This window comes from Salvia splendens, chromosome 2 (genome assembly GCF_004379255.2).
Source record: "Salvia splendens isolate huo1 chromosome 2, SspV2, whole genome shotgun sequence".
Taxonomy (NCBI): domain Eukaryota; kingdom Viridiplantae; phylum Streptophyta; class Magnoliopsida; order Lamiales; family Lamiaceae; genus Salvia; species Salvia splendens.
In genome coordinates, this window is record NC_056033.1 from 37,565,514 (window position 1) to 37,637,602 (window position 72,089).

General features: G+C 37.5%; 4 protein-coding genes and 3 pseudogenes across 4 annotated transcripts; 4 read left to right on the plus strand and 3 right to left on the minus strand.

The window, feature by feature from the left end:
- LOC121792596 overlaps window positions 1-2,473 on the plus strand; it is a 3,270-nt pseudogene extending 797 nt beyond the window's left edge.
- Window positions 2,474-10,540: 8,067 nt separating this feature from the next.
- On the minus strand, window positions 10,541-11,566 carry LOC121779492 (phospholipase A(1) DAD1, chloroplastic-like). The gene has a single exon (XM_042176821.1). The coding sequence runs from the start codon at window positions 11,546-11,548 to the stop codon at window positions 10,541-10,543; it is 1,008 nt and encodes a 335-aa protein (XP_042032755.1). The 5' UTR covers window positions 11,549-11,566.
- A 15,516-nt stretch (window positions 11,567-27,082) lies between these two features.
- LOC121792597 (DNA-directed RNA polymerase II subunit RPB1) lies at window positions 27,083-36,760 on the plus strand. The gene is made up of 15 exons (XM_042190605.1): window positions 27,083-27,393; window positions 27,493-27,756; window positions 28,324-28,623; window positions 28,742-28,900; window positions 29,098-29,259; window positions 29,353-29,573; window positions 29,660-29,801; window positions 29,884-30,219; window positions 30,300-30,586; window positions 31,473-31,731; window positions 31,799-34,839; window positions 35,273-35,323; window positions 36,032-36,085; window positions 36,182-36,308; window positions 36,560-36,760. Exons 1-14 carry the CDS (start codon window positions 27,310-27,312, stop codon window positions 36,300-36,302), a joined length of 5,481 nt encoding a protein of 1,826 aa, XP_042046539.1. The 5' UTR covers window positions 27,083-27,309; the 3' UTR covers window positions 36,303-36,308; window positions 36,560-36,760.
- Window positions 36,761-39,971: 3,211 nt separating this feature from the next.
- Window positions 39,972-43,477, plus strand: LOC121792599 (annotated as a pseudogene).
- Window positions 43,424-44,894, minus strand: LOC121792598 (nucleoside diphosphate kinase 1-like). Its single transcript, XM_042190607.1, has 3 exons — window positions 44,742-44,894; window positions 44,378-44,426; window positions 43,424-43,919 (listed from the first exon to the last, which is right to left on the minus strand). Exons 1-3 carry the CDS (start codon window positions 44,790-44,792, stop codon window positions 43,573-43,575), a joined length of 447 nt encoding a protein of 148 aa, XP_042046541.1. The 5' UTR covers window positions 44,793-44,894; the 3' UTR covers window positions 43,424-43,572.
- Window positions 44,895-46,469: 1,575 nt separating this feature from the next.
- Window positions 46,470-47,814, minus strand: LOC121780495 (probable carboxylesterase 9). Its single transcript, XM_042178111.1, has 2 exons — window positions 47,369-47,814; window positions 46,470-47,021 (listed from the first exon to the last, which is right to left on the minus strand). The coding sequence occupies exons 1-2, from the start codon at window positions 47,812-47,814 to the stop codon at window positions 46,541-46,543; spliced, it is 927 nt and encodes a 308-aa protein (XP_042034045.1). The 3' UTR covers window positions 46,470-46,540.
- Window positions 47,815-48,565: 751 nt separating this feature from the next.
- On the plus strand, window positions 48,566-55,171 carry LOC121779499 (annotated as a pseudogene).
- Window positions 55,172-72,089: the final 16,918 nt, after the last annotated feature.

Genomic DNA, 72,089 nt, shown 5'->3' on the forward strand with positions numbered 1-72,089 from the left:
TCAATCAATCGAGGAAGTTCACAAAGAGGAGCGGCGAGGAGACGGAGAGAGAGGAGGTCGAGTGCAGTGAGTGGGGCGATCATGATCACGATGACTACACCAGCTCGAGCGATGACGGTGAAGAGGCGGATTTGAAGTCGAGATCCGATTTTGGAGCGAGATATGAGGAGGCTGCTGATTCAGGGAGTGAGAGAGTGAAGGCGAAGAGCTCCAAGTATTGGAGTAAATTGGATAAGATTTCATCGGAGGACGATGGGAAGGAAGGCGCGAATTCGGAGACTAGGATTGTGGTGAGGCACAGAGATTTGGGGGAGATCGTCGCATCTCTCATGGAGTATTTCGACAAGGCTGCTTCCGCCGGCGATCAGGTAACCGTGATGCTGGAGGCCGGCCGGGATCAGCTGGATCGAAGCTTCAAGCAGTTGAGAAGTGAGTATGGCTGATTGCTCTGTTTCTCATGCTTTTGAGTTTGAGTTGTGTTTCTTTAACATATGGCTGTGAATTTGATTTGGTGTTGTAGAGAGAGTGTATCACTCTAGTGGAATGTTGAGCAACTTGAGCTCAAGCTGGACTTCAAAGCCTCCGTTGACAGTTAAATACCGGTTCGAGCCCAGCTCAGTCGATCTCTCCAGTGGCAATAAGAGCTTGTGTTCCACTCTGGAACGCCTCTTGGCTTGGGAGAAGAAACTCTACCAGGAAGTGAAGGTATAATAAGCTTGTAAATCATGTCTACTTATTTCAGAATTTCATATCTTATGTGTGTGATCACGATTGCAGGCTCGTGAAGCAGCGAAAATTGAGCATGAGAAGAAGCTATCTGCACTTCAGGGGCAGGAGTACCGCGGTGAAGAGGAGTCAAAATTGGACAAAACAAAGGCCTCAATAAAGAGGCTGCAATCTCTAATCGCGGTGACATCTCAGGCTGTTCAAGCCACCTCTTTTGCCATTGTTGGACTACGGGACTCTGATCTGATCCCGCAGCTTGTTGAGCTTTGTCATGGGTGAACACTGTCCCACATCTATAATAGTATCAATCTTATGCACAACTTAGCATAGGTTAGCAGTTAGCAAACTCAATGAAGCATTTTCTTGTTAACTCACCCTCTTCTCAACTTGAACTACATGACAATGGTTGTTGTGTTGGTTGTCTCTCGTTTATATGTTCTTTGAAGCATGCTAGAATTGGACCTTGCTAGTACATGGAGTCTTTTTGCATTGATACAGTCTGTTTTCGAGCCTTTTGTGATACAGTACCATTAACATATTTGTTAGCATATCATATCAGTTAGGATGAGAAATCATAGAATCATAGTAGCAGTACTATTTGAAAGAAGGTGTCAGTGTTGCACCACATTGATTCAAGAATCTTTTTTTTATCTTCAATTGCATTGCTTCAAATAAGGTTAAAGCTATTCATTTTGTTTGTATGAAACAAGGCTGTGAATCCTAAAACCAATTTTCATACCTACAGATTCATGTACACGTGGAGATCAATGAATCGGTTCCATGCCCTCCAGAACGACGTGGTGCAGCAAGTTCAGGGCCTCATCAACCGCGCAGGCAAAGTCGAGCCGACTTCTAACCTGCACCGGCAGGCCACACGCGACCTCAAGTTGGCTGTATCAGCGTGGCACTCCAGCTTCTGCCGCCTGATAAAGTTCCAACGCCATTTTGTCCGTGCCCTCCATGGCTGGTTCAAACTGACCCTGCTCCCCGTCCATGGCGAGCCGGCTAATGCCCTCTCCGAGGTTCTTGGTTTCTTTGACGAATGGAAGCTTGCACTTGAACGCGTCCCCGACACAGTTGCCTCCGAGGCCATCATAAGCTTCAACAACGTGGTGCATTCGATACAGTTGAAGCAAACAGAGGAGGCGAAGATCAAGAAGCAAGCTGATACCGCATCAAAGGAGCTCGAGAGAAAGGCCTCCACCATCAGAAACCTTGAGAAGAAGTACTATCACTCCTACTCCATGGTTGGCATTGGACCTCCCGACACTAGGCCAGATAACGGGGAGATGCTAGACGCGAGAGACCCGCTGGCAGAGAAGAAAGCAGAGCTCGCTACATATCAGAGGCGAGTGGAAGATGAGATGAGCAAACACTCCAAGGCAGTGGAGCTGACCAGAGCAATGACATTGAATAATATCCAAACCGGGCTGCCCGGAGTCTTTCAAGCTATGACGAGCTTTTCTGCTCTGATGTCCGAAGCTCTCGACTCTGTGTGCACCCGCTCTTATGCCATTTAGTAGGGGAAGCAGTCTAAATGGAAGTTGTGAGGTTGTTCATTCTTCTCCCTTTTGATTTTTGAGGCAAGTTGGAGAGCTTTTTTTGGTGGTGGCTTAGATTTTTTGATAGTTTTTGTCAGCTTTGTTCTTTGGTTACCAAATGTTGGTATAAGAATATCTCTGTACCGAAAACTGCTTGTTGTATTCACTTTTTTTTTAGGTGATAAATAAAGTGATCACCTACAATATGTGTTACTATTAGCATATGTTTCCGTATCGTATTTTCCCAATCAAACGATGGTGTTTTCAGTTATTCCGGATTAGATTGATCCAAAACTAGTTTTGTCATAGGGCGTCTCGTTGGTGGCTTGAACTCTTCTCGCCGAGACGAGCCAGCATCGAGACACCGTTGCCATCGTCTTGAACAACCGTGGTGGTGTAACGCGTATTTCTTCAGGAGTCTTTCCGGTTATCATATCAGCTACTGCTTGACACGTCAGATCGATCCAGAAGCTCTTTAATTATTCAAGTAATTTACCGCCAAAAAATCAAATCAATTCAATAAATTAAACAAATCTAATCGATGAACTACGAAGAATGAACTAAATTAGATAGACAAATTCGATCAATACGTTTTGATGATTGCAAATTTGCAATAACAATAATCATAGAGCAGAAAAGTTTCAAAGCACTTAATACTCTAAATCATAATATTGTAGAGAGAAAATAACGAGAATCACATCAAACAACAAGCTTTTTATCATCCTTCTCAGATCCCTCACGTAGTTGGAACTGAACTTACTCAAATCCTCAACGGCGCAATAGAAGAATTTTTCTCAGTTGAAGATGAAGAATCTTTCTTAGTTGAAGACGACGGTGAATCTTTCTTCGACGGTGCCATTGAAAAATTTAAAAATGTAATGCAGAAACCTAGAGAAAAGAAGAGGAGCGGAGAAAGCAGAAGATAGAGATGTACCTAAAAATTTGCACTGGATTATTACCTTATTAAATTGTGAGCTAATAAAAATAAAACATTTTTTTTAGATTGTTTAAGTAAAATGAATATTTCTTTTACTTTCTCTTTTTATTAATTTATAAAACTATATTACATAAAATTATATGTCAGATTCTCAAAGATTTCATATTTAATGGACGGAGGGAGTATTAATTTTAGAATTTGTGCTTATGATTGTTAATTTAATGGTGTAGATTTTAAAATTATCTTCCATTAATTCTGTGTACCGAATAATTTTTAAATTATCTTCCATTAATAAAGTAGGATGTCATTCCCTTTCAAAATCATAGAAATGGATAAATAGAAAGGCCCAACATAGAAAAACATCTACTACTATGTATTACTCCTAATTTATTATGAAATGATTAGCTATGCTATATATTCTCATGGAGTATTAATCAAATGAAATAGGTCTATATATTAAGTAAATAAGATTGAGCCCACAACATTCTGCACCAAAATGTGAAATTTCCTTCTTAATGCGTGTAGCTTCAGCCCAATCAATTTTCGAAACTGCATAAAATTCGTCCCGCTTACTTCTCATCTTCCGTCAAAGAGATAATAAATTAATACTAGTATTTTGGAAAAAGACCATTGAGAATGTACACATCAATTTTAATATGATACTCATAAGGGAATATTTGTGACAAGAGATGAATCCTAGTTTTAGAATAACCGAGCCCTTTAATCTTGGTTCATGAACAGGCTTATCAAATTTATTCATGTATAGGGTTATCAAATTTTCATTGCCATATGACAACTGAAGTCACTGAACATAATAATTATTTTCATATCAGTCTTTGGGTGCGTTCGGCACCACGGAATTCAGGGCTTGGAATTGGAATTGGAGCTTTCAATTCCAATTCTGTTGTTAAGCAATATAAAAATGCGCAGAATTGGAATTGGAATTGGAATTGGAATTGGAATTGAATTCCACACTTTTCAATTCCCCAGGATTCAATTCCATATCTCAACAAAAGAATTCTAATTCAATTCCACGTTAAGCGGGTCAAATTTTATAAAAAAACGCGGATCTTTTTCCGGGTTAAAATTCAAAACGAATCATATAAAAAAGGAGAAAATTAGATCATTTCTCCCATTTCTCCCTCTCTCTTCGAGTGCCCTAGCCCCTCTCCTCTCTCTCGATCTCTCTCAAACCGCGATGCGCCCCCGCTTCATCTCTAATGATCGATTGATTATAATCAGGTAATGATCCTGTTACGTGGTAACTCAACTCACACACTCCGATCACGTAACTCACACAATGTTTGGGTTTTAAGCACCGGATCTTATTGATAAACGCAGCAACGGAATTACAATGCAAAAGGGAAGGAATGTTAACGAAAAGACTCTGCACCGCAGTGACAGAAATCCTAACCAACCAAGCACAAACAATAATAATGAACAATCAGCTACGATCTAGTATTTATACTCTGTTAGCTCCTTCTCTCTCTCCTAGTCATCGTGCCAATTCCTCCTTCTTAGAGTGGTCCACATGGCATTTATTCTTGTTACTTAACTACTTGATCCTACGCGCTCCCGATGCATGAGTCGCGCTACATGTTGCATGCGACTTAGCTCATTGTGCATGCAACAGATCCAAATTTCTCCCCATCTTTCTGTTTAAATTTCATCTTTCTCTTCATATATCAATGTTGGTTCTTTCTTTTTTTCCTCAATACCACTATATATATAGATATGCTGAATAGTTATTTTTCAATGCCAGATTGATGTAATTATTGATTGTGTGGTAGTATGGTGGTGGTTAGCTATTGCAGTATTGACGTATAAGTTGTTCCATTTTTTTGCTGATAAAAAATTGATGGATTTGTGGTAAACACATTCGATGTGTTTCAAAAATTTCCCCTTATTTGTGTACAAAACACAATTATAAGCTATAATTGAGCATAAAGTTTCATGCTTTGAGAACTACTATTTCTTAAACTGCATCAAATGATTGGAATTCAGTCACATAAGGCAGCCCCTTCATGGAACACAATATCAAAGTTTGAAAAGAAACAACCAAAGGCTTAAATAGTTTTTTGGTCTTATACTGCATATATTATAGTTATTATCTTGTATCCATTTCCAGCTTGTTAGCTTCTTTTATGAATTCATTTGCAGTTATTTATATGTAAGCAATCAGTTGTTGATCATGGTTTTGTGAAGATGTTTGACAAATTTATTGTCTATCTAATCATTGTTATGAAATCATACTGTAGAGCTGCTATATAGTAAGCTATGCAGAGATCACATTGGGCATAAAGAAGTGGCATAATTGGTCCATCGCTTTGCTTATGCACAACTATATTCAAATTTGACATCTCTATGTTCTGGTAATTAGTCACTTATTTGGACCAGTTGATTTGATACACCATAATATTGTGTGTTAATCTGAAAGTGCATGTCTAATAGTAGTACTCTTTTCTAGTGGTTATCGTTGGAAAATTTTCAGGACTCAATTGCTGATTTTGGTTTGGTTTTGCAATTGTATAGGGTTTTAATCTATGCAAAACTAGATTTAAATAAAGAAACGCAGAACAATATCATGTGTAGGGCATATTTAGGTCATTGTTAGTTTATGCTTAGGACTATACTCATGTGTAGGGCATGTTTAGGTCATTGGAGATATATCGAAGATCCTCGAATTCAGAGTTCTCATATGATAATTATTAAAAATTTAAGTGTTAAATCACGAATAAAATAATTTTGTATCGAATAATTTGTCTAATGAAACTGTAATATCACTTTGGTGCAACTCGATCCAGTTCTAGATTGAACTTCCAATGTACAGAATTAAGGACAAAACAATTCAAATTAGCGAGATTCACTCAATATATCAGTTTTTTTGTTTATTACTATATGTTTCATAAAACCAAATACAGTACACGAAAAAAACATGAATTTGAAGTTAGAAATTAATAAAATAAGAAAAAAAATAATTAAAATAGTAATAGTGAATAACGAAATCATATCATATAATTATTAGTAATGTATTGTTTGATGAAAAGATTCCAAAAATAAAATGAACACGAATTAAAGGTGCAAAATGAACTACTCCAAGTGGATCGATGAAATGGAGTATAAAACAAGAGTCCACGTGGGTCATAGTTATTAGTTAAGCGGCGTGAATCCAAGGGGAAACTGAACGTACATGTGTATATACAAAGCTGGTTCAATGTGATATAAACGAGTAATGTGTTTTTTATATGATGAAAATAAATTCACCGTCCTTGTTAATTCCTACATGCATTTTAATTTTTAAACAAACCCTCATACTATTAATCTGCAAACTATATATAAAACGTAGATAAATCGACCAGACATGACACTTTAGCTAATACTTTTCGTCCCACAATAAGAGTACTATTTAATCATTTTTGTTCGTCCCATAATAAGAGTATCATTCATTTTTACTATAAATGGTAAATATACCACATATTCCATCAACTTATTCTGCTCACATTTTATTATAAAACTAATATATATAAGTAGAACGCACGTTCCACTAACTTATTCAACATATTTTTTTTTACATTTTTTAAAACTTGTGTCTAAAAATAAGACTTCTTGTGAAACAAAGAGAGTAAATAAGAGAAATATTGCTAATGTTATATTCTGACAAATCTAGATTACAAAATTAGTAGGGACAGAATTTTGCTCTCATTACATACAACCTGTAATACCACCTCTCTCAACACACAAATTCATCTGCCAACGGCCTATAGAGCCTGAAATCCATTTCATTAAAACACTAAGGGCATCCGCAACGCGTGCCTTCACGGTGCCGCGTTCCGTGTCTGCGAAACGAAACCGCGGAGACACGCGTTGCAGCCGCTCGAGTCGTCCCCATGTCGTGCCCATGCCGTGCCGTGAGTCGTAGCCGTGAGACGCGGCACGACACGTCTCGCCACGTGCCGAGGTGACGTGGCGAGCTCCCAGCGCATGCGTGACGCCCTCTCGCCGGCCCGCGAGTGGGCGTCGCCACGTACTGACGCAATAATTCATTTTTTTAAAAAAAATGAATTTTTAAAAAAATATTTTTATTTATCAAAATTGATTTTTATATTTAAAAATAATTTTTACAAATAAATAAATACAAGAAATTCGTAATAGTCCATATATATTTGATGGGCTTGCGAATTTATGAAACTTATTCTTGGTTGTTTCTCTTTTATAGAGACATCCTTGAATATTTTATGTTCCACTTTCGATGTGGGACAAACTCATTCTTGGTTGTTTCTTTTTTATAGAAACATCCTTGAATGTTTTATGTTCCACTTTCGATGTGGGACAAACTCATTCTTGGTTGTTTCTCTTTTATAGAGACATCCTTGAATGTTTTATATTCCACTTTCGATGTGGGACAAGCTCACTCTTGGTTGTTTCTCTTTTATAGAGACATCCTTGAATGTTTTATGTTCCACTTTCGACGTGGGACAAACTCACTCTTGGTTGTTTCTCTTTTATAGAGACATCCTTGAATGTTTTATGTTCCACTTTCGATGTGAGATTTTAATTATGTATTTTTCTATTTTTTTAAATTATGTCATTTTTATTTTTTTTGGATTTTAATTATGTCTTTTTCTATTTTTTTGAATTTTAAGTTGTAATGTTATTTTAATTTTAATGAAGTGTGTTTGTTTTAATTGAATTGGGTTGGAAATAAAAATAACAAATGAAATTGAATGAATAGTAATTGAAGGAACGGTTAAGAAACGGATAAGGAACGGAGGGTTGCAGGTTCCGTTCCTTAGTTAAGGAATGGAGTTAAAAAGTACAGTGGGTCTGCAAATAGTAGTTTAAGGAACGGTGGGGGAACAGCGTAGTAGATGCTCTAACAATCATCCATCAACGTCAATACTTTTGTAACCATATTTCTTTCCCTGTCAATTAGTGGAGTACTATTATTTTATTTATTATGGTGGCGTTCGGTTGCCATGACTAATATCATGAGACTATCCATCTAGGATTAAGTTGTGGGATTATTTTAGTTGGAGGGGGGAGGCTATGACTAATTATCATGAGACTATCCATCTAGGATTAAGTTGAAGGGTTTAATCTTATGAACCAAACATGATAGTACAAATTTAATCATGAGATTTAATCTTGCCAACCGAACACCCCCTATATATATTATTTTAATTTCATAAAATTATTAATGACATCATCAATTATGCAACTTGTATACTCTACTTCCATCTCTTGCTAAATGGTTTATATTTCTTTTTTGGGATGACCCAAGATAAACGAGTCATTTCCTTTTTTGGTATTCTCTCTCTTATTTCTTTTCTACTTTATTCTCTCTCATACTTTATTATTCTCCACTTAACAAACAAAACTCCATTTAAATCTCACCCCGAAAAGAAATGTCTCACTTAGTGAGGGACGTAAGGAGTACTATAAATCTACGAATAATTTATCTATTTTCTCTATGATTTTAAATATCTAAATAAAATAATACTATACTGTATTAAACTTTAGTTTTACATAATTGTAAAATCAATAATACTAATATTAATAATAATTTTTAAAATATTAGAATTAATGTAAATATATAAAACAAAACAGACATTATTAATGTAGATTAAACTATATGAATGCTTATAAATATAACTGTACCTCAGGTTGATCATTGTGCATAAGAATGTAGTCTATAAAACTTTCAGGGATTAGATCAACAGTGTCCCATTAATTTCATTATGTTATAATTATATATTAGAATTAGAATACTATAAAACCCCAAGTTAATATTCATCACAATACACTGTAATTCTAAAAAAATATGTTCCGTAATTTTAGGGTAATTATTAGTTTAAGAATTGCTAAGCAAGCATTAATTTCATTATTTTATGATATGTTGAACCCTGCACCTCAATATCTGTCACTAGAAAATATAATTTTAAAATTTATATAAATATATACTCATATAAAAACATTTGGTTTGTTGAGTCTTAGTTAATGGTATTCGATTATGCTCAAAGATAACTAACTTAATTAGTAGTAAAAGAAAAAATAATGAAACTAAATCTCATGCATAATAAAGTGGTACAATAGTTCAAGAAGAGACGCCAAAGTTGGAACAAATGATCTCATGCATAATAAAGTGGTACATAGAGTGGGACGTCAAAAATGCACCACTCAATCTTAATCCAATTTCCATGGAATCAGATTTAGTATCTTCTTTTTTTGTGTCTCATTTACCATGTCTCACCCCTAAATTCATCATTTTAAAATTTATTATAAAAATAAAGTTGATCATAATATAGTACATAATAATTAATTTTATTGAAAAAAAATATTTTTGAAAAATTAATAGTCTTTCTCGTGGATTTATCAACTCTAATAATTAATTTTTTTCTAATTTATTAAGTGACAATAAATTCTACAGAAAACTACGCACCCATATTTGAAGTCAATCAACTCTTGATAATAAGAATAATATGAAAAACGTGTATATGAAATTTATCGTACTCTGATGAAACGACATTGTATATTTATGTCCACCGTAGCAATCCCAATATAATGCAAGTGGCATTTATAAAGAAGCAATATAATACTACTAGTATACTATTTCATTCATCACTTGTAAAATGATTTAGTAAAAATCAAACGATCAATTAATCATGTTTGAAATATAAAATACAACTATATATAGATCAAATTTTATGCGCTCTAATTGAAATATTGATGTTTGCACTCTGGATATGGATTATTTATCAAAAGAATTAAAAAGTAAATTTAAAATGTATAGGAGTATTATATTTATGTTTTGTTGGAATAACGCGTACAAAAGAAATTAATTTAAAAACTAAGGAAACATATTCGAAAATCATCGGATTCACCGAATTAATCACCGGCCAAATTGAACTTAAAGTCAGATCGTTTCACATTCAATTTCGTTCAAATTAACGAGAATATCCAACTTGACATCACACATTAATTAATTGAATTGAATTTTGGAGAGCTGGAATTTGTATCTTCGAAAAATGGTAAAAAAAAAACCCTCATATATGCCCATATTTATATCAAGATCATTTGTTGCCTATTTGTGAGACATCGTCCATTTATTTATGTGTCAATACACATGAGTCAAGATTTTCAAAAGGCTAGGGTATATATCTATGAGAATATATTATAAATCCTTAACGTAACCATGAATATTATAGTTTGACTATTTTGTTACATTTTCATGTCACAACTTATGACCATGCAATATACAAAAGTGCATAGTGAGCCTCATCAATGAATAAAAACAGATGGCTTGGCACTTGGCAGCATATTTACAGTAATGTAAAAATTAATTAGATCCCTTGAGGTTGAGAAGTGTTGCTCTGAGAGGACAATTTGAGCTCACAAAATTGTCAACCAAGTGCAAATACGTCTTGAGATCGTGACACGTGGCAACTCCCCTGTTTCTGAGATGCGGGCAGCCCTTGCTGCTCAGCCTCAGCTCCTTCCCTATCTCCGCATACGCCCCGTGTTTCTTCAGCCACCAAAGCTTTGCTTTGTTCTCATCCACCACGAATCCCGGCATTCTAGTTATCGGATCGTCGGAGTTGACGATCCTCAGCACCTTCGTCCCCCTCTTCTCCAGCTGCCTCCGGAAGCTCCCGTTCCCCACTCTCGGCCCCCCGAACGACACCACCGTCACCAGCGGCGCCTCCTCGAACGTCGCCTTTATGTCGTGCGCCGTCAGCGTCGCCAGCGCCGCCCCCAGGCTGTGCCCCGTCACCGTTATGCTCAGCCGCTCTCCGCCGTATTCCCGGAGGATTTTACTAATCTCCTCCCGGACCACTTGTTGCAAGCTCGGGCTACCAGACGTGTACAGACTCAGGAAACCGGTCTGCACCATTGACTCACAGCTGTCGGGCGCCATGTCGTCTGGCAGGCACGCCAGCGTGGCGCGTAAATTCTCGAGCCACTCCATACACGTGGCGGTGCCACGGTACGCAATGACCACGTCGCGCCTTCCCAGGCGGGCGATCTCGTCTGCATCATCGCAAACCGCCACGTACCCGATCCAGCTGGACTGAATGGACACCCAGTCTGGTAGCCTGTCTGTCCATTCTGGCAGCTGGATCCCGCATGTGGCATACAGGTTCCTTTTCACTGTGTACCCTTTTTTATTAGATAATATTGAGGTTTTGGGATTTACACACGTGGCGTAAGTGGATGAAGTGACGTCGAAGTCGAAGCAGCGATAAGCTGCTTCGACGAACTCACCGTAGCGGAGGATCTCGTTACGGAGATCGTCGTCGAGGGGATCGAGCAGTCCCTCCCAGTTCTTGATCCCTTGAAACTCCATCCACTTGTCGCGGAGCCGCGCGGCGTGGCTTTGGCGGGAATCGGCTGTGGGTAGTAGCTTGTTTCCCATGTTTAAACTGGAGGTGGAGACCGTGTTAGCTCTCTCCGACCGCTGCAATGTGGTGGCGCGGTGGCTGGAAGCCGCCGAGAACATGTGGCATGGCTTTAGGATTCCGGTGGCGAACTTCATTGTTTGTAATAAATGGGTAGTGTGTTACATGTATATAATTTTATCGGAGTAGTATTTTTTATTCGACGCTACTATTAAATTTCGTTGTTGAATATCGAATTTATACTAGTAGATAATGAGGGTGTTTGGGGTATGTGGTCGGGGTGGAGGGGTTGGGATTCGGACGGTGCTATGGTCTATGGATATTGACTCGGGGAAGATATTAATTTCATCGTTGCATTTGCATGAAACATTTTTATGTGGGGACTACTAATTAAATATCTAGCTGGTCTCGTTATGCTTGTAATTAGAAAACGTTTTACGTTTACACATGGTTAATTTATAATCTTGACCATAATTATTTTTTTAAATATTTGTTATTTGAAAATAAAGTCAATGGTCTATTAATTCCACAGTAGTGTGTTTCACATAATTAAGTTATATTACAGGAGCACAAATTATTTATAATCTATCTATCCAGTTTACGGGGAGTGTTATATTGCTAACTCAATACTTAATTACTAACTACAATTAAATAATAGTCATTAAATATTCAAATCAAGGGTCTAGATCATCAGCCACATAATGTCAATACGATCAACAAAAAACGTCAATAAGGATATTAAAGTCAATTTACAACAAATTAGTTGTAACTAACTTTTGAAAAATATCCTAAAACTTTAAATGCATATAACTACCTCGATCTAAATTATTTTTCGGCATAACATATATCAAATTAAAGATAATTTTATAAGGATTCTAACGAGATCCAACATGCATATGTTTCGATGTCAAAATTTGATAAAATTTTTGTAAATATTCATAAATTTTGTTAACAGCTTTATATCAATACACGACACATAATATTTCAATACAATGCTTATACAATGTCAATATGAAATTGTATTGACATTGGCATGTCATTGTATATTTGTGTTGATGTATTTAATACACTGTATTGACATTGTGTTTCTAAACTCTAAATTTGATAGTTGCTATCATCTTTTTAATATTAAAAAATGAAAAACAAAATTACACATGACAAATTATAGACCACAAGATTTCTAAAATCTTATGATCTTAAATTAGTTGTAATTAGCAATTAAATGATGAGTTAGCAATTGATAACTCCCCTATAACTAGTTTACAGTATCGAATAATATATATACATAGTCTATCACTACAAAAAAACTTATTTTAAAGGACATAAAAATCGAGATGTAGTTGCTTGTGTTGGAAATTTTGAAAAATAATAGTAACAATTAGATGCAAAAGAAAACGTTCATAAATTAATTACAAATTAATTTAATCTTTTTCTTTTTTAGGACGCTTTCATTCCTCTAATTTTAGTTGAGACACCAACAATAAAAACATTTTTAAGTGTTAGTGGTATATTTAGAAATACAAATTAGCGTCTTTAATTGTATTTAAAACCGATCTTAATATGTACAATACGCGAGAGACGAGAGATGTGGTTTAATTCCTAGACTTCCATGAGTCCATGACTAGGAGAATTTTTCGTCGTTTAAATATCCTATATATTTCTAATATGTCTATTTAGGTTCATAGTTTTGTATAGGTCATGCATTAATTGTGTCCTCTGGAAAAAAAGTGCTAGTTAGCGGTCATATTTTGTGCAATTTGTCTTTTGCCTCCACGCTTAATAGCAATGTTAATCCATCCAATCCATATTTATCATTTTCCTAGTTTTCTTATATATCATCTGTTTCACAGCAATGGAAGCGTTTCTTTTCAGCACGTAATTTAAGAAAAATTATAATAAGTAAATTAAGTAAATGAAAAATAAAGTAAGAAATGAAAAAGATAGAGAGATGAAAAGAGAATAAAGTAAGAAAGAGTAAAGCAAGTGAGAATAAATGTGTTAACTTTTACTGAAAAGATAAATGACTTCACTGTTATGGAATGTACCAAATTAACAAAATAATTCCAGTACCGTGGAACGAAGGAAGTAAATACTCTCTCCATCTATAAAAAAAATAAATAGTCATTTTTTTCCATTTTAGTTCGTCTAGCAAAATTAATTCACTTTTTCAGTTTTAAACTTTTTTTTACCACACATTTATTTACCAATTACATTAATCTCATTAGCCACTAATAGATTATTATTCAAACTATTTTTTTACATTTTATTTCATACTACCTTCGTCCTACACAAGAATGTTCACATTTCCTTCTTAGTTTGTCATACTTAAGAAGTCCACTTTCTATATTTGAAAATAAATCCATCTATCTTCTCTCCTCATTAATATATTCAACTATTTTTTTCTCTCTACTTATTCCACTTATCAACTATTTCTAAAATCTCATGTCACTCAAGAATACGGACACTTAATTGGCACGAAAATTTCTATTTAAAAAAGACGGTGGGAGTACTTAATTGGATATATATCAATTGACATGCTAACCAAAAGTATAGTACGGTCGAGTGCGACACTAACATGCGCAGGATTTCAAATGTGAGGCTCGAATTAATCTTTGCTTTATCATGGGGGTGCATGATGATATTAATTCATTAAATATTTCTTGAAAAATATTTCTTGAAAATTTATCACGATTTTTGAAAATTGTCACCTAAATATCTGGTCCTCTACATTATTTTTTCAGAAAATGCAACTCAATCACTATTTCGGCAACCAAGCAATTTGAGGTTGTGGGTTTTATTAGTGTTCGAGTCGAATCTGATAGGAAATCAAGGATATTTTTATCACAACACCAACAAGGCAACAATGCAACCACAATATTTCTGTGTCATTTTAAATATTCCCTCCGTCCCCTTCGCAGTGAAGCATTTCTTATTTGACACGAAATTTTATGTATTGTTGTCGTAAAATATATAGAATAAAGTAAAAGAGAGAAAAAGTAGAGAAAATAATATTTTTATACTTAGAAAAGTGTCATTTAGAGATAAAATAATTTTTAAATTTAGAAAATACGTACTCTTGTGGAAAAAATAATGCCTATTCTCGTGGAGGGAGAGATTATTTAATTTGTTATGGAAATGCGAGTTTAGACCATCCGCAATGGGCGGACGATGGCACGCCCGATGGCGCGCATCGTCCGCGCCATTCATCGTCCACCCCCACTGTGGGTGTGTGGCATAGGCCGCGGACGATAGTCTCGGCCTATGCTTCGGGCGCGACTTAAACCGCGGACGATGGCCATCGTCCGCGCCATCGTCCGCCTCATTGCGGACGCAGCGGACGATGGCCATCGTCCGCGCCATCGTCCGCCCCATTGTGAAGGCCGCGGACGATGGCACGCGGACGACCTTGCATCTAGCTCTGCCGGCACATCGACCGAGACACCCAAGTTTTTAAAATTCGTATTTTAAATGTATTTTAGTTTTTTTTTTAATTCGTATGTATTTTGTAAATATTACAAAATTGATGATGTGGCGCGCCTTAGGGCGCCCACTGCAGGTGGAGAAGGAGTAGGATAAAAATCTGACGTGACGCCCACTGCAGGTGGAGAAGGAGAAGGATAAAAATGCTGACGTAGCGCGCCTTAGGGCGCCCCACTTCTGATGGTCTTATGTAAAATTTAGAGTGAAAAATGTGCTCACTCACACTCGAGATTGCTGCCGTCCGAACGGGTGCACTGTATGCCACGTGTCATTGTCTGAAAAAGAAGTGAAATGAGAATGTACTCTGTACTTGGTTTGGCGGTTAGGTTTGCAGAGAAGAAACAAAGAAAATTAACCAATAGGATACGTTTCCGAGTTCCGACCAAAAGAGTGGCTGACAAGATGACACGTGTAAACCAGGACCATACCTAAAAATGTTTGACTTAAATTGTGACTCAACTTTGTACATCTGAGCACTTCTAAACACACGAATTTCATATTTTAATGCACCTTGTGGCTTATTCTATAATAGCTTTATGAATGATTTTGTACAAGCAATAGCCCAGTCATAGCCTAGCCATAAACTCATCCTGTCATATTAGCAGTCTTAAAAACTCTTCATGCCACATCATCAGGACAAACAATAGCCCAACCATTACCTAGCCACAATAAACAAAATTATAAAAATAAATAATTAACAATCACACAAAATACGGAATTAAATTTTCGACACAGATACGGGAATACTCAATAATAATATTAAAATTTTAAAAATTACATTAATTAAAAAAAGTACATTAATTTTATAAAAAATTACATAAATAAAAAAAATCCTCCTCCACACATGAGCCCCCCGCCTCCGCCTCACTCCTCGTCGTTGTCGCCGTTGTTGCCGCTATCCGGGACCCCCAAATCTGCGGCATCTGAGCCCGCGTATGAGGCCTCCACCTGTGCCGCGGCGGATGTTAAATCGGCCCGCATACTCACGAGCATCGCGTGGAGAAAACTCTTCTCCTCGGGGTCGGTTGCCGTCCTCCATTCAGCTAAGACCTTCCACATCTGAGAGCGCGTTTGTTGACGCGCGAAGAAGGCGAGGTCGGCTGTCGACTAGCCAACAAAGGGGATGCCGACTGGACCTCCTGGGAGGCCTGGCGAGCCCGTTGCGCCTGCCTTTGACCAATCGGGCGAGTTCGGCGAGCAAACGCGGGAGGGGACGGGAATTCTTGTGCATCCTCGGGGAGGTCGTGGGAACCGCCACTGTAATCACCGGTATAGTTCAGGCGCTGCTTCTTCGGCCAGCCAGCGTCGACACCTGCCCGAAACTTCTCGGAGTCCATCAGCACCTCGTAGCAGTTCCAGTAGGTGAACTCCTTGTAAAGCCCGGGCACGGGGAACTCTTTCTCCGCCATCCTCCTGCAGTCCTCGTCAATTTGGCCACTGGACTGCATGCGGAGGGCGTTGGTGTACAAGCCCAAAAATCGGGAGACCCCAGCCCTGATTCGGTCCCACGCCTTCCGGCACTCCTCCCCGCTGCGTGGCCGCCCCTCTGGGCAAAATGCCTTGTAGACTGCTGCTATTTTAGCCCACAAGTTGATGATCCTCTGGTTGTTCGAGGTGAGGGGATCATTGCAAACACTCACCCACGCCTTGGACAGCGCGACGTTCTCGGCGTCCTTCCACTTCCTCTGTGCCGGGCTGTCGTCACCATCCGGCTGCGACGACTCGCCGACCACCCCTTTCCCCTTCTTCTTCTTGGGCGCGCCCCGACCCCGCCTTACTCCCCCCGTTTGAACGGGAGTGCCCCCATCCCCAAGATCTATTCCCAACTCCTCTAAGGAGAAGGTCTCAAACCCAGTGTACTACGTCTCCGCTAGGGTCGATGTGTGCGAAGAAGCAGTAACAAAATCAAGACTGGGACGATAGACGTTGTCCCCCCCGGCGTCGGCGTCCCCTGCATCCCGGGTTGCATCCCCGGTACCCCCTGCCCGCCCGGCATCGCTGGCCCCCCCGGCATCCCCTGCCATCCCGGCACACTACCCCCGGGCATCATCTGCTTCCAAGGGTGCATGTTGTAGTACCCGGCCATCGGACCACATCCACCTCCCACGGGTACCGTGGGGGTTTGAGACCCGCTCGTCCCTGGAGTAGGCTCGTTGTTGTGCTCCATTTCGCGTTGTTGCTCTTGTACAGAAATTAAGATAGAGAGAGTACTCGTTATAACAAGTGGTGCAAATGAAAATAACGTGCAAGTCGCGTATGTATAGTGTTTCAAAAATTAAATTAAAAAAAAATCCGATTGTCGATCGGGAGCCTGCAATGGTGGTCAGCCGATTGGCCAGCGCGGGGGAATCGGCATGCGCTCGCCGTTTTTCTAGTCGATTTGGCACTCGCCGGCTGCAATGGTTCGGCGAGCGGACCGGCGAGCGCCAGGGATCGGCTAGCCGGTGGGCTCGCCGCCATTGCAGATGCTGTAACGTTAACGTAGGTAAATAAATAAATATAGGATGAGTGAATATTGTTAGGTCGATAACTTTCTAAATTGATTGTCGACAATTATGTCAATAATCTATATGATACGCCCTTCGTCTTTAAAGAAATATACTTTGGGTCGACATGAGTTTTTATGTAGAATTGGTAAAGTAAGAGAGCAATAGAGTGAAAAAGTCACTAAAGTATTGTTATGGAAATGAGTCCCACCCCATTGGAAAGAAAAGAGTTTTCAAAATTAGAAAGTGCAAATTCTTGTGGACGGACTAAAAAGAAAAGAGTACATATTCTTATGGGGCGGAGGGAGTAAATGTCAACACGAAGACATTTTCATGTCAAATAAATGTAGTTGACACATGTATGTCTTCTGTTGACATATGTCTTCATGTTGACAACTGTAATGTAGGTTCTTGACATAATTATCAGTTATCAATTTAAGAAAGTTATCAACTGATCATATATTCATAGGATGAGGTTTGAAATATAACCCTTTAAATTGAGTAAGTAAGAACGATTTGAATTAAGTACTATAATTATAAATTACTTGTATTTATCAGCACTAAATGTATATATTATAGAGAAATTTCGAAATAAGGGATTACTTTCGCCGACCTTTCGAAATTTAGGATTCAATTCGTTGACCTTTCGAAATATGGGATCGAAGCATGCGAATTTTTCAGAAGAAGGGATTTTCAAATTTTTCTATTTTTTCTCTTATTATTTCCATCTCAACATTTATTATTGACAAATCACCCCTACAATATTTTGACTCCAATTCTATTAATTTTAATTCTAATAAATTTTCCAATTCTACTCCTCACACTTTCTTGTTGGGGAACAGATTGATAGGCTTTCAGATACTACTTTTTTTAACCTTCATCAATTTCAGTCGGCTTCTCAGCCGGTACACTCTTTTTGTTTGTAGATGAATTAATTTTGTATCTGATACCTCTCGACTCTGATACCTCTCCTTTTCACCCAAAAATAAAGATGCATCCAAATCAACCACCTCGTTAGGATCTACTCACGAAAGACATGGATCTTCGGTGTTCCGCAGAGGCAGTCATCGCCGTGGAACTTTGTCTTCCCAAATTGATAGAGGAGTGCAGGAATTCGAGGATGAGAGCGTCGCTGCAACGACTAAGCACCAACGGCTGTTATGGTTCTTCAGATACTGCCCGAACGTGTTCTAGTCTTGCCGCTTCTGCGATTCGTAGCAGCTGAGCGACGACGGAGTCGCCAATTTCTGGTTGCCGTAGCTCGAATCAGACATGGGGCTGTTGAATTGTAGTGAGGTGGAGCAGACATCTTCCCCTTTTTAATAAAAATTCAAAATTTGTTTATATCATTAATTTGATGATGAAAGCTGATGAGATCCATCTAACTTTTGAGAGGTAATCTGAATAAGGTTGGGAAAGTGGAAAGAAGTGAAGGCAAAGAAGATTGTCGACGATTTCAATAGACAAATACAAGAGAGAAAACTCTGTGAAAATATTATAGGGTAATTTGGACACTTCATAAATGTTGAGATGGAAATAATAATAAAAAAGCAGAGGAAAAAAAGAAAAATTCGAAAATCACTTATTTCGAAAAATTCGCATGCCTCGATCCCATATTACGAAAGTTAGCGAATTGAATCCTAAATTTCGAAAGATCAGCGAAATGAATCCCTTATTCCGAAATTTCTCTATATTATATGACCACGTGATAAAATTAAAATGTACAATTAACGCTAAGGTTCATTGGCGTTGGAAGTGGTTGTATAAAAAAATTTAAAGGGCAATAAGGAACCATCATCAATTGCTTGAAATTCTAATCTTATTTAGAGTAACATTCAAAATGCATTCTTCGTGTTGTGCTTTGTTGTGCGGACTTGCTTGTGGTTGGCATTTGTTGCGTGTTTTGTGTGTTTCTTTGGGGTTTGTGTGCCTTTGATTTGGTTGGTTGTTAGTTTAGCGTTGACTTTAGGCTTTTGGTACTTTGGACTAAATTGTTTTGGTTTGCTTGCTCACTGTTTTTCGGTTGAGTCTTTTGATTTTCAAAAAGAAAAATCAAGGGAGGATGTTATGCGCAATGACTAAGATGGCGACAAGAGAAAAAATGTGAAGAGGGAGAAGTATTGGAAGCAGGTAAGACCATGATGGTGGTGTAACATGTTTTATCTAGGTTAAAACATGACTAGAGTGTGAGTTATTATTCGCTCTAGGACTGGGTATTCGGTCGATTCGGTTAATAACTCAACCAACAAGCTAGTTTATCAAAACCGAAGAGACCTTGAAAAAGATTATGAGATCATTTAAAACTGATCAATTAGTCGGTTAACTGATAGAATCGAATTCAAATTAAGCCCACCACTTTAAATCTTTGCTCTCTTTTGTATAACTTTCATCTGTAAACTAAGTTTGTGATAATAAAAGACATAGTTCTCATGTTAATTTAACTAAAGGGATTTATTAATTTTTATTATAACTTATAGTAAAAAAAAATAGATACTGCAAATCAATATAAATAAGAAAATAGTGACCTAATTGTCTGTGTTTGCCTAAATTGATCAATTAAGTTCAGGAAGTGGAATGGTTAACAAATGTAATTTAATCTAAAACTAAAAGCGTTGGAAAGCAAATATTCTCGAGGATTTAATTAAGCAATGCAAATATCCCATTATCGTTCAATTAAGAATTTAGATTAATAAAATAATATAATTATAAAGTAAGAACAAATACAAATGTAAAATTGAATTTGTCAAATAATCGGTTATTAACAGATAACAAATTGCATGATGAATCCATAATTGATACTGAATTGTGTTAATTGGTTGTAAGAACATCAGTTAATCGATAATCGATTTTTTTTCAGTTTGATGAATCCATAATTGATACTGAATTATGCCCACTCCTAATTCGCCCTAAAATACCAAAAGAAAGACATCAAATTTTACTAATAAGAATGAATCTGAGTATGGTTAGTGAAAGAAGAATCCATATAAACATAGAATACGAGCAAGGCATTATGAATAAGGACAATTGAAAGAGTACTCGTTGGCCTAGCCACTACTATAGCCTTCAGCCCAACTCTAATTCTTCATCTTAATTCATAAGGTTTGTATTGGGCGTCCGAATATGCATGTCCTTGAGAGCTTGATGGTCTAACTAAGTTAGCTTCACATGTCACAATATGTATAGAGTTTGATAATTTTTCAAATGCTTTAGTTTAGATTTTAGTGTTTTTAAGTTTTTGTAGTATATATCTTGTGTCTCCCTAAACAAGCTATTATAACTACTAGTACACTCTATGCGTGTTGCGCAACTAACGACATTCGTAGTTAACAAATGACTACATAATCCTATACTTCGTGCAAGATGTGAGTAAAGGAGATTATTTTAGGTACTCCGTGCCCAAAAGTTTTGTACCAACTTAGTTGGGACAGAGGAAGTACAATATTTAAGAATAGATATTTACTGAGTTAAATGAAGAAAATATAATAATCGACAAAAGAGGAAAAATAACATAAATAAAGAAAAAAAGAAATAAAATTATAAGAATAACTAATGTGCAAAATATATTATGAACTTGTATTGGAGTTATTAATAGGAATGTAAGCTAGAGTATTAAAATGAAAGTTGAGTGTCTGAATAAAATTAATACTTTATTAAATTTTCGAACTCAAATCCTCCGTAGTGCTACCAATCACACCATGAACCGTACTAATCACAACAATAAATTTATGTATCAAATGACATTCATATGATATAGAATTTCATAATATTAAATTGATCATATCTGTAAAAAATATATATATCCAAATATATAAGTAGTATTTATTAATAATATACATCTAGTTCAGCCCCTGCGCGGTACGCAGCTAACAACGAGATGACTTTTCATTCTCTTACTGGATTTGTAAGTTGCTAAAAACCAAACTTTTACTTTTCATATGTTGATTTTTATCGTAAAAACGTGAATTTGATGTTGAAAATTAATTAGAAAATTCTAACTATTAATTTAATAACATACCCTTCCACCGAAAAGTTAAATAATAATAATAATAATAATAATAATAATAATAATAATAATAATAATAAAAACAACGACCCAAAAGGTATCGGTGCCTTAGCAGTATGAAATGAAATTGCTTCAATTGAATTCTTTCCGCAAAGATGTACTCCTATCAGTTTTAGAAGTCGGAACTCTTGTCATACTAAATTTTGTTTCGTATAATTTGTACTTCATAGGTCTGACATTAGGATTCCCGATTGATCATTTTAGTCCGTCCGTCATTAGGAGTCTCAATTCACTTTTACCTTAAATAGTAGGTTGATTCTCCTCACATTCTATTCTAAAATTTAACATAGTATATAAACATTGGTCATATATTCCTCTATCTTTTATCATCTTTGTATTTCTTAAAACCCGTGTCGAACTTAAATGGATTTCTAATGGCGAATGAAGGGAGTATATTATAGTGGATACAGTCATACAGTCCAAGAGAGAGACGAAGAGATATTGTGAGAACGGATAAATCATTAAAAAGTTTGGGAAATATAGTTAAATAATTCGATAATTACCATACCTTTTTTATAAAAATAGTTTATTTTCTTTTTAACTTTTAATTATATATTTTATTCATAAAATTCGAAAAAAAATAGTGTTGATTTAGGGTAAACCTAAAATTAAGGTGAATTTTTTACTTAAAAATAAAAAATGGAATTGATTTTTTAGTACCATCTATATAAATTTAGATTTTAGTATATTATTGGAGTCTGGAGATAGTCTAATTATACATTGCGTACATATAGTATAGAAATGTAAAATAGTAAGAGAAATTTAGTTCACGTTTGACCAAGTGCAGAGTTTAAGAAAAGTGAAGGTCATGGATTCCACATTTGTAAAAATTTAGTGTAACCTGGAAGCTCTAATTAGATAGTCAACTCTTCGTGGTATATAATATATAGGCCCACGTCACTCTCAGTTCCATCACCTGGCTGATGACACGTGGCACGCTCTTCGTCCACCTCATCCAACCCACTTGCAAAATAGCAATGGGAAATCCCAACAACCCAATCAGTTACAAACTTGACGCACAACACACAGTCACCGCCGCAGCAGCAGTCAATGGCGTCGGTGCTTCGCTCGCCGCTCCCTCTCTCCCACCACGCATCCGCTTCTGCCACTAGTTTTTCCCACTGCTCCTCACATACTTCGAAACTTGTCAACGCAGAAACTGTGATTTCAAGAATCAAATCGTTTGTCAATCCTCTTACCGTGAAGTCACGTTCATTCAGCCCCCTAAATCTGCACCGTCCCAAGCTGATTTCGATGCCTCCCTCAAGATCAAATTATTGGTCTGATTTCCACTCTTCATGTTTTGTCTTTTTATTAAATTGTGTGAAATAATTGGGGAAGTTAGTGTTTTGGTTGATCTTCATATGATATGATATTCAATGCTAAGATCTTTATATATATGAAGTACACTCAATTTCAATCGTTGATTATTTGGGAGGGAAACATATATCATTATTAATGTTGGTTCCAATCGGTTTTTTGCTTATTAAATTGGGCGCTTTAAAGAGAATTAAGGTTGTATTGCAATAATTATTATATTTAATGGTTTGATAAAGATTAAAAGAACTTAATCAGTAATCTTCACCGTGGTTTTTCTATTCTTCTTGACTTTTAGTAATCCCATTGTTATTTATTTAATTAATGTCACGTAATTTATTTTTTACGTTTCATATCATGTTTGTCAATTATGCACTTATGCACAATTTAATGTGTAGTTGATTGTTACGCATGTAATAGCCACATGAAGGAATTCGTTATACCATAAATATTCAAATTGGTTCATAAATTATAAATATTTTAGAATAAGGACAAAATTTATAAATATTTCAAAGAAGGCCAAAACTCGCCTTTTATATATGTATAGATAGACTAGTGTCACACCCGTGCGATGCACGGCCCAATTTATTTTCTACTTGTACTAATTAGAAAGGTGAGTCCAACATTTTTAAAACGAGAAACAATATGATTATAAGTTCTAAACTCACAAATGTATATGATAATAACAATGTACAATACGAATTTTAATTCGTATAAATAAGTTTCTAAACTAAAATTTGAACACAAAACACACGTCAATAAAAATACTTTCAATCTCTAATACAAAAAGATCAATCACAAACACATGTTGATTACAATTTAATGTTTAACGAAAGAAAAATGGATAAATTATTGATGTATGTGTTAGGGCATGATTGACGTAGCCCATCTTCCAAAAACTCTCCGACAACGCCGATATTCCAACTTAGAGTCCATCTTCAACATCTGACGAATTCGAAAAATAAAGTCAAAGCCCAAATTAGAAAAACTATCCACAATCACGATAGAGAGATTTGAGGGCGCAAAACAAATATTACTAATATACAAAAAAGAATTCGTATAGCAAAAAAAACTAACTTCATGTTGTAACAATATTGATGAAGAATCAGAAGAATACCTAAACGCAAGTCAAATTTCTCCAGAATGTTGACAAATATTGTAATGGTACCGTCTACACTCTACACTCATCTTGCTCACTATTTTTTTAACCCCACCATTCTCGTCGACGCGCAAGGCTTACGAAATCATTCTGACGCCGCGACACAACACCGAAGCCACCAAAGCAAATTCCATTTAGGAATATGTATATTATAAGATACCAAATATCATATATAAACCTTTCACTTTCTCTATTAAACATAAGAATACATGAAAATCTTTTTAAATTCCCCAATACCAAAAGTTACAAAAAATATTATTAATGTTGGTTCCAATCGGTTTTTTGCTTATTAAATTGGGTGCTTTAAAGAGAATTAAGATTGTATTGCAATAATTATTATATTTAATGGTTTGATAAAGATTAAAAGAACTTAATTAGTAATCTTCACCGTGGTTTTTCTATTCTACTTGGCTTTTAGTAATCCCATTGTTATTTATTTAATTAATGTCACGCAATTTATTTTTTACGTTTCATACCATGTTTGTCAATTATGCACTTATGCACAATTTAATGTGTAGTTGATTGTTACGCATGTAATAGCCACATGAAGGAATTCATTATTCCATAAATATTCAAATTGGTTCATAAGTTATAAATATTTTAGAATAAGGACAAAATTTATAAATATTTCAAAAGAAGGCAAAAACTCACCTTTTATATGTGTATAGATAGATACCTCAATCAATTTTTTTATTTTGATCTCTGTTACTGTATTGATTTTGCATTAAAAATGTTGTACACCACTAGGATAAATTTTTATGGTTCAGAACATTCTATTTTCATTCTTCGTATTAACAAACCAAAAGTTTGGGCCTATCAAGCTGCTATATACAAGCCTACAGTTATCTGAACCAGGAAATTTTATTATTGGGCATAACATAAACGAACATTTATCATACTATTCTGGGCATATGCAGTTATATGGACTAGGAAAATTTTAATATTGGGTTCAACACAAACTAACATTTATAAAAAAAGGTTATTACTTTAGTACATAACCTAATTTTCGAAAATATTAGTATTGTTTATTTAGTACACCTTCCATCCCAAGATAGTCCAAGCTAGTTGATTCATTTCATTTTTAAATTTTTTTTAGACTAAAGTCCCAAAATGGTCCTTAACATATTGCGTTTTTTTATTTTTGTCCAAAACATTATCTTTTGAATTATTCGGTCCCTCACATTTGAAATCGAATCACATTTGGTCCATTTTGGACGGTTCCGTCAAATATTTGACGGTTTTAATTACCGGGTCACAAATCTGTCACTAACTAGGAGAAACTGATCCGTCACTAATCCTAAACCACGCCCTACAAAAGTCGCGCCTCTTCCCTCACACACTCAAATCAATCGAGCATAAACAACACCTTCAATCAGATCTCCACACACACACAAACAATCCGCCGCAGAAATGGTTGTGCCATGAGGTCCGGGGAAGTTCTACGGCAGCAGCTTGTCGCGCCCGTGCTTCTACACCGACGTCAAGCTCAACTCCGAGAGGGTCGATCCACCGCCCTCCGTCACCGATCCGCTCATGTCGTGGGCGCAGGAGGCCCACTGGTCCATGGGCGGCCTCAACGTCAAGCGCCATCCGGTGAGGAAATTGGGGAATGATTTCGAGAGAGTGGCGAGGGAGAGTGGGATGGCGAGCAGCTCTGGCGGGGAAATTGGGGGCGGCGTTGCGGCGAGGACGAGGAGTAAGGCCAATTTGAGCGGTGGTGGAGAGGGGAAAAGGGGGAGAAGAGGAAATTGGTTAAGGGAGTGAGGAAGATTGGGGGTGCTGTGGTGGCTGCCGCCGCCGGAATCAGAAGCTCGCCGCGGTTGTCGAAGATGTGTTGATTGGGTTTGGAGAGAAGGTGTTTGATGATTTGTCTCGGTGGGATTAGGATTAGATTTTCTTTTTTAATTTCTTATTTAATGAATTAGTGACGGATTAGTGACGGATCAGTTTCTCCCAGTTAGTGACGGATTTGTGACCCGGTAATTAAAACCGTCAAAAATTTGACGGAGCCGTCCAAAATGGACCAAATGTGATCCGATTTCAAATGTAAGGGACCGAATAATTCAAAAGATAATGTTTTGAAAAAAAAAACGCAATATGTTAAGGACCATTTTGGGACTTTAGTCCTTTTTTTTATCACCTCTCACACTTGACTCTTTTTTCATTTTCTTACTTTATTCTTTCTTTTACATTACTTTGTCTACTTAAACATTTAACACATCAATTTCTTAAATTTCATGCAAAAAAAAAAATGCTCCAACTACCTTGGGACGGAGGGAATAGTTCGGTCAAAATTCATGAAATTATTTATCAAATTTGAGGAAATAAGTAGTATTAAGAACTTTAGGTTTGGTTAAGGATAAATACTATTCCATCTGTCCCAAGGTAGTTGAGTCGTATTTCTTTTTGGGTTATCCCAAGTTAGTTGAGTAGTTTTCTTTTTTGGCAAAAAATTTATTTTGTTATTATTTTACATTCTTTTTATCTCCCCTAGTTTACTTTATTTTGACTTTTAATACATCAATTTTTTAAATTTTATGTAAAAAAAGCCCTAATTACCTTGGGACGAAAGCAATATTATTTTGATGCAAAAGATAAATTGGATGATAAATTAATTAATATTCTGTTTTGCTTTATGATGGAGTACTAGTTAGTCTCATTTTAGATGATATGAGTACATGGAACAAAGTTACAAAACGGTGTTAAGCAAAAAAATGTAATGGAATATTTTTTAAAGTAATCGGGCACACAATAAATGTTTTCTTTGAAAATTTTATTTAATGTAAATATGATGATTATAAATCATTTGAAAAGATTGGTGTGTTTTGCCTAAAAAGGATGGTAGTTTAGGGTTCAAAGTAATTTATGAAATTACTCCATATTTTGTTGGCAAATTGGACTCAGTAGCCAAACAGCCCCCAATAGCGCCGACTTCAAAGCCATCGAGTTTTCTATAAATAGCCCCCTTCAACCCCCAAATATCTCCTTCTGTTTCAAAGCCGCCTCGCCTCCTCCCTTCAGAGATGAGCGCAGCGTGAAAAAAATGAACCAGTTTTCAATAACCCAAAAAAAAACCAATTACTTAACTGAAACCGTGGAAATCTTGATTGTACTGAATAACCATATTTGTTTGTAATTTTGGATTTTTTAGCTAGCATCACAAATCACAATCGAAAACCCTAGGGTACAATCTCCGGTGTCGCAATGGATCTGCGCTTCCCCTTCTCGCCGGCAGAGGTCGCGAAAGTCCGCCTTGTCCAATTCGGCATACTCAGCCCCGATGAGATTGTAATTCCCACCTATTCCAATGTTTTGAGCTTTCAGTTTCAGTTTGTAGTGTGCGTTATTGAGTTGGAATGGAATCCTGTTTTATTGTGTGTTTTGTAGAGACAAATGTCGGTTGTGCACATAGAGCACAGCGAGACGACGGAAAGAGGCAAGCCCAAAATCGGTGGTTTGAGCGACCCGCGTTTGGGGACGATTGATCGAAAGATGAAGTGCGAGACTTGTATGGCCAACATGGCTGACTGCCCCGGTCATTTTGGTCACCTTGAGCTCGCAAAACCTATGTTTCACATTGGGTTCATGAAGATTGTGCTCAGTATTCTCCGCAGTGTCTGCTTCAATTGCTCCAAGATTTTAGCTGATGAGGTATTGTACATTGCCCGAGTAGCTAGATTGAAGTTTATGGATGGTGGGACGCCTTCTGTTTAACTAGTTAGTATGAATATGCATACTGTATTTCCAGGCCTGAGTAGCAAAGCATACTGTGACTTTTTTACGATTGGTGTAGCATATGCTGGAGTAACGTAAAATGATAGTTTCATGTATATGCTTGGATGCTAGTATGTCAGACTTCTGTCTTATTCATGTTCATCCTGAACTATCCAACTTTGCAGATGCCCCGTTCTTGAATTATAACATACTTATTCCTTTTGAAAGTAAAAGGATAGTAAGACTTCGCATGGTAATAATCCAATTTTAGGCTGTCTTCCATAACTTTGTTACTTTTATAGAGATGCATATTGGTAAACCAGAAGCAGTTTGAGGCATTTTATGATCTAGATGCATCTCCTAGGCCCTAGGCCAGGAGCCTTGCTGTCTGTAAAATAGTAATTTTTGTTAATGCCTGAATATTATACTTCTCATGGAAATAAAAATACTCGCTACTATCATATTCTTTTGCAATATGTTTATAACCCTCTTTAATCTTTCTAGGAGGAACCAAAGTTCAAGCAAGCAATGAGAATTAGAAACCCTAAAAATAGGTTAAAGAAGATATTAGATGCCTGCAAAAACAAATCCAAATGTGAAGGAGGTGATGAGATTGATGTACGAGATCAAGATACTGATGAACCTGTGAAGAAGTCTAGGGGTGGATGTGGTGCTCAGCAGCCAAAGATTTCTATAGATGGGATGAAGATGGTTGCTGAATACAAGGCTCAGAAGAAGAAAAGTGATGATCAGGATCAGATGCCTGAACCTGTAGAAAGAAAACAACAACTCTCTGCAGAGAAGGTATCATGTATTATAAATCTCCAGAGAATAGGGAAATTTAAACTTTATTCTAACCTGAATAATTGATAGGATGATTCATGCGTTAATCCTAACAATCTCTACTTCTTATTTGTTTCAGGTACTTAGCATACTGAAGAGGATTACTGATGAAGATTGTCAGTTGTTGGGCTTGAATCCAAAATATGCTCGCCCTGACTGGATGATTCTTCAAGTTCTTCCAATCCCTCCTCCTCCAGTTAGGCCTTCTGTGATGATGGATACTTCTTCCCGGAGTGAGGCATGTCTTCTCCTTTAGATCTATGCAATTTCACGGGGACTTAGATTACCCCTAATTGGTAGACTTCTTTAGCGTTCCTATGGGTCAGTTCAATGTGTCAGGTTCTGCTCAATGAAAACTGTCAATTATTTGCAAGGTGCCTCAGATTGCTGCTTTTAACTTGCAGGATCATCTAATGTTTGAGTCAATTTATGCAGGACGATTTAACTCATCAACTGGCCATGATCATTAGGCACAATGAGAATTTAAAGAGGCAGGAGCGGAATGGGGCTCCTGCACACATCATCTCAGAGTTTGCACAGTTGCTGCAGTTTCATGTGGCTACATACTTTGACAATGATTTACCTGGTCAACCAAGGGTACGGTTATTTTTTTTTCAGTATATTGAGACTGTGGATGCAGGTCATAGAACACCATTTATCTAACGAGTGAAGTATCTGTATATACTTCAGGCTACCCAAAGATCTGGCAGACCCATTAAATCAATATGTAGTAGGCTCAAGGCAAAAGAAGGTAGGATAAGAGGCAACTTGATGGGTAAGCGGGTAGATTTTTCAGCTCGGACTGTGATCACACCTGATCCAACAATCAACATTGACCAGCTGGGTGTGCCTTGGAGTATTGCCTTAAATCTCACATATCCTGAAACTGTTACTCCATATAACATTGAAAGGTTATCATTCTTACCATATTTCTTGATATTGATCATTCTATACTTTTTGGTAATTCTTTTTAACCAGATCTTGACATTGAAAATAGATTGAAAGAGCTTGTGGAATATGGACCCCATCCTCCCCCTGGTAAAACTGGCGCAAAATATATTATTAGGGATGATGGACAGAGGCTTGATCTCCGGTACTTGAAAAAGAGCAGTGATCAGCATCTGGAACTTGGATACAAGGTGAGACCACCAGCTATATAATTGAGAATGTTCAAGCCGTGGATTCCTTTTGACACCTCATTTCTTTTATTTGATGGCATAGGTTGAGCGACACTTAAATGATGGAGACTTTGTCCTGTTCAATCGTCAACCGAGTCTCCATAAAATGTCCATTATGGGCCACAGAATTAAGATTATGCCTTATTCAACTTTCCGCTTAAATTTGTCTGTCACTTCACCCTACAATGCTGATTTTGATGGAGATGAAATGAATATGCATGTGCCTCAATCATTTGAAACTAGAGCTGAAGTTTTGGAACTAATGATGGTTCCAAAATGCATTGTGTCACCTCAAGCCAATCGGCCTGTAATGGGAATTGTGCAGGATTCACTATTAGGATGTCGCAAAATTACTAAGAGAGATACATTTATTGAGAAGGTAGCATCTGATATTCTTTTATGTGAATTTTAGGTAAATGTACTGTCCATGTTCATTCTGAGATCCCTGTCTATGTGCAGGATGTTTTTATGAATATCCTAATGTGGTGGGAGGATTTTGACGGCAAAGTACCTGCTCCAACAATTCTGAAACCTAAGCCTCTTTGGACTGGGAAACAAGTATTTAATTTAATCATACCAAGGCAGATAAATCTATTAAGGTATTCAGCATGGCATCAAGAAACTGAAAAGGGATTTATTACTCCGGGAGATACTCAAGTACGTATAGAGAAAGGGGAGTTACTTTCAGGCACCCTATGCAAGAAAACACTCGGGTCATCTAGTGGAAGTCTCATACATGTTATTTGGTACGTTTTTTTCTCAAGTTTCTGAGCACCATACTACCATTTTGGCATTTGATGGTTTTTGAAATTGAAGCTATTGTTTCTCAAATACACCCACCCAGCTTATCAATATTATGAATTGGGGGTGATTGGGGTCCACATACTGAAGATTCAAGTAGCATACTGTCAATAAGGGGAGAGTTAGGTTGGGTCAAATGGAGGTCATCAACATTTTTCGTTCCACTCTAAATTTAAGAGCAAATACGTAACGTTCACTTTTATCCTCTTAAAATTCATGATATATTAACTTGGTCCATTGCGTAGGGTCAAAGGGCACAACGGCCCAATGCATGTACAGAAGTTAAAGGAGCTGGTGTCTACTTTTTTTTAAAAATTTTCGATCCCACAATATGTTGATTGAAGAAGTAATGCTTTGTTTTCAAAAGAACATCCTTGAGTTTCCAATGAAATCCCCTTTTCTCTTTTCAACACCAAAAAAGTCTCCTTTTGGGACTAAAATAGATGCTTTTCAATAACAGGCAATAGACTTTATCCGTCTCCATGCTTGCGCTCTCGTAGATGCGAGAAAAAAATGCCTTTGTCAAGAAAGTGTTCCTTAATCCATTTGGAAATGGTTAAAAAGAGAGTTAAAAAGAGAGCGGTTAATTTTCTCTGTTTAAAACTACAACATGATCTTGTTGATGAATTCTGTAGTTCCCTAACAATTCCGCTTTTGCATACGCCAATCTTCCTCTGCTTTTACTAGCTCTTCTGTGTTGAATATTATAGCATGTGACATCTAAATATTTGACATATAGTCCATGAAATCAGGAGTCATGATAATGGTGTTAAAGCACATGAAAGATTCTTTTTTCTTATTTATGTGTTTAATAAAGTATACTGATCTCAGGGAAGAAGTTGGTCCAGATGCAGCTCGGAAATTTTTGGGGCATACACAATGGCTTGTCAATTACTGGCTTTTGCAGAATGCTTTTAGCATGGGAATCGGTGATACCATTGCTGATCATGATACCATGACAAAGATCTCTGAAACTATTAACACAGCTAAGAATGAGGTGAATGAACTTATCAGGGCTGCACAAGAAAAGCAATTGGAGGCTGAGCCAGGAAGAACAATGATGGAATCGTTTGAGAACAGAGTTAACCAGGTTTGTTGAAACATGTGATTTCCTTGCTGCAGCCTGATGATTCCTGATATATGTTGTGTGCCTTCAGGTGTTGAATAAGGCTCGTGATGATGCTGGAAGCAGTGCTCAGAAGAGCTTGGCAGAAAGTAACAACCTCAAAGCCATGGTCACTGCAGGATCTAAGGGAAGTTTCATCAATATTTCTCAGATGACTGCGTGTGTGGGCCAGCAGAATGTTGAAGGCAAACGGATTCCTTTTGGTTTTGTGGATCGCACACTTCCACACTTCACCAAAGATGATTATGGTCCAGAGAGTCGTGGTTTTGTGGAGAACTCATATCTCCGAGGACTGTCTCCTCAAGAGTTCTTTTTCCATGCCATGGGTGGTAGGGAAGGTCTCATTGACACTGCAGTGAAAACTTCTGAGACTGGATATATTCAGAGGCGACTGGTGAAGGCTATGGAAGACATCATGGTTAAGTATGATGGGACTGTTAGGAATTCCTTAGGTGATGTCATTCAGTTTCTGTATGGGGAAGATGGTATGGATGCAGTTTGGATTGAATCACAACCTTTGGAATCACTGAAGTTGAAGAAATTGGATTTCAGTGACATGTACAAATATGAGATTGATCACCCAAACTGGAATCCTAATTATATGTTGCCTGAAGCTGTGGAAGATCTGAAAACGATTCGCGAAATCCGCAGTGTGTTTGATGCAGAGGTTCAGAAACTTGAAGCTGATAGATATCTACTTGGAACAGAGATTGCCACCACTGGTGACAATTCTTGGCCCCTCCCTGTTAACATCAAAAGGCTTGTTTTGAATGCACAGAAGACCTTCAGAGTTGATTTCCGAAGACCCTCTGATATGCATCCAATGGAGATTGTAGAAGCTGTTGATAAGTTGCAAGAAAGGCTTAAGGTGGTTGTTGGTGATGATTATCTGAGTTTGGAAGCACAGAAGAATGCTACTCTTTTCTTCAACATATTGCTTCGTAGTGCTTTAGCAAGCAAAAGGGTACTAAAGGAGTACAGACTTACCCGTGAGGCTTTTGACTGGGTAGTTGGCGAGATTGAATCTCGTTTTCTTCAGTCACTTGTTGCGGCTGGAGAAATGATCGGATGTGTTGCTGCACAATCCATTGGGGAACCTGCTACACAGATGACACTCAATACATTTCACTATGCTGGTGTGAGTGCTAAGAATGTTACTTTAGGTGTACCAAGGTTGAGGGAGATCATTAATGTTGCTAAGAAAATTAAAACACCCTCTCTCTCGGTATATCTGAAGCCTGGTGTAAGCAAAACTAAGGAGAAGGCCAAGAATGTCCAGTGCGCTCTGGAGTATACAACTTTGCGGAGTGTAACACAAGCAACAGAGGTATGGTACGATCCAGATCCTACAAGCACTATTATTGAGGAAGATGTTGAATTTGTGAAGTCTTACTATGAGATGCCAGATGAAGTGATTGACCCTGACAAAGTCTCTCCATGGTTGCTTCGCATAGAGTTAAACAGAGAAATGATGGTGGATAAAAAACTCAGCATGGCTGATATTGCAGAGAAGATTACTGCCGAATTTGATGATGATCTGTCGTGCATATTTAATGATGATAATGCTGAAAAGCTTATCCTTCGTATTCGTATTATGAATGAGGAAGCCCCTAAGGGTGAGTTAAATGATGAATCGGCTGAGGATGATGTTTTCCTGAAAAAGATTGAGGGTAACATGCTCACAGAAATGGCTCTTCGAGGAATACCAGATATCAATAAGGTGTTCATAAAGAATGGCAAGGTGAATAAGTTTGATGAAAATGAAGGTTTTAAGGCTGAGAATGAATGGATGCTTGACACAGAAGGTGTTAATCTTTTAGCTGTCATTTGCCATGAAGATGTAGATGCAAGTAGGACAACAAGCAATCACTTGATTGAAGTTATTGAAGTTCTTGGCATCGAGGCAGTTCGCAAAGCATTGCTCGATGAGCTGCGCGTTGTCATATCATTTGATGGGTCTTATGTTAACTATAGACATTTGGCAATATTGTGTGATACCATGACATATCGTGGTCACTTGATGGCTATCACTCGTCATGGTATTAATCGCAATGATACTGGCCCCATGATGAGATGCTCCTTTGAAGAAACAGTGGACATTCTACTTGATGCTGCTGTGTATGCAGAAACTGATTACCTCAGGGGTGTCACTGAGAATATCATGTTAGGTCAGCTTGCACCTATTGGCACAGGTGATTGTGCGTTGTATATGAACGAAGAGATGCTAAAACAAGCTATTGAGATCCCTCTGCCCAGTTATATGGAAGGTGGACTGGAGTTTGGCATGACTCCTGGCCGTTCGCCTATATCAGGGACCCCATATCATGATGGCATGATGTCACCAAATTATATGCTGAGTCCAAATCTTCGATTATCTCCTGTTTCAGATGCTCAGTTTTCTCCATATGTGGGTGGGATGGCATTTTCTCCCACGTCATCTCCAGGGTACAGCCCGTCATCTCCCGGATACAGCCCATCATCTCCCGGTTACAGTCCTACTTCCCCTGGTTACAGCCCTACTTCCCCTGGTTACAGCCCTACTTCCCCAACATATAGTCCTAGTTCTCCTGGATATAGCCCTACAAGCCCTGCATATTCTCCCACCAGCCCATCTTATTCGCCAACATCCCCTTCCTACAGCCCAACATCCCCGAGCTACAGCCCAACATCTCCGAGCTACAGTCCAACTTCTCCAAGCTACAGCCCAACTTCTCCAGCATATAGCCCAACTTCACCTGCGTACAGCCCAACGTCTCCAGCTTACAGCCCCACCTCACCCTCATACAGCCCCACCTCACCCTCGTACAGCCCCACCTCACCCTCGTACAGCCCCACCTCACCCTCTTACAGCCCCACCTCACCCTCATACAGCCCCACCTCACCTTCATACAGCCCAACTTCACCTGCCTACAGCCCAACTTCACCTGGATACAGTCCCACCTCTCCAACCTACAGTCCGACCTCACCAAGTTACAATCCTTCAGCAAGGTACAGCCCTTCACAAGCATATTCACCAACAAGTCCAAAAATCACACCTTCAAGTCCATACAGTCCATCTTCCCCAAGTTACAGGTAACTTCTGATAAACCTTATTTATATGTTTGCTCTTCAAGATTGCTTACAAATATAGGCTTGGCTAAATGTGTTAGACAAAGCTTCTATCCTGGATTGTCGACATGAGAAACTGGGCAAATTATTGCCTCGAATTTATTTGGTAGTTCATTAGTATAAAAGTGAATTTCTTTGGAGGATAAATCATACTATTACCAGTAACTGGTTTTTCAGTATTCTCATGGGATCATATTTTTGCTAGAACAACTCATACTAGTTAATTATAGTGGTTGATTACTCAGGTTGACCCCTGCTTTATTTTGTTCTCTTTTGTTTTATTTTCCTGACAATAGTGGAATGTATTCTAAATTAGAGAAACTTTCTTTCAAATGCTACCGTAATTTAGTGAAATTTAGTTTGTTGCCTTACAAATTCTTTTTTTTTTGTTTTGCAGCCCAACATCACCATCATATTCTCCTTCTAGTCCAAGTTACAGTCCAAGCAGGTATAATCATCATTGCTTACTTTGTTCCATCCCGTTTTCAGCATACTTAACCATGTTGGAACAGATTACTTTTTGTGAGTGTATTGTTCACATTTCTAGTGTAAATGAACTAACAAATGGAAGGTGGAATTAAATGGGACACCCTAATCCAATCATTACAGGATGGTAATTACTGGATTAGCCTTGACACCAAATCATAAAAGAGATCCAATCTGGCTTCCATCATAACGCCAATTCAACTGTTTTACATGAAAATATCTCTTTGTTTTACATGAATATATCCCTTTGTTTTACATGAATATATACCCTATCATACTTCTCATCAACCATGATTAATTTTGTGATAGTTCATTAATGTCATGGTTCATTTTTAATGTCATAGTTCATATTTTTATTCGTAAATGTCTATACCAACTACCAAAAATGTCAATCGTCGTAGTATGTTGGTGGATCTTAGTACTGTTCTTGACTTCTTGTTTATGATTGATTCATAGGAGTCAATTATTATACAATCTAACCTCCTTCCTCAACATGTTATCTTTACATGACTGCCACTGTTACTATTATTTAAACATTGTTAGTACATTAAAGCACTTCACAATAAGCTCCAGGCTTCTGGTGAATACTTTTTCCACAAGCATCAACCTACACTGCAATATTGTTTACAGAATGAACTTTCCAACTAACTGGTGAAATGTGATTTTTTAGCCCATACAGTTCAGGAGGAAATGCAGGCTATAGTCCAAGCTCTCCGCAGTATAGGTGAGTGCCTAAATAGTCACTGTAAGATTAAATTCTATTTGAACTTATTGGAGTCTGTTGTGCTCATACATTTTTCTTTGTTTGGCTCATCTCCAGCCCCAGCGGTGGATACTCCCCCAGTGCGCCAGGGTACTCCCCATCATCTGCCAGCCAATTCTCTACCCAAATGGATGACAAAGATAACAAGAGTGTGAAGGATGACAAGGGCAATCAATAAATTGCAGTAAGGCTCCTTGACTTAATGAATTCTTGATCCTACCAAGTTTTTTTTGGTTATAGGAGATATTATCCAAGAACATATGAATGCCATTTTGCCGAGTTGCAGGGTATTACCACTTGGATATGACATTTATGATTTGGGTTTAATCTCTACTTGTATATCTAAGATTGATCTCTTGGCAAATCTCTTACTTTGAGTACATAATTTTGATAACAGAGAGCTAAGAATCTATAATCCAGCTTCATTTGTTGCAGGTATTTTGGCATTTTTCTAGCATTGTGTCTCCAAGTTTGCCGGTTCAAGTAATGTATGTAATAGCCAAATATGTTGGGTGATCGCCCGCTCTGATAGCGAGATTGATTGCTACAGTTACATATGTGCCTAGCTCTGCTGTAATTGTAAGAGAACTAATGTTCAAATTTGAGTCTATAGTGGATCATCTTTCTGTGATTTTATTGGGAACACTTGTCCTGCAAAATTAGTTGAAAACATTATTTGAGGAGAATCATCCTTAAATTTAGGTTGCACGTAAATAATTTATTTTAACTAAATTCATTGTACCGGAAGCTGTGATATGTGGCTTCAACTAATCCTAAGTCGATTTGGATTTGTAACTTTGTTTGTTTCAGCGGATCAAGTTCGAAACCGTGGTCTTGTCAGGATCAGATCAAATCAAATTGAAAGTTATGATCTCACTGTCGAATGAATTTTTGTTTTAAACTTAAACCTTTGGATTTGCATAGTTTCTGGAATCTTTTGGTTTATTTCCGGCATGGAGAATTTGGCGTGCATGCTATTCGATTGTTTTTTCTGGCACGGAAATGTGATCAAAATGGTGTTAAAAGGATAAAGAAAATTTGCAACCTGTCCTTAAAAAATAGTCTTAGACATTGGTTTTAGTATACAATTGATTAATTAAGAGACTGATTGGAGAAAAGTAGTTGAAGTATTATTATTATTATTATTATTATTATTATTATTATATAAAATGGTTGATGTATTTTTTCATGATATACTTTTTTTAGGTACTACTACAAAGATGTAAAATGCAAAGTTCACTATTTATTTAGTGCACTTTGGAAAAATAAAGTTCATTAACTATTTAAGTGATTTACTTATTTTCAATGAGGCATGTAGGGGCGGGGCACTAAGAAAGGTTCTTACTATAATGGAATGGGGCACTAAGAAAGGTTCTTACTATGATGGAATGGTTGGTATATTTTTCCTTTAGAAATAATTATTTCATTCTGAATGGGAAATCTTTTTATTTAACCAAAAAATGACCATTCCATTTCGTTGTTCTTTTTTCTTTTTTTAGATTTTAATAAAATTATACAACATACTTATACTTCCCCTTCCGTCATTATGTCACTGGTTTTACTTTTTGGTTTGCCCGCCAATACTTGCTACATTTAATTTTTACTGTTTTTTACATTTAACTCATTCCCCTCATATTTTATTATAAAACTAATACTCCTGCCGCTCCTCGTCAACTGAGGCATTTTCCTTTTGGGACGTAGATTAAGAATAATATGTTAAGTGGATGGTGATTAAAGTAAGCGAGATGAAAAGAGAATAAAATAAGAGAGACTGTTACTTTTTGGCAAAAATAGAAATGACCCAATTATTTTGGAATTTCGTAAAATAGAAAAATGACTCAATTAACAAGGAACCAATTGAATACTATCTAAAGGTAAGACCCACATTCCACTAACTTTTCAACTCACTTCCCATTACATTTCTTAAAACTCGTGACGATTCAAAGTGTAACGTTTAATGGAGGATGTAGGGAGTATAATATTATATTTCAATTTCAATATTATCACAATTTTATAGTAAAAATAAAATTTTGAAATTTTTAATAATTGTAAAAAAATTACACACTTAACCCACCACACACATACACACTACGTGCACACACTGCATGCTCAAACACACACTATGCACACTGACATACTGCAGACATACTAATTCACACACATACACATACTATTTAATCATTCATATCTTATTCTATTTCAATATTATTTGTAGTTATGAAGCATATGGATGAAATCAATTAAATTATATTTTCTTGTACTTACCAAGCACAAAAATGGAATAGAATTGTCATTTTATTTCAATCTCCACTTCTAATCTATTCTATCAAACCATGCATGGCCTAAGGATTTTTTTCATTGCCTAACAATTGACAATACCACAAGGGTATTGAGGATACTACTAGGTGGGCAATCTATTCTATCATACCATGCATGGCCTAAGGATTTTTTTTCATTGCCTAACAATTGACAATACCACATGGGTATTGAGGATACTACTAGGTGGGCAATATCTATTGAAGTGGCCAAATCTGAAGAGGTAAAGGGAGAGATTATTTTCTACTATTTCGGTCTATAGTGTCAGAATAAAATTCTTATGGATTGATTTCATTCAAAGCTCACCATTGATTTGATATAGAGATTTCAAACTGTCTTAACAATAAGAGATAACACTGGAAGAATATGAGAAGGCTCTGCAGGCCCTTAAAACTGAAAGCAGGAAGGTTGTTGCTACAGAGTTTGAGTCCATGCAATAACGAAAGCTGCTGATGATATTTTCATCAAACTGGTAATTTACACGAGAATGAAGTTATACTTGTCAAGTTTATTTCTATTTCATTTATGCTTTATTTCTAACTCAATTTTGAATGATTCAGTACTTTGTTAGAAAATGAGATACAAACTTGCCGGGAGAAAATTACATGGAAAATAAAACAATGAAGATTACACGGAAACAACTGAAAATTACACGGAAAAATAAGTGGAAAGCGGTAAGCCGAGTCAAGGAGTCCTCTTTCCGCAAGACGAGATACGCCCCGGTAGTGCTCTCGGTTTGGCGTGTCGTCCCCAAAGATAAAAGGCTTCGTCTCTGAAGTGGCAGCACCGCTAGCAGTAGAGCTCCGGCGAACGGGAGTAAGGCGGGGGCAGAGCTTCGACGAGAAGATTATGCAGAGAGGGAGAGAGCGTGTATGCAAGAATGTTTGTGTATGTTTTATGTAGAATGGAATGGATGCATGCCTATTTATAGGCCAAGTCCACCCGCAGGGGCATTGATGGAGTCAACAACCATTATGTGTGCCATGATGGTTTGACTGTAACCGTCGGGGGTTATTGAGTGGTGCACTAGCCATTGGGAGTTGAAGAGACACGACGCATCAGAGACATTTTGTCTCCCGTTATGCGTCGGGGTCCAGCGGGAACATGAAGTGGACCAGGACCCGTCGGGGATAGCGTGGAGTTTGGGGTGGTCTAAAAAGAACAAGCGGGGCTTAAACCACGCTCAACGACCAGCTCCAAAGACCACCCAAAGACCAATTGCCAAGATCCAAGGCACAAGACGCCCGGGGCACGAGTCACGGTGCAGGGCTCGCGGGCGGGCGGCGGTGGCGCGTGTGGGCTCTGTCACCCGTCTTATTCCACGATAATTATTACACATAATAATTCATCTTATTAAATACTTCATCAAAGAAGTTTATCATGCCGACTTGGGATAATTAACACTTAATTAATTAATCCATTAGTTTTTCCCATAGCTTATTTCTAGCTTTATTGTGACCAATTTTAATATATTATTTCTCACTCACCGAGAATCGGATTTAAGAAAATAAATATACTACGGTCATCTACTCGGAACGTAGATCGACGCTATTGCATTTAATTTCACAAAATTAAATGTCTTGTAACATTTATTATTAGTCAAAGTCAGTTGACCAACCACGATTCCAACATACTTGTTGTAGTCACCATTGAATCATGGTGAACAATTCAAAATCTATTGTTTTTTTCGTAACCAGCTCAAAATATTACTCGAGTTGTTGTTTATGAATGTGGGAGACTCTGAAGTCAGATTGTTGTTGTTTTCTGATAATTTTAATTTTGTATTTTTCAGTCTGTGAGCATCAATGAGTTCCTGAAGCCAGCTGATGGTGAGAAGTTGTACAATCCTGGCCGTGGACGTGGTGGTGGTTATGGTGGAGGCAGTGAGACGAGCACAGGGAGGGCACCTGCCATCGAAGATCCAGGGCAGGGATATCCGTTTCCTTTGATTGAGCTGATTTTGTGGCGGATCTTGGAAATTGGCAACCCTAAAATATCTACCGTTTCTTGTTAGGGGATGTTCCAATTAACGGCGTCTTCCCCGTCGGATTCGTTCCACATTCCCGATGTGATTTCGATTCCCAAATTCCGCGGCTTTAATCGAATTCCATCGCGCTTCACTTATCAATTCGTCCTACCAACGCCCGGGGAATGGATGGTAGAGGCCGAGGAGGGGAATCCTTTGTGGCGGTGAGGAGAATGTCGAACGGCCTTGGTCGCGGAACCGCCTACCATTCCACTCCTCGTATATTCTCTCTCTCTCTCTCTCTCTAATTTTACGCTTTCTCAATCTCCATTGCCAACCTACCTTTATTATCTGCCTTTATCCTTTCAATTCGAATTTGCTTATCCCTATGGTTCTGTATGCAAGTCTGCGGTGATTGTGTGGACATCTTGGATCTGTGAATTGAAAACAATTGCGTCAAGTTATGTCTACTTGCTTTGAGATTTTTGGTTAGTTTTCTTGTTTTGGATTAGTTTGCTACTAGCCTTTGTTGAATGCATGTGTAGCTGTTATTTTGATGTTTGATCTATGGGAAGTTTACAGTTTTACACACACATGTTGAAAATGTGCTTTATGTAGAAAACATCACAATTTATTTGACAATGTGAAATTTGATGTACTACTATATTCATAATTTACCATGAGATTGTGGACTAGCTGTATTCTTCAAATAGAGTTGGCTTGTTGATCTGTATGTATGCTATTCTTTTTGCTACAGCGGAGGTTGTCACAGGATCAGCTGCATGGCTTGGCAGAGGACTCTCATGTGTTTGTGTTCAGATAAGCGATAGTGATGCCCGTCCGTCTTTTGATTTGACAACAATGCAGGTTATAATGCTCAGCTGAATCATCAAATGAAATTATTAGGTCCATGTTGGATATATTTTATGATGTTTTGAGTTGTAGTGAATATATGTATGATTGATACAGAATGTTGATTTCGGGTTTGGGTTTATTTTCTGTAAAGAAGCAAAAAAAACAATCCTCTTTACAGGTTGCTGCTTGCTTCATGCATAAATACCTGATGATTGTACTACATAATTTTTCAGGAAGAGTGTCTAGATAGGCTGCAAAGCCGGTTAGATGTTCCCTATGATAGTTCTATCCCTGAACATCAGGTAGATTTCATTAAGCTACTACAGATAAATGTTGGTAAAAGTTACGGGGATTGGGGATCATTAGGAGCCTTCTTTTGGCATTGTGGCATGCTTCATTTCCAGAAAAGGAACTACAAGGTTTAATTTCCGATCAGTGGAAGGAAATGGGTTGGCAAGGAAAAGATCCAACGACAGATTTTTCGGTATAGTGTTGAATATTTTGCATCCCATTTTTCATCTTTTCAAATCTTTGGTTTTTATGTCATATAATTGCTTGGAACTCACATATGGCATGTTATGATAGGGGCGGTGGTTTCATATCACTGGAAAATTTGTTGTATTTTGCAAGGAACTTTCCGGTATGCTCACTTACTCCACACTTTATTTCCAGCAGCAGTCAATGCACATGCATGAATCTAGTTGCATATTCTTGTGCATGCACTCAGTTACAGTAATTGATTTACTGTGTGAGAGAGTTGAAATTAATTTATTTGGCCTGCCAAACATCTTCAAGTCTTTAATTACAGACTGGTAGTCATATATCTGAAATTCAAATCTTGAACTCTATATATAACAATGAAGTCTTTTATGTTTCAAGGGAAATATCAGTTTCTTTTATCTTCAAGTTTTCTTAGACCCATGATTTTGGTGCTTTAGCTGGATTTAGGACTACATATCTCCAATAGTAGTATGAGAATGCATGGCTGTTATTGAAAATGGAGATGGTTTCTTGTCCCTTATAGGACTAAATTGAATTTACTAGTTGATGCATATGAACGAACCCATTGCCTCTCTTCAGAATTTTGCCTTGTTCATGGCTAGTCTAATGCATGTATTCCTAGATAGTATATCTGAGATTTTTTTCTTGGACTTACCAAATGTTCTTCTGTAGAAATCTTTCCAGGACCTTCTTCGCAAAAAGGAAGGTAATCGTGCAGATTGGGAATACCCATTTGATGTAGCTGGGGTCAACATCACATTCATGCTTATTCAGATGCTTGATCTTGAAGCATGTGAGTTTGTTTAATGTGACAAATAGATAAATGAATATGCTGAACTCTCCAAATTGTGATTAAATAAGAGCGGGATGAAGTATGTGCTTTTATTTATCAGTTCTAGTTTTTCCACATCTTTGCAGTTAAGCCAAGAACGCTTGTGGGAGCAGCCTTCTTGAAGTTTCATGCAGGTAATACTTTAGCTTCATTCTCACCTAGAGAGAGCCTCTTTTGTGTTTGGATACATTTCATTCGTGCTGTCTTTGGTGAATATTTCTTGTTACTGGTGAACTGTTTGATTGTTTCGCTCGACAGAAAATGAATCCGCATTTGACCTTCTATATTGTATAACATTCAAGCTAATGGACCGTCAGTGGCTTGCCAAGCGTGCTTCTTACATGGATTTCAATGTTAGTGTTTATTAAAAATAGCTACATACAGGCTCCATGAACTTTTCATTGTCAACTGGAAAGTGAGCTTCTCCGAGTAGTGTTTACATGGAGTTGTATTTTTCATTGAAATTCTAGGTGTAGATTGTATGATAAATTATTTACCAGTGTCACTTATCTTACAGCACATAACTTGGTTCCCTCATACACTCAGGCTGTGATGAAATCTACTCGTCGTCAACTGGAAAGTGAGCTTCTCAGAGAAGACATCAGACACCTACAAGACTTACCATCTTATAAACTGCTTAGTCGGTAGTGGAATAGTTAGCTATCATGGTTTTGAATGAATGCTCAAAATCATGTTAGTTCTAACTTGTTTTTGAGTAGCAAATCCATTGTTTTTCTTCACTTCAAGAGGATATGTATTTGTTGAATATCATTAAGAGTGATAGTCCCCAGTAATTTTTGGTGGACATAGAAGACTGGGGATCTTTCAATTTCTAAAAAAAGCTTAATAAGATTGATTGGACATTGAAATGTTAATAGCAAAACGGCAAGACAAACATACTCAAATTCAAATCTCAATGGCAAGGGAAACAAGCTTGCAAATCCAATGTTCTAACAACTCAAGTTTAAGCCAGGACATTTACTCATAGATCCAGTGGTGTGCGCTGCTCTTCCATTCTGCAATTCCTTCAGGGAACCAGAGAGTAATCTCCTTCCTCGCACTCTCAACAGCATCACTGCCATGAATCACGTTCCTGCCAATATCAATGGCGTAATCGCCACGGATGGTACCCGGAGCAGACTCAGCTGGGTTGGTGGCACCGATTATCTTCCTACCGGTGGCCACAACATTCTTGCCTTCCCAAACCATAGCAACAACAGGTCCAGAGACGATGTACTCCACCAGTCCATTGAAGAAGGGCTTGGCAGATAAATCAGCATAGTGCCTCTCAGCAAAAGCACTATCCACAGTGATTAGCTTAAGACCTGAATACAGGGAAACCAAAAGTTATTCAACTATCAGATAAAATGATGTAAAACCACAAAACTCGAAAGGGTAAATACAATAGAGAACAAAATTACATAAAACTGAAACAATTTTAAACATTCAAGGTTTTCCACTAGTATAGTTCCCTAATTTATGCATAAACTGATTAGGAAGTGAAAGTAAAACCAAAATAAGCATTTTGCCTCAAACCATTGTCCTTCTCTCCATTCAGGTAGAAGAAATCAAAACAGTTAGGGCATAATTGCTGCTTAAAATAAGCAACAGTCAAAGTTATAACACAAGTGAGCAATTATCTCAACTTCGAAATGATTGAAAAATAAACAAGCAGGTAACATATGACAATCGAAAGTAAAAGGCAGTAGCTTGCACCTAATTCCAAGTAAAACAGTCATGAAAGCACTAACAACACTGCAACGAACATAAAATAAATGATTACCTTTCAAAGTGAAACCTTTCTTCTCAAATCTGCCAATGATCTCACCGACCTGAACACAAACATACACAAAACTATATAATAAGTTTAATATTCTGGAATCTTCTACCAAATCGTTGCAAGAATCTACTAGATATCTTCAAATTCAGCCAATCAAACCAAATCACATAGCATAATATATTCTATCACATCAAAACGAGATACTCCTAAAACAATTTCATTGATGCTCACCCTATCTATACGCCCAGCAAAACACAGTGAATATGTGAAAGTTCATCTAGTGTGATTAAAGCAACTAAGATGCCACTAAACAGATTTCAAACTCGATATGAAAGCAGGACAAATTTTGCTTGAATAGTTAACCAACCAGATTTCTCTGAACACCATCAGGCTTGATCATGATGAAAGTCTGCTCCATTTTGCTAAGGCGGCGAAGTAGTATAGCTAGTTGAAAGGTTTCAGCAGAATGAAGTTGAATGGGGCGGGCTATATATACAAACAGTATCCACAAACCCTAATCAAACAATTTTATTGATTCAGAATTTTCCTTTTTTTCTTTTTTTTTTGGCTTCTCTTTTTCGTCGTGGGCCTCTTTTACACGTGTTTATTGCGTTCTTTTCTTTTCTTTTCCTTATAAACAGGCGAATTGCAATTTGGACCCTAACTTTTCTCAGTAATTAGTCTCACCCTCTTATATTATTTCTCCAAATTTTCCGTTTACAAAATGATGCGACTTATATTAATAGAATACAAGTGGTTTCTCTTTATTTTATAAAAGAAAAAACAATGACACTAACCCAAATCAAAACATGACATGACTCATACATACACCGATGAGAAAAACTCAGCGGTTAGGCATGTTGGTATGATGAGGTGGTATGTCCTAATTATTTTAACAAGTGGAAGTAGATCTATGTCATACTAATTAATAAGTTACAATCTTTTTATTAAAAAATAAATAATTTCAAAATATGCTAATTATTTAAACTTTCCACGTATAATATTGATACATCCAATATAACTATATACGTATGAGCAAAGGAGCTACACTATTTTGGAATAAGCATAATATATAATAATTTGTTTAATTAATGATGTGCAATGATAAAAATAAAATAAGAGCTAACCTATACTCCATCCGTCCCCAAAAAATATACACTTTGGGTTTGACATGTATTTTAATGCAAAATTGGGAAAGTAAGAGAGAGATAGAGAGAAAAAGTAATTAAAGTATTATTAGTGGATAATGAGTCCCACCTTTTTAGAGATAAAAGAGTTTTCAAAATTAAAAAGTGCATATTCTTGTGGGACGGACTAAAAATGAAAGAGTGTATATTCTTGTGGGACGGAGGGAGTATACGTTTCATTTAATTAAAAAAAATAATGATGTGCAATGATAAAAATAAAACAAGAGCTAAACTATATAATTTTCATTTAATTAATGATTTGCAAGTATAAAAGTAAAACAAGATTTAACCTACATAATTTTCATTTAATTAATGATGCAATGATAAATAAAACAAGAGCTAAATTATATAATTTTATATAATTAATATACAATATGCAACGCTGACAAATTTATGTTATAATTTTGCTTGGTGAATTTTCTGTAAATATACCCATTCCAAGAAAAATAAAAGCAACAAATTTGAACTATGATCATACTTTTTTTTCTCATTTTTCACACATATATATACTGCATATAATATGTAATATAGTAATTTTCAAATTAATGGCACAATATGAATAATCCATTTTAGATTATTACAAATCGTCACATATGTTGTTATATTGTAGAAATATATATATGTGTGTGTATGATTATAGTATAGGAGGTAAAAAAATTTGGAATGTTTCCATATTAGAAATTTAGAAGTGAATGAATTTAATTTGAATATGTAATTGGAAATAAGATACTTTATAGTTCCATATGTTAAATTATTACTCCAACATAGTATGCATTGACAATTGAAAATTTTCTCATAAAGCGACACGCAGAAATAAAATAGTACTACCAGATATGTTTTTATTTTTACTTGGATGAATAGAAATAAGGATAAAGAGTTTAAATGTAAGTGAGTGATGGTCGCAATACAATGACAAATTAAATAACTAGTCGGTGGTATAAAAAAGTTAATGATGGTCGGTGACCTAAAAAAAAAGGAATCATACGAATTCCTTAATAAAAGAAAGAATGGCCATAGCCCTCCGGTTATCAATGAGATCAATGTTGTGGAATCCGACGTCGTCGAAACGCGCCTCCACCTGCACCCCACGCTCCACCAGCATCTGCACCAGCTCCTGCTGCCGGTCCACCAACGGGTCGCCCCCGAACCCGATCACCAGACACTTCCCCAAGCTCTTCACCTTCTCCATCATCGCCTCGTCCTTCAGCGGGTTGCAGAACCGGTGGTCCCGGTCCGTCCCCACCGGCAGCGCCAGCTCCCACAACAGGTCTATCACCGGCAGCGGGAAATACGGATCCGTCGCCAGCTTCAGCTCGCTCTTCGTCCGCTTCTTCCCCCCGATGAACAGCTGGTTCAGGATCGTCCCTGCGATCTTCAGCGGCTGCGGCTTCATCTCCGGCAGCCGCAGCGCCGTGTTGTACACGATGTTCGCGCCGCAGCTCGCGCCATACAGATAGCATCTAGTATAATATAGTAGTATATGGGAATTACATTAAATTAAAACAATAATCAATATATCTGTGTGAATAATTGTCTTAGAATTTCCTTTTTCATCTATTTACAAATAGTCTCTCTCATTTACCTTTACCTACTATTTTTAGTAAACGGATCACGCATAATCAAAGTAATTTTGGTTGCAAACTCATTCCATATCAAATGGTAAGGGAAACTATAGTCTATATATATATATATGTGTTATTCAATATTAGTACTCTAGTTTGAAGTTTTTTAGAAGTGACAAAAAAAATAATACGCTTTGCCCAAATCAGACAATATCAAAGTTCTAAAAAGTAGTAAGACAATTTACCTATTGAGATCGGCGTAGTCCCTGATCCAGGGATCGTGGGTGGAGTGGTTCTGGACCCAGGTGACGGCGTCCATGGCGTCGTCATACTGGGCGGGGAGGCGGTGCTCGGGGGCGAGGCGGAAGTTGACGGCGACGAGAATGGAAGGGACCTCGGCGGCAGTGCGGTTGCTGAAGTCGTGCAAGAGGGTCTCGGCGACGCTCATCTGGATCCAGCCGCCGGGGTGGAAGTAGAGGATGACGGGGAGGCGGGTGGCGGAGGGGATGTTGGAGGGGCGGTAGAGGCGCATCCACGTCTTCTTGTCGGCGTTGAGCGTCACGTCCTTGCTCAGCACGGCTTGGCTCGAGTCGCTGTTGGGGGCGGTCGTCGGGAGCTTCATGTACCGAGTCAGTGTCCCGTCTTCATTCAGAGACACGTTCAGGTGATCGTATGGGTCGAATTTCGACATTATAATTATTTTTCCTCTCTCTTTTCTTTTTCCCTACCTCAACAATTTTATTCTTTAAATTCATTCTCTCCAATTTCTTTACCGTTCACCTCAAAACTAGGGACGGCTCTCCTTAAAAACCTCCACCCTACTTTTATTTATGTTTCTTACTACACTATTTGTAATGTAACCACTTTTAATTAAAAAAAAGAATCCTCTATATTGGTTCATTTTGAAATATTGGAAAGAATATTCAATCTTAGAATATCAAGGATATTCTCTCTTTATTAACTTTCAAGCATTTGTTTCTTAAATTTCGTTTAAAAAAATTGACTACTTATCACGTAGCTTGGGATACATTTTAGTATTTCATACAAAATTCAACGTATCCTCTTCTTCTTTTTTTTTCCTTTTTTTCCTTCTCTTTTGGCAACAATGTAAAGGTCTAACTTGGGTTTATCAATTAACCGAACTTATATTAACTATAAAATCTATAACCCCAAGCCCTCTAATGTCAAATTCATCAAACTTGTATTTAAAAGCCCATCTACCAACTAGACCAACATCCAAAAAGCCCATTAAAAAGTAGTACTAGTGATTTAATTTTGAGAATTTGAACTATAAGTCAACCAAAACAATAATGTGTATTATTAGTTAACCAACATAATATGTCCAAGCTAATTAAATTTTTAAATTTCAAAATTTGACCGGCATTGGTTAACCAAGGTCTATAAAATTCCAATCTCCTTCCTTGCAAAGATAGACAAAAAAAATGCAAGCTTCGGTTCTTGTTTCCCTTGCGTTGGTAGCCGCATGGGTCATCTACACAAGGTGGTCCGACTCAAGGCGGCGGCAGCAGCTACAGAAGCTCCCTCCAGGGCCGCCTTGTCTTCCGATCATCGGCAACATGCTACAACTCGGCCCAAACCCACACAAATCCTTCGCTAACCTCTCGAAAACATACGGCCCCTTGATGTTCCTCAAGCTTGGGAACCAATCCGTGGTGGTTGCCTCATCGCCCGAGATGGCTAAAGAAGTCCTTCAAAAACACAGCCACGTCTTCTCGACGCCCTTCACTCCCAACGCAGTGTGCGTACACGGACACGGCGACGTCTCGATGGCCATGCTCCCCGCCGCCTCAGACATATGGAAAAAGTTCCGGCGAATATCCAGAGAGAAACTCTTCTCCAATCCAGCTCTCCAGGCCACTTCGGGTGCTTGCTTGAGTTAGTCCAGAGTGTTGGGATTTACGCACACAAGGCTTTCACACACTCAATAAGATCACACACACACTCACTGTTGTATGAGATCACACAATGCAGGAAACACACACACTCACACTTTGAGTATTGAAGATGATAATCTTGGAGAGAAAACTGGAAAACTCTTTATTGATTAAACTCTACTCTAAACTACATACACGGTGAGCTATTTAAAGCTCCATAATCACGTAGAAACTGCTACTAACTAACTACAAGAAGAATCAAGAAAGCAAGAAGAATAACCGCTACATCTCAGCTAACTAACTGCTGCTCCAACGGCTAGTTCGGCTAGGTTGCTTCTACCTTCTCGGTTCAAGACCGAACTCCTTCTTCGGCTCAATACCGAACTCCTTCTCGGCTTACAACCGAACTCTTCCTTCTCGGCTCATTCCAGCTCAACGCCGAGCTTCCTTACCGAGCTTCCATACCGAGCTTCCATACCGAGCTTCTTTACCGCTGAGCTTACCGACTTCTGCCTTCTTCTTCTTCTCGGCTAGTTCCAGGCTAGTTCCAGCTCGGTAAGCCGAGCTTACCGAACTCCTTTCTAGCCGAGCTTCTTCCAACTGAAATGAGCACTCCATTATTACAATTCTCCACCTGAGGGCTCATCTCAGTTCTTGCACAAACATTGATCCATTTCTTGCAATGATCAAACTTGTCTCTACCTAGAGACTTTGTTAGCATGTCAGCCGGATTGTGCAAGGTGTTAATCTTAACCACCTTCACTCTCCCCTTTTCAATCTCATCTCTAATGAAATGCAACTTTATGTCTATGTGCTTGCTCCTTTCATGAAAACCCGGATGTTTAGCCAAGCACATAGCTGAGCTGCTGTCACAATGAATCACCATTGTCTTTTGGTCAAAACCAAAGTCAGAAATCACTCCCTGAATCCAAAAACTCTCCTGTACAGCTGCAGTGAGAGCTATATACTCTGACTCTGTTGTTGAGAGAGCAACAACACTTTGCAACCCTGACTTCCAGCTGATTACAGTTCCAAACATGGTGAAAAGATAACCTGTTTGGGACTTTCTGTTGTCCAGGTTTGCAGCATAGTCTGCATCACAATAGCCCTGCACAACCTCCTCAGATTCACCTTCCCAGCCATTGAACACAATCCCCCAGTCCTTAGTTGACTTCATGTACCTCAATATCCACTTAAGAGCATTCCAATGCTCCTTCCCCGGGTCTGCCATGTATCTGCTAGTCACTGAGATAGCATGAGCCAAATCTGGTCTTGTACAAATCATAGTGTACATAACACTTCCAACCACACTAGCATAAGGGATAGCCTCCATCTCATCAGCCTCTTGCTTAGTTTTAGGGGCTTGTTCCTTTGATAGCTTAAAACTCTGGGACAGAGGAGTTGATGCAGCTTTTGCATTTTCCATTTTGAATCTCTGCAAAACTTTCTCAATATAGTCAGTTTGCAGCATCCACAGCTTCTTGCAGCCTCTATCTCTCTGAATATGTATGCCTAGGATCTTCCTTGACTCTCCTAGATCCTTCATTTCAAAGCTTGACTTCAGATCTTGTTTAACTTTCTGAATTTCTGTCATAGAAGGCCCTGCAAGTAGCATATCATCCACATAGAGTAATAGGTAGGCAATGGGAGTCTTGCCTGCCTTCTTGATGTAGATGCAATCATCATATTCTGACTTGGAGAAGCCAATCTTCTTCATCTGTGCATCAAACTTCTTATTCCACTGTCTAGGACTTTGCTTAAGTCCATAAAGACTTTTCTGTAACAGGCACACCTTGCCTTCTTCTCCAATCTTCACATAGCCCTCTGGCTGTTCCATGAAGATAGTTTCCTCTAGATCTCCATTGAGGAAGGCTGTCTTCACATCAAGCTGTTGTAGCTCCCAGTCAAGCTGATTCACCACAGCCAATAGAATCCTAATCGAAGTGTGCTTCACAACAGGTGCAAACACTTCATTGAAATCGATTCCCTCCTGCTGTGTAAAGCCTCTAGCCACCAGCCTTGCCTTGAACCTGATTCTGTCTTTATCAGTGGTTTCTACCTTCCTTTTAAACAACCACTTGCAACTGATCAGCTTCCTCTCTTTTCCATCTGTATTCAGCTTGGATTTGTCCACCAAAATCCATGTTTTGTTCTTGAGTAAAGACTCTATTTCCTCATTCATGGCTTCAATCCATCTTTCTCTATCTTTACTCTGCATAGCTTCTTTATATGTGAGTGGATCTGCACCATCAATACCTTCAGCTGCACACAGAGCATAATACACAACATCAGAGAACTTTGTTGGTGGCCTTGTTTCTCTTCTAACTCTGTCCCTTGCAAGCTGATAGTCCCTGATAGAGTCTGATATAGACTCACCAGCCTGGTTGCCCTGAGTTGGAGCCTCTTCTTTATCCGAATCAGACTCACTCCCTGAGTCAATGACTCCACCTGCTCCTAGGCCAACCCCCACAGGCTCCACCTTGAAGAAATCACCATCATCTTCATTGGAGTCCGGCTTATCTTTCAGGAATGGCATCTGATCCTCCAAGAACACCACATCCCTACTCACCAAGACCTTCTGCTTACCGGGCTCAATACACCAGAGCCTATACCCCTTAACACCTCTCTGATACCCCAGCAAGATACATTTCAGAGCCCTAGCTTCAAGCTTACTTTGCCTAGCATGAGCATAGGCTGCACACCCAAACACCTTGTATTTTGAGTAGTCACTGTGAGCTCCATACCACATGTAATCAGGAGTTTCAGATTTCAGGGCAGTAGATGGGCATTTATTGATGAGATAGGCTGCTGTATACACAGCCTCACCCCAGAATCTGCTGCTCAAACCAGACCCAAGAAGTAGGCACCTCACCCTCTCTAGGATTGTCCTATTCATCCTCTCCACAACACCATTTTGCTGAGGATTACCAGGAACAGTCCGGTGCCTCTTCATACCCTTCTCTTTACAAAACAGATCAAACTCAGCAGACAAGAACTCTAGGCCATTGTCTGTCCTTAAGCATTTAACACTTCTACCCTTCTCTAGCTCAACCTCCTTACACCATATCTTGAACTTTGTGAGTGTTTCAGATTTTTCTTTAAGAATATATACCCACAACTTCCTTGTATAGTCATCAATGATAGCTAGATAATACTTTCCTCCACCAATTGAACACACCGGTGAAGGCCCCCAAAGATCACTATGTATGTAGTCTAACGGGGCTGTAGAAGAGTGAATACCTGTAGGATAGGGTGCCTTCTTAGCCTTTCCAAGTATACATTGCTCACAGGGGTCCATCTTGTTGAAATCTCCAGAGATCAGACCCTTCTTGAAGAGTTCTTTCAAGCTTCCTTCGGCTGGGTGGCCCAATCTCTTGTGCCATAGCATTATGGAATCATCTGACACTGCATTGCTTTCTCCATCAACAGCCTTAGCCTTCAGATAATAGAGAATATGCTCTCTGTCAGCCTCCATCATCACTGCATCTCCAGATTTCACAAACAATTTTCCTTGACTCATCAATATGGTGAACCCTTTCTGTTCCAGCATTCCCAATGAGATGAGGTTCCTCTTTACTTCTGGAATATACCTCACCCCAGTTAGGATCTTTATAGAGCCATCTTGTAGGCTTAGCTTTACCTTCCCTATTCCTTTGATCTGACAAATGTGGTTATTACCAAGAACAACCGTACCCGATGCTTCTTGAAGATCATGAAACCAGCTTCTATTGGGGCACATATGGAAGCTGCACCCCGAGTCCATAATCCACCTATGACTGACCCCACTATCACTGATATTCATGAGTTGAGCCGGGGGATCAGCACTCTCCACACAATCAGATTGATTGTGTCCCTCTGAGGCCATCTTTCTCTTCCATGCATGACAATCTTTCTTCAAATGTCCAGGTTTCTTGCACCAATAGCAAGCTCTGGTTTCCTTCTGAGCATCTGAACTTGAGGGTTTAGAGCCCTCAAACTTCTTCTTGAAGTTCTGCTTCTTGAACTTCTTCACATTCAAGGCCTCTGCAGCTTGAACATTGGAGCTTGCAGAGCCTCTGTTGGCTGTCTTCTGGAGTTCTTTGGCCATCAAGGCTGAATAGACTTCTGCATAGGTGATAGGTTTATCTCTTCCATAGATAATTGCATCACTTAGCTGGTCATACGAGCTAGGCAAGGCATTCAATGTGAGAATGGCCTTATCCTCATCTGAGATCTTGACATCAACAGATCCCAGGTCATCAATGATCTTGTTGAAACCCTCTAGCTGCTCAATGATGGACCTATCTCCAGAAAAACTATAGGCATACAGCCTCTTCTTGAGATACAGCCGGTTAGCCAAGGATTTGGCCAAGTAAACTTCATCTAACTTGTCCAAGATCTCCACCGCAGTCTTGGCTTCTTGAACTTCCCTCAAGACCTTATCTCCAAGGCACAGAATCACTGCAGAATGTGCCTTGAGCTGCATCTCCTCCATCTTTGCCTGAGCTTTTTCATCAAGCACTGGAGCCTTTCCTTTCTCATCTGGTTTTGCAAGAACTGCCGCCAAGCCTTGTTGAATTAAAACCGCCTTCATCTTCATCTTCCACAGGCCATAATCATTCTTGCCTGTGAACTTCTCTGCATCAAGCCTTGCTGCCATCTCTGAAACCGTTTGATCCTCTGCAAATCAGCTTCAATATCCCTTTCCCACAGACGGCGCCACTTGTTGGGATTTACGCACACAAGGCTTTCACACACTCAATAAGATCACACACACACTCACTGTTGTATGAGATCACACAATGCAGGAAACACACACACTCACACTTTGAGTATTGAAGATGATAATCTTGGAGAGAAAACTGGAAAACTCTTTATTGATTAAACTCTACTCTAAACTACATACACGGTGAGCTATTTAAAGCTCCATAATCACGTAGCAACTGCTACTAACTAACTACAAGAAGAATCAAGAAAGCAAGAAGAATAACCGCTACATCTCAGCTAACTAACTGCTGCTCCAACGGCTAGTTCGGCTAGGTTGCTTCTACCTTCTCGGTTCAAGACCGAACTCCTTCTTCGGCTCAATACCGAACTCCTTCTCGGCTTACAACCGAACTCTTCCTTCTCGGCTCATTCCAGCTCAACGCCGAGCTTCCTTACCGAGCTTCCATACCGAGCTTCCATACCGAGCTTCTTTACCGCTGAGCTTACCGACTTCTGCTTTCTTCTTCTTCTCGGCTAGTTCCAGGCTAGTTCCAGCTCGGTAAGCCGAGCTTACCGAACTCCTTTCTAGCCGAGCTTCTTCCAACTGAAATGAGCACTCCATTATTACACAGAGCCTCATCGACCAGCGACTGCAGGAAAGAACGACCTCGTCTTACCACAACAAGACTGATTTCCTTGAAACCCTCCTAGACCTCTCCCAAGGGAATGACTATGATTTGAGCATTAACGAAATCAAGCATTTGCTTGTGGTGAGAATAATGTTTTAATGTATACTAATTAACTTTTCCATGTTTACAAATCGTTTTCTAAAACACGAGTACTGCATATGTCAGGATTTAATTATTGCAGGATCACAATCAAGTGCGGCCACGACAGAGTGGGCAATGGTGGAACTACTACTCCACCCCGACAAAATGGGAAAGTTGAAAGCAGAGTTGAAGAGTGTTAAAGGAGAGAAAAGCATCGTGGAAGAATCAGACATCTCAAGACTCCCATACTTGCAAGCTACCATCAATGAAGTGTTCCGCCATCACCCTCTCTCTTATCTCCTCATGTTGCGGAAGAAGAAGTGCGAGTCAATGACTATATAATCCCCAAAAATGCTCACATTTATGTCAATGCTTGGGCAATCATGAGAGATCCAAGCATCTGGAACGATCCTGAGAGCTTTGAGCCTGAAAGATTTTTAAATAACGACATAAATTTTGGAGGGCAGCATTTGGAGCTAATTCCATTTGGTTCAGGACGGAGAATTTGTCCAGGCTTGCCACTAGCTAGCCGTATGTTGCACTGCATGGTGGCAACCATGTGTCACAACTTCGATTGGAAGCTTGAAAAAGGGGCGGAATCCAAAAAACTCCAAAGAGAAGAAGTGTTTGGACTAGCACTCACTTAGAGCAATTCCCAACAAGGCTTAATGATATTTCATATGGTTGGCTTGCATGATTGATATTAAAATAAATATGGAAGACATCCAGTTTTTGGATAGTCATAATCAGATGAAACATTTAGTGTCTCTTATTACTTTATATAATAAATTTGTTCAAATGTCCATGTTAAGTGGTGTTAAATACGGCTTCTCCTCCATCGTTATAACTCTATATCACCAAACCCCATCAAATAGACGATAATGGAGAGTTTTAGGCAACCCCAAAAATAAAGGTAGTATTTTATTTATATGTAGATCACTCAATTTTATATTTTCACAACAAAAGTATTTTATCGTTGCAAAACTAAAAGACTTGGTAAGCATTTACTTTGTTTTAAAATTGAGTCAAAATTTATTTTTATCAGAATTATTCCATTTACTTATTTTATCTGAGTGTAGGGTGATTTGATGACTTTTGCACGATATATCTTCAAAATGGACCATTCTTTATATGAAATTATTAATAAACTTTACTAGGATATATGTTGTTTGTTGGACAGTATAAAAATTAATGAACTTGAATATACAACGAACGACATGTATCCAAGTTCATTAATTTCATAGAAAGAATGGTCCTTTTTGAAGATCTATCATGCAAAAGTCATCAAATCACCCTACACTTAGATAAAATAAGTAAATGAAATAATTCTGATATAAATAAATTTTGACTCAATTTTTAAACAGAGTAAATGCTTACCAAATCTTTTAGTTTTTCAACAATAAAATACTTTTGTTGTGAAAATATAAAATCGAGTGATCTACTTACGAATAAAATACTTCCTTTATTTTTGGGGTTGCCTAAAACTCTCCACTATTGTGTATCATCTCTCTTATCCCTCCTTATTCTACTTGATTTTCCTTTCTCTATCAATTAGAATCAGCGTAGCATGAATACAATATATTATAACTTTCTTTAAACCAATAAATTCCTATGAATCTAAATTATAAAATTGTTAGAACAAAATTATTTTTTTTCGATCTGGAAATAAATTATAATCGGAGTATAGTTTTGCTTCCTAAAATCTCCAAAATCTTTTAGTTTTGGCATATCAATTCCAAATCCTTTAGTTTTGGTAAGCATTTACTCTGTTTTAAAATTGAGTCAAAATTTATTTTTATCAGAATTATTCCATTTACTTATTTTATCTGACTGTAGGGTGATTTGATGACTTTTGCACGATAGATCTTCAAAAATGACCATTCTTTCTATGAAATTATTAATAAACTTTACTAGGATATATGTTGTTTGTTGGACAGTATAAAAATTAATGAACTTGAATATACAACGAACGACATGTATCCAAGTTCATTAATTTCATAGAAAGAATGGTCCTTTTTGAAGATCTATCATGCAAAAGTCATCAAATCACCCTACACTTAGATAAAATAAGTAAATGAAATAATTCTGATATAAATAAATTTTGACTCAATTTTTAAACAGAGTAAATGCTTACCAAATCTTTTAGTTTTTCAACAATAAAATACTTTTGTTGTGAAAATATAAAATCGAGTGATCTACTTACGAATAAAATACTTCCTTTATTTTTGGGGTTGCCTAAAACTCTCCACTATTGTGTATCATCTCTCTTATCCCTCCTTATTCTACGTGATTTTCCTTTCTCTATCAATTAGAATCAGCGTAGCATGAATACAATATATTATAACTTTCTTTAAACCAATAAATTCCTATGAATCTAAATTATAAAATTGTTAGAACAAAATTATTTTTTTTCGATCTGGAAATAAATTATAATCGGAGTATAGTTTTGCTTCCTAAAATCTCCAAAATCTTTTAGTTTTGGCATATCAATTCCAAATCCTTTAGTTTTGGTAAGCATTTACTCTGTTTTAAAATTGAGTCAAAATTTATTTTTATCAGAATTATTCCATTTACTTATTTTATCTGAGTGTAGGGTGATTTGATGACTTTTGCACGATAGATCTTCAAAAATGACCATTCTTTCTATGAAATTATTAATGAACTTGGATATATGTTGTTCGTTGGACAGTACAAAAATTAATGAACTTGAATATCCAACGAACGACATGTATCCAAGTTCATTAACTTCATAGAAAGAATGGTCCTTTTTGAAGATCTATCGTGCAAAAGTCATCAAATCACCCTACACTTATATAAAATAAGTAAATGAGATAATTCTGATATAAATAAAATTTGACTCAATTTTAAAACAGAGTAAATGCTTACCAAATCTTTTAGTTTTTCAACATTTGTTGTGAAAATATAAAATTGAGTGATCTACTTACGAATAAAATACTACCTTTATATTTGGGGTTGCCTAAAACTCTTTAGTTTTGGTAAGCATTTTCTCTGTTTTAAAATTGAATCAAAATTTATTTATATCAGAATTATTCTATTTACTTATTTTATCTACTTATTTTATCTAAGTGTAGGGTGATTTGATGACTTTTGCACGATAGATCTTCAATTCTTTCTATGAAATTATTAATGAACTTGGATATATGTCGTTGTAACTAAATTAAGTGCAAAAATTAATGAACTTGAATATCGAAGTACTCTATATTAACAATAAAAAAAACTAGTCAATTTATGTGCAAACTCCAATTCAATGTGATTAGTGTTTTCTCGTAAACATATTTGAAACAAAACTCATTTTTTTATCTGTCAAAGCCGAACACAATATCGACAAAGACTAACAGTTCACATAATATCACACAATATAAATAACATCACTTTCACTTTTTGCAAATAACTGTAGCATATTTGCAAGATATTTTCACACACTGGGAACGTAAATGACTAAAAAATCATACTTCAAAGCTATTTTCTAAATTCTAAAAGAAAGCCCATAAAAATACTTTACTTCGAAAGCCCACTATCATATCTTAAATAGAAAGCTTGCACGTAATACTTTGGATAAGAAAACCCACTTCGTTCGTTTACAACTCCTTAACTTGGATTTTCCTGATTCCACCCTTAACTCGCGGAGATAGCCTTTTGAAAACAAACAACGTACTAATAAGACTCAAGAAATTCATATACTTATGGAAATGCATACCCCTAATTTATTTTTTTTATTCTTCATTCATCCTGTGGGAAAATTTTGGAACTTGCATATTAGTTAAATCAAGGAAATTTAATTAAGGGTAAAGCTATGCAGCCATATTATGGCAGGCGATAATAGAATTTATTCATTATACATAATAAACAAATAATAAATTATTAAGTTCCTTTATTGTTCACGTATCTTTACAAAATTGCCCTTTACTAACAAAGTTATTACAACAATAAATTCTTTACTAGAGTATGAGTTATAGGAATTCACGTTGGGTCTTAGGCAAATGGCTGGAGTAGGAAGTCATAGAGTTTGATCTTTTAGAGCATCCACAATGGCGGCGAGCGGACCGGCTAGCCAATCCTCGGCGCTAGTAGGTCCGCTCGCCGAACCATTGTAACCGGCTAGCCGAATTTCATCGGAAAAATCGGCGAGCGCACGCCGATTTCTGAGCGTTGGCTGATGGGCTCGCTGATCCGCTGGCCGCCATTGCAGGCTCCGGATCGGTGAGCGGATTTTTTTATTTATTTAATTTTCGAAACACTATATATACGCGATTTGCACGTCGTTTTCATTTGCACCGCTTGTTTTAACGAGTATTCTCTCTATCTTAATTTCTGTACAAGAGCAACAACGCGAAATGAGTAGCGCGGGTGGTAGTAGTGGTGGGGATGCTGAGGAGTACGAACGGCGAATGAACGAAGTGTTGGAGGCCTATACGTCCCGTGAGATAGACCGACTGTTACAGAGGGCCTTGCAGCCGGCGGTACCTCGACCTCGACCCGTTGTCCACTGCCGAGCAGTGATTGAGCGGGATCACGTAGCTACACATCAGCGGCTATATGAAGACTACTTCGCACTGGAGCCGCAGTTCAACGCCAACCTTTTCAGGCGGCGTTTTAGGATGAGCAGGGCCTTGTTTATGCGTATTGTTGAGGCTTTGGAGCGTCGATATCTGTATTTCCACTTCAGGCAAGATGCGGCTGGCAGACCCAGCCACACACGTATTCAAAAGTGCACTGCGGAAATCATGCAGTTGGCCTATGGAGGCGCGGCAGACATGTGGGACGAGTACCTCCACATCGGTGAGACGACTGCCCTTGAATGTATGAAGTATTTCTGTCAGTGCGTGATTGAAATATTCCGTGATCAGTACCTTCGAAGCCCTACCCCCGAAGACTGCCAGGAGTTGATGCAGATGCACGGGGAGAAGCATGGGTTCCCGGGTATGTTAGGCAGCATAGATTGTATGCATTGGGAGTGGAAGAAGTGTCCAGCTGCCTGGAAGGGGTTCTACACGACCGGCTACAAGGGAAAGAATCTCACGATGATCCTCGAGGCCGTAGCTGATTATCGACTGTGGATTTGGCATGCATATTTTGGGGTAGCCGGGTCGAACAACGACCTCAACGTCCTCAACTCGTCGACCATTTTCAACGAGTAGTGCCAGAGCGTCGGTCCTACCATCAGTTTTGCCGCCAACGGCAACCGGCAAGATATGAGCTACTACTTGGTGGATGGGATATACCCTATGTGGCCCATCTTTGTGAAGACGATCAGATGCGCATCCGATGAGAGGAATGCCTACTTTGCGGAACGGCAGGAGTCGGAGCGTAAGGACGTGGAGCGCGCATTTGGTGTGCTCCAGTCTCGAAGGGCGGAAATTACGGGTCCAACGCGTTTGTGGCATGTCGACTGCATTGCCGATATAATGTACGCATGTATTATCATGCACAACATGATTGTCGAAGATGAAGGTGTACAATTGACTAGTTGGGCGAACGACGATAATGAAGCAGGTCCAAGCCTCGGCGTGGCCGCCCCCAACGTACGAAGCGGGGTACCTCACGTTGAAGCCGACCGCCTCCAAGCACATGCCGACCTGCGCCAAGTGAATGCTCATATTCGACTACAAAAGGATTTAATTGAAGAGTTGTGGGCGCGGATTACTGCACGGCATTAGTTTTTTTTATTTATGTAATTTTTTTAATGTACCTTCTTTTTTTTGTAAATTTTTAATGTACCTTCTTTTTAAAAAAATTAATGTATTTTTTTTAATTAATGTACTTTTTAATTTTAATAATATAATTGAATTTTCACGTATCTGTGTCGTAAATTTAATTCCGTATTTTGTGTGATTGTTAATTATTTATGTTATATATATTTATGTGGCTAGGCTATTGTTGGGCTATTTGCTTATTTTGATGATGTGTCAGGAGGATTTTTAGTGCTGATGATATGACATGAGGAGTTTGTGACTAGGCTATGGCTGAGCTATTCTTATTGTGGATGCTCTTAGTTAACCTAATTTATTTTTTTAGGCACTTCCATTGTACTACCGTTTAAAATAAAAATATCTTTTAAATTAAGTTAGTAGTATAATATTAGTGTAACTTTTATCATTATCAATTATTTTAGAGATATATAAATATAGTATCTCAATTGATTAATATACTACTACTAAGTATTTATATAGGTGTTTACGTCCGTAATTAGTATGAAATGATAGTATAGTAGTTATTTAACATTTTAATCTATTTAAATTTTTATATATATAACTGAATTAGATATTAATATGAAATTGCTCTTAAATTTAAGAACAATCGAAATTGAAATTAATATTGAAAATTTACATTTGAATCATTATCAGTGAGACCCCAAATGAGTTGAATAATCTAATAATATTATTATAATCATGTAAATAACACAACTTAGGTTTTCAAATTATAATAGCGATCATTATATTTTTAAAACCAATTGAATTATAAACTGTAATATGTCTCAATGTATTGTAAATAGAGATATTTGCACATATTTTTCTATTTGCATCATTATGTTATATCTATACTTATTTTATCGATTCCGGTCAACGATTATAGATTTTCGCTCCCTATTATTGAAGCTAAAATTGAATCTTAATCGGTTCATACACTAACTTATCATGTAAAAACTGACTGATTAGTGTAGGAATCAAAATAACCAAAATCAAGTAATATTCAATAATCAACATTTAGTATTCAATAATATACTATGGATTAATATGCAATAATCCACACCTAAATAACTAAAATAAATCAATATAAATTAAGAATAAATTCAAGATCATATAAATATTACAATCGCATGGAAGATTAATTGAGATCTCCTCCAATTGTATTAAAGATCAATCAAAAACTAGTCATCGATTCAACAAAAATTTAAAAATTATACTCGCTCGGGCGTCGCTTAAGTAATCGACTTATTTTCAGATATGCTTTGAAAAAACATACTTCATCCGTTCCATGTTAATAAAGTCATTTTACTATTTCAGAAAATTCCAAGGCAATAGAGTCGTTTAGTAAGAATTAGGCAATTTAATGAGGTTTTAGCCAAAATTAATTAACACCCCTTATTACAGTTTACTACCCTAATTATACAATTTAATTAACTGCATCCACAATGGCGGCGAGTGGACCGGCTAGCCGATTCCAAACGCTGGACGGTCCGCTCACCGAACCATTGCAGGCTCCCGATCGACGAGAAAAACGGCGAGCGCACGCCGATTCCTGGGCGCTGGTCGATGCGCTCGCCGATCGGTTGACCGCCATTGCAGGCTCCCGATCAGCCAGCCGATTTTTTTATTTTTTTTATTTAATTTTCGAAACACTATATATACACGATTTGCACGTCATTTTCATTCGCACCACTTGTTTTAACAAGTTTTTCTCCCGTATTTGTGTCGTAAATGTAATTCCGTATTTTGTGTGATTGTTAATTATTTATTTTTATAATTTTATTTATTATGCTAGCCTATTGCTTGTCCAGTTACTTGTCCTGATGATATGACAAGAGGAGTTTTTAAGTGCTGATGATATGGTAGGAGGAGTTGTGGCTAGCTTATGACTGACCTATTTACCATTGTGGACGCTCTTAGGCCATCCACAACGTTGTTCTTATACCGTTCCTAAACCGTTCCTTAAACTACTATTTGCGGGTCCCACTGTACTTTTTTACTCTATTCCTTAACTAAGGAACGGAACCTGCAACCCTCCGTTCCTTAACTGTTCCTTAAATTACTATTCATTCAATTTCATTTTTTTTAATTTCCAACTCAATTCAATTAAAAAACACACTTTAATAAAAAACAAACACACTTTCTTAAAAAACACACAACATTAAAACAAAGTTACAACTTAAACTTAAAAAAATAAAAAGCACACACTTAAAATCCTAAAAAAATAAAAGTACACAATTTTAATAATTCCAATATTTGACGCATTTGTTCAAAAGGATCAATTAGTTTGATTAAATTTGAGAGAAGAAAAACAGAGTTGATTTGAGATGAAAATTGGGGTGGAAATAGAGAGGATTTGAGAGGAATAGATGTGTGTTGTGAGTGAAATGAATATGAAATAGGAGTATTTATAGAGTAAATAAATTAAAAAAAATACAAAACGGATAAAAAAACGGTCACAATACTGTTGCAAAATTATTACTCCCTCCGTCCCGAGCTACTTGCACTCTTTTCCTTTTTGGGCGTCCCGAGCTACTTGCACTCTTTCCATTTTTAGTAAAAATTAAAATCCCCTTATTACACTTAATTAAAGCTAATTTAATGACATTTATTAATTAACCACCAACCCCAGCATCCCCAATTCATTTGTAATGTATCCGTTCTCTCTCTTTGCAACTCTCTATCAGTAAATCCTAAAAAAAAAACTCTCTCTTGAAACCCTAGATCCACCTCACTCCCCGTCTAAGATCTTCCATCTGCGATTAAACCACGACGGTCTCGAACCCCAACCTCACTCCTCGCTGAAGATCTGCGAAATAGTGGGTGGGTTAACCCACGTCTCTCCCGACCCGCGACGACCAGACCAGTCCTGTCTGCGAGAGGTTTGAAACCGTGTGGTTTGCAGGTGGTAGAGATATGGCGAATTGGGTGAAAGAGGCGTACGCGAAGTGTGAAAGCAAACCAGACAACGAGCACAATTGTTCCATATCTGATCTCTCCCCTGTTTACTCAAGTGATGAGGACTTCAATCTCTCTAATTATCAATAAAATACACCATCTTTGGTGAGGTGTTTATAATTTATCATAAATTATTTTTTCTGCTTATGTGATTTGATGAATTGTTCATTGTGCTGGTGAGTTAATATTGTTGGTTATATTGTTGGTTTTTGTTGACTTTGGTGAATTGTTCATTGTGTTGGTGAGTTACTATTGCTGGCTATAATGTTGGTGGTTGTTGGCAGTAATGTTGATTTTTGTTGGCTGGAGTTAGCTTTTTTTTTTGGCTGTTTGTATCTTTGTAAAAATATGCTTCATTATAAAAACTATGCATCTTTACTTAAATATGCATAATTACAAAAATATGCATATTTTACACCAAAGATTCATCATTACATAAATATGCATCCTTACAAAAATATGCATCTTTACTTAAATATGCATAATTACAAAAATATGCATATTTACACCAAAGATGCACCATTGCATAAATATGCATCCTTACAAAAATACTATGCATCTTTACATAAATATCATCCTTACACTTCCATTCCTAGAGATCTGGCAATCCTTACCAATCCTTCAGTGCATCCCATTTCCAGTAGATGTGCAATGCATTGTCTAACAAGATCTGCTGGAACTTCTAAGTTGTGTGGGAGTTGATCTGCTCTCCTTAAAGCTGCATTTCCCATATGTGGAAGTTTGTAGCTATTATGGCCCCTAACCTTCATTATCTCAAGCGTTTTTAAACAACCCCAGACATTCATACTCAACAACAACATACTCCGGAGTACTTACCTGATTAGGGTAGTGTCCGCAACCCGGGCAAAAGCATCTCTAGAAGTTCTTGCATAAATTTCTCTGAATCATAAGGCATCGGTCTTTCAATTACAAGATCATCAAAATGAGGAATCTGCAACAAGATTTAAAGAAACACTCATTCAATAAAAACAACAAAACCGAATACTCCATTTAAACAAGAAACTAAAATACCTTTGACGATGTGGACCAAAACGACTCAGAGTCGTCCAACAGGAGTGCCGTCTCCGGAACCACAGTGTCAAAGTATTCACACAGTCGAAGTATCTCTGGCACCACCATGTCAGATTCGTCACACGGACGAATCATCTCCGGCACTACCGCGTTCGAGTCGTCGAACGGAAGAACGGCCTCCGGCACCGGCGGCTCGGAGCCGTCAAACACCGTCTCCTGTACCACCGTTTCAGATTCATTCACTGAAACACCTGGATCGGACCTCAAGCTTTCAGAAGAAATTGGGGCTACAATAGCTCTTCTGAAAAGAGATCGGTTCACGTTATGACGGTATCTAAGTGGAGGGCTACGACTGCGGTAACGGGAGGGGGGAGTGTCAGGAATGATGATCTCAGTCTCGGACACCATTGACAGAAGAGTTACGGGGGCAATATGAACACGAGAAGAACGATGATTCAAGAACCCAAATTTAGAGTTTCAGTTTCAATTTTGGGTTGGAAGCAAAATATTGGATGAACAAGAACGATGATTCATAGGGTTTCAATTTTAATTTTGGGTTTCAATTTTAATTTTGGATTGGAAGCAAATATTGGATAAAAAATTACTTTTAAATTCACCAACTTTATTAGCCATTCTATTTAAAACACTAATTACTCATTCCTTAATCTCCGTGTCGAACAGTAAAGGTTCGAGTAGCTCGGGACGGAGGGAGTATTATTTTTATTCATTAAATTCAAAATTTAAAAAAAATGAATTATTGCGTCACCGTGACGAAACCCACTCCGGGGCAGCGAGTGGGCGTCACTCGTGCGCTGAGAGCCGGCCACGTTGCTTCGGCGCGTGGCGGAACGTATCGTGCCGCTTGCCGCGGCAACGACACCCGGCACGGCATAGGCACGGAATGGCGACGACATGGCGGCTGCAACGCGTGCCGCCGCGGAACCGTTTCTCCGGAACGGCAACGGCACCGCAACGGCACAGCGTTGCGGGTGCTCTTACACAATTAAAAAATTAAAAATCCCCCTACCCTAATTTTCCAGCTCATTTCGCCGCCTCCCCTTTCTCTCACTATTTCTCTCTTCATCTTCGTAGATGTGAAACCCGCCGCCTCCCCTCTCTCTCTGTACATCTCCTAACCGTAGGTGAGTAATCCGGTGCCGCCCCTCCTCTCATTTCGCCACCCTTCTCTCTCTCAATTCGCTCCCTTCTTCTATGAGACGCACTCCCCTCGCCGACCCCGCCGATGGCTGTGTAAACCTACGCAGCCACGTCGCCGACGGGAGGATTAATCCACGCCGCGGTAAAATTCCAGAAGCCACCCCCTTCCCGGGGTCATATTCTCGTGGTAGATTGCAAAAATTAACACGAATCGACGAAGACCCTAGCTTTAATCGAAGCCACCCCCTCCCCATCGACGAGCCCGCTGGCAGCGTGGACTACGCCACCCAGGCATGAGGCCTTGGCGGTGGCAAAAGCGAGGCATGAATTGGTGTGAACTCGGTGAGATCTGACCTTGGCTTTGAATTGGATAGTTGTCTTTCCATGTGCCTGAGGATGTGAAGAAGTAGGGATATCTGGGCTATCTTGCCCATCAAACCATTTCTGCATTTATTGATTATTGTTTGATCATCTCTGAATTTTAAAATTTCGTGATGTTAAGTTTTCATGGCCCAAGGCATCGGTGAAGAAATGACTCAATATCTAAGGCAAAACTTGGGATATTCACGCCGAAGAAATGGGATTTGGATCCCCTGCCCCGCACGAGTAGGGGCCGCTGTTCCCTATATCATAATATTTAATTCATGAATTATAAAATTATGCTGTATGGAACAGCAGTCCCTGCCCAGGGAGAGCAGCACAGCAAGGGATTCAAGCCCGAAGAAATGGCTCAACATTGAATTTGTAAAACATTGACTTCAAATTTATTTTCTGTTTAAAATTGCAACATCTATCAATATATAAAAGAGCAGTTTTCTTGATGCCACCGTGGCACCATTTTGGCGGGAAACTACTATTGCTACTGCAGAATAATAGGAGTAGCTATCATTCTTGAGCAATGCGAAAGGTATTCTAGAGCAATAGCTATTAGTCTATCCCTGCGACAAAATAGCTGTCATCTTGAGCAATGCAAAAAGTAGTCTAGAGAATTGTTAATACTAGCAGATTCATCAGACTTTTTTATAGACTAAATAAATTATAATCCGTAGTAAGTTCCTTTAGGGTATCAAGTACTCCATCTTAAAATTCTTCAATAAATACTAGAGAGTGAATATGTGAAAGATATCTATGCTAATAGCAGAGAACAAGGAAGATGTAACGAGCTGGAATTTGAGTGTTATTTGGTTTAAACGACGAAAGACGGCGACACAGCAGAGAATGGTGGAAGGGATTGCGCTTTGGAAGATTCGGAGGGAAAGCAGAGAGGAAATCGGGCAGCATGAACTGGGTGAAATCTGGCGTCGATGCGGTGGCTACCCGTAGTCGACTGACGGCGAGGCAAGGAAGGCGATGGAGGGGATTTGCTGTGCGGAGAAGTGGGCAGTGGCGATCGAGTCTCCCCCTCTCCCGGACTGATTTTCCCTCACCTTGCCGGGAAATCGCTGTCGCCCCGGAGAAGAAGAGGATGTTGATCAATTTGCTCTCTACAAAATGAGGTTTTGAAGCGAGGTTTTTCAGCGCGTCCCTCTTTAATTACGCCCCCTCCGATCCATTTCAAGTTTCTCAATCGGCCACTAGAAGGGATTGACGGCGTGGGTGTAGTGGTGAAGTTGGAGAAGGAGATGGTGTGGTGTGGTGTGGTGTGGTGTGGTGTGGTGTTTTTTTATTAAAAACCATTTTAGTTTAGTTATCAATTTTGTAGTGGTGTGTTTTCGGTTAATAATCAGTATTACTTGCCCATTTTATTTAATTAGTATTACCTGCCCATTTTATTTATTTAAATCTGGAATTGTTTATTTTGACTATAATTTAGTTTCAACTATTTATTACTCTTTTCATCCCATAAAATTTGTTTCAAATTGATATGGGTTGATATTTAAGAAATTGTTACTTTTAATTAAACAATTAAACAAAGGTGTATAGTGGAATGGTGTATTTAATATATATTTTAGGTATATATTTAAGTGGGATAAATTTTGCCTGACCGACTAAAATAGTAAAATGAGACAAATTTATAAGATGTGGAACAAAGGGAGTATATTTTTGTTATGAATTCGTTTTATTATAAATTCTATATTTGTGTTAGATGGTGATGTTGAAAGTTATAAGTTGCCCTATTTTTATTATTGATGATACTATTTTAGAGACAATCCTTCTTCTATTTTCTTTTTACTTATTTTGTTCCATTTTTGACAATTTTCATCTTACAAGTTTAGTAAACAGATTTTTTTTAAATATTGTGAACGTATATTTTGAATTTATATTATTCTCTTTTTACTTTGTGATTTTTCAAAGTAAAAAGACATGAAATATCACATATTAAGTCATCAAAAAATATACTAAAAGATATATTGAATACTATCATTTTGATGCATATTTGTTAATATATATTCCCTCCGTTTCTTCATAGTTGAGTCATTATATCATTTCGGAAAGTTCCTTCATAGTTGAGTCATTTCCATATATGTTAACTTTTTTCTCTTTCTTACATTACATTTTTTTACATTATTCTCTCTACTTTATTCAATTTATATTTTATTCCCATTTTTTACTTTATTCTCTCTACTTTATTCACTTTATACTTTATTCTCTCTACCTTTTCCTCTCTCTTACGTTTTTACCTATCTATTTATTTGACACACCAACAAAACCGAAAAACCGAATTTAGTTCAAAATCCAAACCGAACCGAACCCAAAAAACCGAAAAAACCGAAAACCGAACGTAAAAAACCGACAAACCCGAACAAAACCGAAAAACCCAAAAAAAAAACCCGAAAAACCTGAAAAAAAAATAATATAATATAAATATATATTTATATATGTGTATTTTATTTTATTTTATATATACTAATAGAATATTTATATATAATATAAAATTAATAATACATATAATATATATTATATAGTAGAATATATTAAAAGAATATATATTATATATAATATAATATATTAAATTAATAGAATATATATATAATTCGGTTTTTCGGTTTTTCAGTTTTTTTCTTCGCCCGAACCGAACCGAAAAACCAAAATTTTTTTATTTTTAAAACCGAACCGAACAGAAAAACCGAAAAAACCGAACCGAATTTCAAAATTTCGGTTTGGTTCGGTTCGGATATTCGGTTTCCGGTTTTTTTTGCTCACCCCTAATAAACATTCATTTCTAAAACTTCGTGCCGAAATTTTTTGCCTTACCTATGAAGAAACGGAGGGAATATCATTATTTGAAATTTTATTGTCCCGTGCATAGCACGGGTGGTAACACTAGTTTAATTCTAAATTGCAACATTTAATTCTCAAAATCATCATATATTTTGTCGAATTTTTGTTCAGCTTTTGACGGATGGAGATAGGAAAAAAACACTATACCAATATTATTACTAATAATTCAAAAAGTAAATAGTTAACCATCACATCACTATATCTACTTTATTAGACCATCCACTACGGGTCTCGCCGGCATCTCGCGTCTCATCCCGGCGAGACGGGACGCCGGCGCGACGCGTTGCAGCCTCCATCTCGTCCCGTCTTGTCCCGCGTCTCGTCCCGGCGAGCCACGAGACGGGCTGTCTCGCCACGCGACGTGGAGCAACCCGGCGTCGTGCGTGACGCCCACTCGCCGGCCCGCGAGTGGGCGTCGTCACGTGCTGACGCAATAAATATTTTTTAAAAAAAATTCGAATTTAAATAAAAAAAAATTGTAACGGTAATAATACCGTTTTTTTTGTTTTTTTTATAATTTTTTTGATTTTTTATTAATTTTTTTACTCTATAAATAATCCTAAACTCATCCTCATTTCACACACAACTACACGTCTATTCTTCACGGGCGGAGTAGTTTTTTTTTTATTTTGTGTGTTTTTTTATTTTGTGTCTTTTTTATTTTGTGTGTTTATTTAGTTTGTGTGTTTTTTAATAAAGTGTGGTTTTTAATAAAGTGTGTTTGTTTAAATTGAATTGGGTAGAAAAAAAAATTCTAAATGAAATTGAATGAATAGTAATTAAGGGACGGTATAGAGACGGTTAAGAGACGGAGCGTTGCAGGTTCCGTCCCTTAGTTAAGGGATGGAGGAAAAAAGGACAGTGGGGCCCTCAAATAGTGCTCAAATAGTAGTTAAGAGACTGTTTAAGGGACGATATAGAGACAGAGTAGTGGATGGCCTTATACACTCACTAAACATCCATTTTTAGACTCCGTGCCAAAAAGTTTTGCCTCTATTAAGGCGAAACAGAGGGAGTAATAAATAGTTAAAGTGGAATAGTGGATAGAAAGTAAAGTAAGAGAGAAAATAATGTAGAGGAAGTCATCTTCTACATTATTCTACTTCTTATTTTTTACTTTCTCTCAACTTTAACTACTCCCTCCGTCCCGGACTACTTGCACTTATTTCCTTTCTGGGCGTCCCAAGTTATTTGCACTCTTTCCATTTTTAGTAAAAATTATCACCTACAGCCGCAATTGTTGACTTTGCTATACACTCATTCCTTAATCTCCGTGCCGAAAAGGAAATGTGCGAGTAGTCCGGGACGGAGGAAGTATTTGTTATCATTTTTCTAAAATAACGACTAAAAAATCACATGAGTTGGGACGTAGAGAGTACTTGGAAATAATTTTCACGTGGAAATGTCATTTATCTTTGATTCAATTTTTGTAATTGTGTCAATATATTATAGTATTATATTATAGATTCAGTTTTATATAATATTGTATTATTGAGTTTGTTTATAACAATTAAGATTCGTTGCTTTGTAGGAGCTTATTGTTTCATTTATACCTTTAAATGACAATTCACTTGGTATAATTTACTAATTACTATTACATCCATCTAATGTCACTAGCATTTTTCTTTTTCGGCTCATCCCGAACTACTTGCACCATTTATATTTTAATCAAAGTTAATTAAGTATTTCCTTATTAAGTGTCCCCTTATTACACTTAAAATACAAATTTAATTACATCAATTTATTTTAAAAGATTTCATTTAATCTCCAACCATCAATTTTATAGTATATTATTTAATAATAATATATTTTCAATATATACTTTTAATATTGGAACAATCTTTCCTAAAATAATTTGAATTAATTTTATATTATATGTTTCCAATTATTTTGTCTATAAGTTATTTAAATATTCATGTTAAATATAATATAGTTTAAATTATTTCATTTGTAAGTGAATCTAAATACATAATAAATTTTAATATCATGAAGATATTTATATTCTAATTTAAAAGTAGTTAACAAAATTAAATAATAATATATAAAATATAAACAAAAGTAAAAGAAAAAAGAAAAACTGGAAAGAAATACTTACTCCTAATACACAAAAGAAATGTACGCATACATGATGCAATATTTTCAAGATTATTTAGTAGGAGTAGTATTGATTGTACTCTACTCCCTATTTATGCAAAAGGGTATACTAGTCTTAAAAAACTGGTACTTTTAAAGTGAACTTATTTCAAGTAAATTAGTATTAATTATACAATTTTTTATTAATATTTTATTTTTATGACTAACCTCATTTAGCATCACTCTTTGAGTAATAGCATTTCTTTCCTAAACTTGATTATTTTGATGAGTTGAGAACGTCGCTTCCCTTTTCGTGCGTCTCCAAAGTTTCCACCAATAAATCATGCCTCAAAAATATATTAGCTCCAGCTCCGGCCCATCGTAGAATAATCGAACCAGACTTAAGTTAAACTCATCCAAAATCAGTCCACCTCTCTAATTCCTCATAAATCCACCCAATTAATCAACTTAGCGGCGGAGGTGGACGATTCTGATGGTTTGCTGCTGAAATTGAAGGGATTCTGCCGCAGGATGGCGGCGAAGGACTTTTGGATCTTCGTCACATCGCGGAAGAAGGAGCTCGAGCTGTTCCGATCGAAGCTGCCGAAAGCCCTCTCTAGCTGCGGACGATCCTACACATTATTTGAGTCGTGCGGCAGCTGCTGCGATGAGACGACGAAGAGTAGTGAGAGCATCTCCAATAGCATAGGACATCCAATAGCCCTCACATATTCTTCCTACTGCCACATCAGCAGCACTAAAATTTTCCTACCACATCATTTGGACATGCAACTGGACATCCAATAGGCCTCACATAGCCTTCCCATAGCCTATCCACGTCACTAATAACAATTATATAATTTAATTTACAATCGTAGCAACATACGGAATTTAATTTACGAGACAAATACGGGAAAATTGAATAATACTATTAAAATTTAAAAAAGTACAACAATTTTAAAAAAAAGTACAATAATTAAAAAGCACAATAAAAAAGTACATAAAAATTAATCTTGAGGGGTAATTACACTTCTAAAAGATGAGAACCGGATGAGTGCTTTGTTGAAAAGAAATTTCGCAAAATTAAGGAGTACGTGGTTTGGGACATGGTTTAGGAATTTAAAATTCATAAAAAGAAGAATGTAAAAGATTATGAATTGAACACTTGCGTACAATTAAAAGGGGCCTAGAATTAGCTCGCCAACTGGGATTATTGGCCGAAGGATAAATAGAAATCAGCGTTAATTTGTAAGATTTGGAGGCTTATTAGTATGATCTACTGGAAGAACGTAGAAATGGAGTAAAGTAAGGAGGCGAATATTTCTATATGGAAATATAAAACATTCAAGGATGTCTCTATAAAAGAGAGACAACCTAGAATGATTTTTGTCCCACATCGAATGTGAAACATAAAACATTCAAGGATGTCTCTATAAAAGAGAGACAACCTAGAATGGTTTTCAT

What these genes read in the sequence shown, in the direction of transcription:
- LOC121792597 (XM_042190605.1), top strand. Translation starts at nt 27,310, where the DNA reads ATGGATCTGCGCTTCCCCTTCTCGCCGGCAGAGGTCGCGAAAGTCCGC. An exon ending in CCATCTTCCCCAAGTTACAG is followed by an intron (nt 34,840 to 35,272) that starts GTAACTTCTGAT and finishes TTTGTTTTGCAG; the next exon opens with CCCAACATCACCATCATATT. An exon ending in CCAAGCTCTCCGCAGTATAG is followed by an intron (nt 36,086 to 36,181) that starts GTGAGTGCCTAA and finishes GCTCATCTCCAG; the next exon opens with CCCCAGCGGTGGATACTCCC.
- LOC121779492 (XM_042176821.1), bottom strand. Translation starts at nt 11,548, where the DNA reads ATGGAGTTTCAAGGGATCAAGAACTGGGAGGGACTGCTCGATCCCCTC.
- LOC121780495 (XM_042178111.1), bottom strand. Translation starts at nt 47,814, where the DNA reads ATGTCGAAATTCGACCCATACGATCACCTGAACGTGTCTCTGAATGAA. An exon ending in GACTACGCCGATCTCAATAG is followed by an intron (nt 47,022 to 47,368) that starts GTAAATTGTCTT and finishes ATATTATACTAG; the next exon opens with ATGCTATCTGTATGGCGCGA.
- LOC121792598 (XM_042190607.1), bottom strand. Translation starts at nt 44,792, where the DNA reads ATGGAGCAGACTTTCATCATGATCAAGCCTGATGGTGTTCAGAGAAAT. An exon ending in ATGGTGTTCAGAGAAATCTG is followed by an intron (nt 44,427 to 44,741) that starts GTTGGTTAACTA and finishes GTTTGTGTTCAG; the next exon opens with GTCGGTGAGATCATTGGCAG. An exon ending in GAAAGGTTTCACTTTGAAAG is followed by an intron (nt 43,920 to 44,377) that starts GTAATCATTTAT and finishes CCCTGTATTCAG; the next exon opens with GTCTTAAGCTAATCACTGTG.